General features: G+C 37.0%; 1 protein-coding gene and 1 long non-coding RNA gene across 4 annotated transcripts in view; both read right to left on the bottom strand.

Annotated features, from left to right (window-relative positions):
* The window catches only part of pparab (peroxisome proliferator-activated receptor alpha b), a 39,037-nt gene extending 24,233 nt beyond the window's left edge, over positions 1 to 14,804 (bottom strand). For both annotated transcript variants that reach the window (XM_087798200.1, XM_087798201.1), the window contains exon 1: positions 14,682 to 14,804. The gene's annotated coding sequence lies outside the window, so the exon portion shown is untranslated. The remainder of the gene's footprint in view (positions 1 to 14,681) is intronic.
* A 4,702-nt stretch (positions 14,805 to 19,506) lies between these two features.
* On the bottom strand, positions 19,507 to 48,810 carry LOC148073474 (uncharacterized). Of its 2 annotated transcripts, XR_015712102.1 has the most exons (5): positions 47,760 to 48,810; positions 41,827 to 41,887; positions 40,702 to 40,876; positions 30,214 to 30,274; positions 19,507 to 21,021 (listed from the first exon to the last, which is right to left on the bottom strand). It is a non-coding gene; the product is annotated as an uncharacterized LOC148073474 (long non-coding RNA). The 2 variants fall into 2 exon arrangements; XR_015712101.1 differs by lacking the exon at positions 41,827 to 41,887.
* Between the last annotated feature and the right edge of the window lie 23,279 nt (positions 48,811 to 72,089).

Raw genomic sequence — 72,089 nt, 5'->3', positions numbered from 1 at the left:
ACAGGATGTCCTCGCCAAGGCGACCTGGCGCCGGAGGCTGAATACTAAACGCTTGAGTCAAAGTAACAGAGGTTTCATTCAGAAACACACCGGAGGCAGGGTTTACTCAGCAAACATTTACATTTTTGTTGATTTTAAACAGCGAGATCAGGTTTAGGACGACTCGATGGTGATGATGTGGCGGGAAGCGCCGGTGAGTCGTCAATGACGAGTTTGTAGAACTTCAAGCACTCTACACACAAGAGTGATGAAAGTGTGTAACATATTTGTGTAACTCAAACTGTTTGCGGTGATCTCATCTGACATGCTTACAAATACCATGGCTGGTTTGGGAAAAGGCAAAAAGGAAAAAAGGATGCTGTTTGTACGTTAATATAAAACACTTTTCAAAGGACAGATCAACATGATTAATGAGTTAAGTTGACGCACAAAAGTTGCTGCATTGCCTGGTCGAGCTACAAGTCATTTCATCGTAAACTTGTTTAAATGCACGACCAATGCTAGCCGGTGGTTTCTAGTAGTTGATGATGTAGAAAAATGACTAACAAACTAATGTATTGATGTCATATACAGATCAACAGATTGTTACAGGCCGATCCCAAAGTATTCACAACAGTGTGTTGCAGTTGTGTTTCGAGACCATAGAATAGTTAACTGTTTAAGTACGTTGAGAAGCTCCTGAGTATCAATCTGATCATGTCAGATGTATCATCATCAATCCAGGTCTTTAAATCATGTGCAGACAACAGTTTTGATCCTAAATTGTTAAGAAGTTTCTCTACTATTACTCTAGTACAACACTGCAAAAAACTGACCAGAAACTATTTTCTTTCAACTCAGAAAAATCTCTAAATTAAGGAAAATTATGTGACAACACGATCTGGAGCTTATAATCCATGCGTAAGTGTTTTCTCGTTTAGACTATTGTAACAGTTTATTTTGGTGTCTTAACAAGAAGGATCTGTCTCGCCTGCAGTTCATACAAAACTCTGCAGCCAGAATTGTGACCTGCTCTAGTAGAAGAACACACATTTCTCCGATCCTTAAAACTCTTCACTGGCTGCCAGTTTCTTTCAGGATCCATTTTAAAATTCTGGTTCTTACTCTCATAGCTATTCATGGTCAGACCTTCCATCAGTGATCTGATCCAGACTTACACCCCAGCTCGGGCTCTGAGGTCTGTGGATCAGAATCTACTGATGGTTCCTGAACACGCTTCAGGACCAGAGGAGAGAAATCCTTCCAGACTGTTGCTCCTAAGCTTTGGAACGATCTCTGTGTTTGATGATCTACTGACTCCTTCAAGAAACATCTTAAGACATTTTTATTTGTGCTTTTTCTTAACTTTCTTGTTGCTGCTGTGTTTGTCTCTATGTTGTCTTTTAAAGAACACATTTTAACTGTGTATTGTTTTTGATTGTTAAAGCGCTTTGTGATCCTTCTCTAGAAAGATCTTTACAAATAACTATTACTTACTTACTTACTACATCTTAGTTTTAGGAACAATTTTTTCAAACTATTGTTCTCACGATACTAAAATTTTCAACTTGATACAAATATTCAGGAAAATCTTTGATACCCGATACCATTGTCTATTCCACAAGTAAGTAAGTAAGTAAGTAATTTGTATTTATATAGCGCTTTTTCAGACCAGGGTCACAAAGCGCTTAAACAATCAAAACAAAACTCAATAAAATATACACTTTAAAGGTCAAGAGAACACCGAGAACAACACAGGAGTCCCAGAAAATCAAGGAAAAGCTCAAATAAAAGTGTCTTAAGATGTTTCTTGAAGGAGTCAGTAGATCATCAAACACAGAGGAAGATCGTTCCAAAGCTTAGGAGCAACAGTCTGGAAGGATTTCTCTCCTCTGGTCCTGAAGCGTGTTCAGGAACCATCAGTAGATTCTGATCCACAGACCTCAGAGCCCGAGCTGGGGTGTAAGGCTGGATCAGATCACTGATGGAAGGAGGAGCTTGACCATGAAAAGATCTGAAAGTAAGAACCCGAATTTTAAAGTAATAAAAAAAGGATAAAAAAGGTTAAATTCAAAGGGTTTTTAACATAAAACATGGCAAATTTAATCTCTTTAGCAACAGGTAACAAATTAAAGGACCTCACGTAAAATATTCCTAACACATTTCGTAAGCTTTGCATTTATTTTTACGTACTCTGAAGGTTCGCTTGTTCGCCTGCTCTCCACACAGACTGGTCCGGAAAACAAAAGCTTTTATAAGTCGAGGTTTTACGCAGTTTATCCAACCGAGTATATTCTTATTTCAAAGATATGGCTCCTCTTCAGGTGCAATTTTCAAATCTAAAAAAAAAAACAGAAATAAATGTCAAATTAAATTTAGCAACAACAAATCCCATTATATACCTGTGCATTGAGGATGGAGTGAACACTGATATGCTGAGTCATCCATAACTAAATGGGTCCAACAATTGTGTCCGTGTTCACAATAACAGCAACTCAACTTTCCGATTGAGTGCAGAACTCCTGATTCAACTTCCCTTCAAATGCAGATTAGAATATATTTTTTATAAAACAATGACTAGTAACTTTTTCAAGCTCTGATAATATTGTCACGTAATTCATTTCTTATTAAGGCTTGAAAAAAAGCTTGGATTATTCATTTGAAAATCAACAGCAAAGATGTAGAAACTCATCCAGATCCTACCTTCCTGCCCGGAAACCTGTGCTCCTCAGTGTGTCCTCTGACAACACAACACATCCAAACACTTTTTAACAGCCTGTTTTATCATCGTGTGCGTCTGTTAACGACAAGTTAATGTTTAATCCTTCATGTGGTGTGAGCGGCTCCGTGAGCCAGAAGAAGTCGATGCCAGTGGTCCTAAACCAGAGCCACGGTATGGTCCGAGTGGGCTGTTCCGCCGGCGGTCATAGGACTTCCGCGATCTGGGCCGAATCCAGGGCCCGCAGAGCAAACACTTGAGCGAACCCTTATCTCTTGGAGCTGATACAGTGGCCGGCGCCCATCTTATCGTCAAGGTGATTGACCAAAGTACAGTCTTTGGCAGTGATTGACACTGAACTCCACCAGTTATTGACGGCTCACTCCTTTTGTTCGGTTCGACACGAAGTACCGATGTAGAAATAAAGAGTAAAATAAAGTAAAATAAAGGTGAGACGTCACACTGAGGTGAACAGTTCATGAAGAGTGATTCATTAACGAGTGACGACGACGCAAAAGAGTGATGTTTACAAGTCAGAGCAGACATAAGGAGTGATAGTGGAGAGAAGAGTGATGTTTGGATGGAAAGAGATTTTTTGTGATGATAAAGAGTGACAGACCGTGATGGTAGAGATGAAGATTAATGTTTGAAGACTTGATAGAGAGATAGAAGAGATGAAGATTAATGTTTGAAGACTTGATAGAGTGATAGAAGAGATGAAGATTAATTTTTGAAGACTTGATAGAGTGATAGAAGAGATGAAGTTTAATGTTTAAAGACTTGATAGAGTGATAGAAGAGATGAAGATTAATGTTTGAAGACTTGATAGAGTGATAGAAGAGATGAAGATTAATGTTTGAAGACTTGATAGAGTGATAGAAGAGATGAAGATTAATGTTTGAAGACTTGATAGAGTGATAGAAGAGATGAAGATTAATGTTTGAAGACTTGAAAGAGTGATAGAAGAGATGAAGATTAATGTTTGAAGACTTGATAGAGTGATAGATGAGATGAAGATTAATGTTTAAAGACTTGATAGAGTGATAGATGAGATGAAGATTAATGTTTAAAGACTTGATAGAGTGATAGAAGAGATGAAGATTAATGTTTGAAGACTTGATAGAGTGATAGAAGAGATGAAGATTAATGTTTGAAGACTTGATAGAGTGATAGATGAGATGAAGATTAATGTTTAAAGACTTGATAGAGTGATAGAAGAGATGAAGATTAATGTGTAAAGACTTGATAGAGTGATAGCTGAGATGAAGATTAATGTTTAAAGACTTGATAGAGTGATAGCTGAGATGAAGATTAATGTTTAAAGACTTGATAGAGTGATAGAAGAGATGAAGATTAATGTTTGAAGACTTGATAGAGTGATAGATGAGATGAAGATTAATGTTTAAAGACTTGATAGAGTGATAGAAGAGATGAAGATTAATGTTTAAAGACTTGATAGAGTGATAGATGAGATGAAGATTAATGTTTAAAGACTTGATAGAGTGATAGAAGAGATGAAGATTAATGTTTAAAGACTTGATAGAGTGATAGAAGAGATGAAGATTAATGTTTAAAGACTTGATAGAGTGATAGAAGAGATGAAGATTAATGTTTGAATACTTGATAGAGTGATAGATGAGATGAAGATTAATGTTTAAAGACTTGATAGAGTGATAGAAGAGATGAAGATTAATGTTTGAAGACTTGATAGAGTGATAGCTGAGATGAAGATTAATGTTTAAAGACTTGATAGAGTGATAGAAGAGATGAAGATTAATGTTTAAAGACTTGATAGAGTGATAGAAGAGATGAAGATTAATGTTTAAAGACTTGATAGAGTGATAGAAGAGATGAAGATTAATGTTTGAAGACTTGATAGAGTGATAGATGAGATGAAGATTAATGTTTAAAGACTTGATAGAGTGATAGAAGAGATGAAGATTAATGTTTAAAGACTTGATAGAGTGATAGATGAGATGAAGATTAATGTTTAAAGACTTGATAGAGTGATAGAAGAGATGAAGATTAATGTTTAAAGACTTGATAGAGTGATAGAAGAGATGAAGATTAATGTTTGAAGACTTGATAGAGTGATAGAAGAGATGAAGATTAATGTTTAAAGACTTGATAGAGTGAAAGAAGAGATGAAGATTAATGTTTAAAGACTTGATAGAGTGATAGAAGAGATGAAGATTAATGTTTAAAGACTTGATAGAGTGATAGAAGAGATGAAGATTAATGTTTGAATACTTGATAGAGTGATAGATGAGATGAAGATTAATGTTTAAAGACTTGATAGAGTGATAGAAGAGATGAAGATTAATGTTTGAAGACTTGATAGAGTGATAGCTGAGATGAAGATTAATGTTTAAAGACTTGATAGAGTGATAGAAGAGATGAAGATTAATGTTTAAAGACTTGATAGAGTGATAGCTGAGATGAAGATTAATGTTTAAAGACTTGATAGAGTGATAGAAGAGATGAAGATTAATGTTTAAAGACTTGATAGAGTGATAGAAGAGATGAAGACTGACGATGGTAGAAAAAAAAGTGATGTAAAGAGGAGAGTGAGAGCAAAGATGAAAAGTATCGGTACCGAAGAAAAATTAGGTGTTTTTGAAAAATGATGGCAGAGACAAAGAGTGATGCTTAGGTTAACAGTGATGCACAACTGAATAGTGAGATCAAAGATGAAGAGTAACAGAGTAATAAGATGATGGATGGAAAAAGTCAAAGAGTGATGCATCGGTGATGAGATTAAAGAGTGACACAAAAGACAAAGTGGGGGTAACTGAGATTACGAGTTCTAGATAAAGAGTAAAGAGTGACACAAACGATAAACTAGCGGCGGGTTGATTCGGATCTGGAGCAATAGTAGAGATGAGGAGTGATGTACAGATAAAGAGTGATATTAAATATGAAGAGCAATAGGAGAGATGAGGAGTGACGTATAGATAAAGAGTGATCGTAAAGATGAAGAGAAATAGGAGAGATGAGGAGTGACGTATAGATAAAGAGTGATCGTAAAGATGAAGAGCAATAGGAGAGATGAGGAGTGACGTATAGATAAAGAGTGATATTAAATATGAAGAGCAATAGGAGAGATGAGGAGTGACGTATAGATAAAGAGTGATCGTAAAGATGAAGAGAAATAGGAGAGATGAGGAGTGACGTATAGATAAAGAGTGATCGTAAAGATGAAGAGAAATAGGAGAGATGAGGAGTGACGTATAGATAAAGAGTGATCGTAAAGATGAAGAGCAATAGGAGAGATGAGGAGTGACGTATAGATAAAGAGTGATCGTAAAGATGAAGAGAAATAGGAGAGATGAGGAGTGATAGTATAAGAAAGTAAATAGTGATATAAGAGTGAAAAAGAGCGGGATTTCAGATCCAAAGTGAGATGTGGAGATTAAGAGTGACACAAAACGGAGAGTGATAGCATGGATGACAAGTGATTTAAAAATGGAGAGTGACACGATATAAAGGGTGACACACAGAGAGAAGACGAGAGGAGATGAAAGGTGAAAAAGGGATGATGGTTAAAAAAGTCATTCATTCCTGGAGTGTCACCTCACTCCGGTGCAAGCGCAGCACTCTCCTGTTTCTCTGCTTCTAGCACACTTTCATAAGGTGCTGGACTGTGAACCTCTGCATCATCGTTACATCAGCAGACGACGACCATCAGACAAACTGTGTCGAAGGTGAAGAGTGTCCGTCGTTACCTCAGAGGTCGACGCTTGTTTAGAGTCCGGGGGGGAAAGTGTCCGACGGGCCATTCCAGCGAACCGGTGCTCAGTCAAAGTCCTGCGTTATTTTTAGACGGCAGCAGACTTCAGAACATCAAACACACGCCGCCGCTGTATGGATCCATGTTTTAGCTTAAGGGAGGAAACCTGAGTGACTTTCAGGGATGTTTCCAACAAAACACCTGCAGTTTTGCGACTTAAACACACTTCATCCCAATCACTCTTTTATCGTCTCATCTTCAACTCCCTTTTAGCAAGAAGTGGGGGACACACTGGACAGAACTCCAGGGGTCAAAACCTATAAGTCAACGAACTAATGATAAACTAAAACTCTCCTGACATGTAGTAAATGTTCTTCTCTCCAAGACACAGTAAGTCCCTCATCATGACCATGTTTTCAACTTATTACTTTATAAAGTTGCTCTGAAATCTGGGCGAACGAGAGGTTACGAGAGTCCATTATGACGTAATAATGGCTTCACTCCTCCTCCAGCCAGCTGTGATCACGCCCCGCTTTGTTTATACAACGAGTCCCATGGAGGTGAACCAGAGGAGAGAAATCCTTCCAGACTGTTGCTCCTAAGCTTTGGAACGATCTCTGTGTTTGATGATCTACTGACTCCTTCAAGAAACATCTTAAGACATTTTTATTTGAGCTTTTTCTTAACTTACTAGTTGCTGCTGTTTATCTCTATGTTGTCTTGACCTTTTAAAGTATATATTTTTGCTGTGTATTGTTTTTGATTGTTAAACCGTTTGTGACCCTGGTCTAGAAAGATCTTTACAAATAATAATGACTTACTATCATCATCCCTCAGGGAAGTAAGCGTGTGTTACAAAAGTTAAAAACCACGAGAGACGAAACACTCTACAGTACGATGAGTCAGCAAAAGTTCTCGCAGTGGTAAGTCTCAGACCTCCAGCTGTGGACGGTCACACATCACAGCTGAACCAATGGAACGCCGCCTCCTCGCTGTTCACAGGTGCTAAAATTACCGATGGCTGCGACCTCGGCGCAGATTCCGACCCGTCGCTCAGAAGCGGGGGGCTGACCCGGACGGGGGTCAAGGGTACGGGACGTTCCCGAGGCCTGGACTACAAAGTCGGATTTAGTCGGAACACATGCTGGTACGACGAGTGCTGGTTATTCAGGGTTTAGTTGGTTTCGTAATATTCGGTAATTGTTTCAGAGAAAGATGTAATATTTGGAAATTCATAAATATTTAAAGGTTAAATATTCACTTGGGTTGTCCACATTGTTTCAAAAGCAAATGAGTAATATCTATCTATATCTATATCTATATCTATATCTCTCTCTATATATACTGTATATAAAGGAATATATAACACAATAAAATATTCAATATAAAATCAAAATAATCATAATTTATCAAATAAATAATATGATATAAAGTATAAATATTTAAAGAACAATTATGGTAAGAGGGTAAAAAAAGATGTATAAAAAATTACTATTTTTTTTGTTTGCAATTGAAAAAACTTTTTATTTCTTTAAATATATTTGTATAACTTCAGACAAAGATGTAATATTTTGAAACTCAGAAATATTTAAAGGCCAAATATTCACTTCAGTTGTCACAGTTTTTCAAAAGCAAATGAGTAAAACAACAATTATTATGTAAAAATGTTATATCAAATAATATACTTTATCAAATAAATAATATGACATGTATTTGATGTAGTATTTAAAGAACAATTATGGTAAGAGGACAAAAACAAACAAATATACAATTAAGAAGTTAATTATTTTGTTTGCATTAATATGAAAAAAACATTTTCAATATATCAAATAAATAATATAACATTTATTTGATATATTATTTAAAGACAAATTACAGTAAGAGGGCAAAAACCAAAATAAATATAATAAATGATTAACACAAGTTTTTTTTGTTGCAACTATTAAGAAAAACAATTCTAAAAAGATGTAAATATTTTCATCATTTTAGAACAAAAGATGCAATTATTTGACATTTAGAGATATTTAGAAACAGCAATAAAATAAAACAAACTTTAAATTAATTGAATTCAAATAAAAAAAAGTAAAATAGCAAGATGACATGATGATGTACTTAACAAGTTTCTATTGGACAGCCACTGTGGAAACTTCTCACCTCCGACACACGATATTACACAAAAACAACCTCTAACATGAATCATCACGAGCAGGAGATCGTGTGACTCGTACTGTACTTGTTGTCATCGGATGAAAACGTTCACATTCTTCCTCCTCGCGGATCTAAATATTGCGACGGTCGCGGAGAAGAGAATGTTCGAGACCCGTCTACAGCTGCTGCTCGTCCGCAGACGCTGCCAAGACCCTTCACGAGTCCACAAGGCTGGACTTGTAACCGATCCGGTCTCAACCTTGATCTGTTGTGTGTCGTCAACGTGGATTATTGTTCAATTACAAGAAAGATAGATTATGGATTGAAAAACAGAGTTTGACTAAAAAATAACGGCGTAATAAACGTGACTAAACGTCTTCTCCGACTCACTTCAAGCGTGAAGTAAATGACTCGTCGAGGGTTTTTTCGGGTCGTGGTCGGACTTGGCAGCAGCAGAGAGTGAAACCAGGTCGATGTCATGCTGGAAACATGGAATGTAAGACAGAGAGAGACACAGCTGTTACCTCAGCTGAACAAACTGTGTTTTAGAGAAGATGAAACTCGGACTCGCTTGGTCTTTAGACGCTGACTCGACTCTAATATGAGATTATCAGACTCTAATTTGACTCTAATCTGAGTTCATCTGACTCTGATTTGATTCTAAACTGAGTTCATCAGACACTAATTTGACTCTAATATGAGATTATCAGACTCTAATTTGACTCTAATCTGAGTTCATCTGACTCTGACTTGATTCTAAACTGAGTTTCTCAGAATCAAATTGGACTATAATATGAGATTATTTGACTCTAATTTGACTCAAATCTGAGTTCATCAGACTCTTATCTGAGTTTATCTGACTCTAACTTGACTCTAACCTGAGTTTATCAAACTCTAATTTGACTATAATCTGAGTTTATCTGACTCTAATTTGACTCTAAAATGAGTTCATCTGACTCTAATTTGATTCTAACCTGAGTTCTTCATACTCTAATTTGACCATAATATAATATTATCAGACTTTAATTTGACTCTAATCTGAGTTCATCAGACTCTAATTTGACTCTAACCTGAGTTCATCTGACTCTGACTTGATTCTAAACTGAGTTCATCAGACTCTAATTTGACTCTAATATGAGATTATCAGACTCTAATTTGACTCTAATCTGAGTTTATCAGACTCTAATTTGACTATAATCTGAGTTTATCAGACACTAATTTGACTCTAACCTGAGTTCATCTGACTCTGACTTGATTCTAAACTGAGTTCATCAGACACTAATTTGACTCTAATATGAGATTATCAGACTCTAATTTGACTCTAATCTGAGTTCATCTGACTCTGACTTGATTCTAAACTGAGTTCATCAGACACTAATTTGACTATAATCTGAGTTCATCTGACTCTGACTTGATTCTAAACTGAGTTCATCAGACACTAATTTGACTATAATCTGAGTTCATCTGACTCTGACTTGATTCTAAACTGAGTTCATCAGACACTAATTTGACTATAATCTGAGTTCATCTAACTCTGACTTGATTCTAAACTGAGTTCATCAGACACTAATTTGACTCTAATATGAGATTATCAGACTCTAATTTGACTCTAATCTGAGTTTATCAGACTCTAATTTGACTCTAATCTGAGTTTATCAGATTCTAATTTGACTCTAATCTGAGTTTATCAGACTCTGACTTGACTCTCATTTGTGACAAAAACGATTTTCAGTGCGTGGGAATCAGGATGTTGAAAGTTACTTCTTGTGTGTTGTGCAGTTAAACCTGTGAGATTAAAGCTTCTGTGAGTCAGAGTCAGTGAAACGTTGCTCGACCACACTTGACTCTCAGAGCCGAGATTAGTTCACGTGACAAACCACGATACATTCGTCTGACGCTCTTGACAAACACCATGAAAGACTTTAATAAAAATACATTAAAAAGTCAAAAGGATGAAGATTTTGTTCATATGTATTAAATCCTTAAGGAAACATATTGTATATGTAATACAAATATGTATTAAAACTTTTTTCTTTTTCTTTTAAGTTTAATAAAGAAAACAAAACCGTTATAATTGTCACTTTTTGTGCCTCTTTATGTATATAGAGAAAGTAGGGAAGTGTGGGACGTCGCAAACACATTGTGTTCTTTTGTGTTGAGGTTTAGAAAAAAGTCTCTTGTGCGACTTGAAAAAAATGTAGGCGAGAAAATCTATAATGGACGTCTGGGGGAGAACCTGAAAGTCCGGTCTGGAGCAGAAGAAGAACAACGTCTCAGAAGCTTCTGTTACTTCGAGTCTCGAGTGTGAAACAAAAGAATCGTCATGATGTTTGAATGATGATCATGATTATTACTCTGCGATGGTCGTGATATTACTCTGCGATTCTAATGATATTACTCTGCGATTCTAATGATATTACTCCTCGATTCTCACAATATTACTCTGCAATTCTCGTAATATAACTCCTTGATTCTCACAATATTACTCTGCAATTCTCGTAATATTACTCCTGGATTCTCGTATTAATACTCTGCGTTTCTCGTAGTACTGCTCCGCAATTCTCGCAATATTACTCTGAGATTCTCGCAATATTACTCCTTGATTTCCGAAATATTACTCTGCGATTCTCTGAATATTACCCCTCGATTCTCAGAACATCACTCTGCAATTCTCGTAATATTACTCTTTGATTCTCGTAATATTACTCTGCGATTCTCGTAGTATTGCTCTGCAATTCTCGCAATATTACTCTGCGATTCTCAGAATATTACTCCTCGATTCCCAAACTATTACTCTGCGATTTTTAGAATATTACCACGTGATTCTCAGAACATTACTCTGTATTTCTCTTAATATTACTCCTTGATTCTCGTAATATTACTCTGCGATTCTCGTAGTATTGCTCCGCAATTGTCGCAATATTACTCTTCCATTCCCGGAATATTATTCTTCGATTCCCGAAATATTACTCTGCCATTTTCTGAATATTACCATGCGATTCTCAGAACATTACTCTGCAATTCTCCTAATATTACTCCTTGATTCTTGTAGTATTGCTCCGCAATTCTCGCAATACTACTCTGCCATTCTCGGAATATTACTCCTTGATTCTCACAATACTACTCTGTGATTCTTGCAATATTACTTCTCAATTCTCGTTATATTACTTCACAACTTGTCACTGAGCGTCTGCAGAGAAGATCAATGAAAATATCCTTTAAAAACATTTTTAAAAAGAAAGAATCGTAGAAAGAGTTAAGAAGTTGGAAAAAAAATAATAGAAGGGGACACCCTGGAAAGTTTTCATCATTGTTCATTAGAAAAAATATATTTGGAGATAAAAGGGACAAAGTTTTTCTAAAAGAGAAAGAAATTAAGTTTTTTAATCATGAAAATAAATAAGCAATAATCGTTTAATTAATTTATTAAAAGAAACAAAGTTTTCCTAAAAGAGAAAAAAAAAGATTCAGGATAAAATAGAAAAATGTACAAATAAAACATATTAAATGACAATCAATTTATTATAAATAATTAAAAATATTTTTGGGAGAAAAAATAAATAAAATCAGTTTCCTAAAACAGAAATAATAATAATTTAATTAATTAATTAAAATAAAAAAAGTTTTCCTTAAGAGAAGGTTTTCATTATGAAACAAATTAATTATTTAATTAATTATTTAAAAGAAAACAAAAAACAAAATAAGGGATTCAAAAGTTTTCCTAAAAGAGAAAGAAATTAAGGTTTTTATTTTAAAAATAAATAATAAAAAATCACTTTATAAATCAATTAAAATAAAAAAGTTTTCCTAAAAGAGAAAAAAAAAGATTCTTGATAAAATAGAAAATGTAAAAATAAAACATATTCAATGATAATCAAATTATTATAAATAATTATGAATATCTTTTTTTAAATCAGTTTCCTAAAAAAGTATGACATTTATTTCTAATAAAATAAAAATAAAAATAAATGATGAGGATTTTTGATGAATATTAATTTAAAAATTTCCGACATGTTCAATAAATGTACATTTGCTGAAAATAAAGACGTTTTCAAGATCACACAGAAAAACTGATACAAAAAAGAAATACAAAAAGGGTAATTATTTGTATTTTTCTGTTTGTTGTGTTATCGTGACAGACGACCAAGACACTATGGACTCAGTTCCTTGTGAGTTAAATCATCTCATGAAGTGTTGAGTGAAACATCCAAAAGTTCGGATTTCACTCTTTCTCTCACGGCGGCACATGATCCCGACACCGGACAAAAGACCCTCCGTCGTTGCAACACATCCTCCAATAGAGACTCAACACCAGGTTCTGAGTCGAGAGTTTTGACGTCTTAATTACACGTTAACAAGCTGCCAAAGAAAACCTCAGGATTATCCTCACTTGAGTTCACAAACCAACCAAGCTGGAATTCAACTCTAATGAAGGAGGTTTGAAGAACAAGATGATCTTAGAAATCGTTGTGTTGGGAACGCTTGGGTCAAGAAGTTGTTTGACTTTGTGTGTTAAAAGTTTTATTTTATTTACTACGGCACAAAAATCTCCCGCCACATCTCAATTAATTTTTCTCACTCAGGTTTTCAATGTTTACAATTCTTTCCACATGTGTAGTTACACGCAGTTGTACTAAATAACCACAAGAGGGTTCTGTCTCCATTCAAACACTTCCTAATCCCATCAAAGCAAATCCCTTCCAGTAGTTATCAGACACAACGCTTCATTCTAGAAGAGCCACTTCAATATTTACTGAATTAGAGCCAATATAACAGATAAATCACACAACTTCATTTATTTACTTCTTATGAGTCTTACGTGTAAATTCTGGTTCTACTTACTGTAATATTACTCCGTGATTCTCGTAATATAACCCCGTGAATCTCGTAATATTAGTCCGCGATTCTCGTAATATTACTCCACGATTCTTGCAATATCACTCTGTGATTTTCGTAATATTACTCCACGATTCGGGTAATATTACTTCATGATTCTTGTTATATTACTCCGCAATTCTCGCGATATTACTCTGCAATTCTTGCAATATTACTCCATGATTCTTGTAATTTCACCCTGTAATTCTTGCAATATCACTTCGTGATTTTCGTAATATTACTCTGTGATTCCGGTAATATTACTCCACGATTCTTGTTATATTACTCCACAATTCTCAGAATATTACCCCGCGATTCTTGCAATAATACTCCATGTTTCTTGTAATATTACCCTGCAATTCTTGTTATATTACTCAGCAATTCTCACAATATCACTCTGCGATTCTCCTAATATTACTTTACGGTTCTTGCAATATTACTCCGCGATTCTCGTTTTATTTCTCTGCCATTCTCGTAATATTACTCCAAGATTCTAGCAATATTACCCTGGGATTTTTGTAATATTACTCTGCGATTTTTGCAATATTACTCCATGATTCTTGTATATACAGTATATATATTAATCCACAAATAAAGATACTATGCTAAATAAAGTATGTGCAGAAATACTCCATCAAAAAATAGTTACTCCCACAACACAACGTGGGTTTGAAATAATTTAATCTGGTTTACATTTTTTTTTAAATTAAAACATCAAACTCTACTCTTAACTAACGGTACATTATCTGCATTTGATCATTAATGATTTCTAAATGATGTTTAGGAAGTGGGAACTATTCTGATTTCCTTGTTGTTTTTGTAAACAACTAAATGTAATAATGTATATAAAAATAAACAGTGAGTGACGTAGAGAGGAATCATTTTAGCTCTAACTAGAAACTCATCTTCTCTAAAAGACACAACGAAGACACACGCATGTGACAAATATTCTTGAACTAGCTTTTGTGTTGATTTTTTTCACAGGTGCGATCGGCGAACCACGCATGCGCGTGTCTGACATCAGGTCCACACTGTCAAGCAACAACAACATCACAAATAAAAACACTTTCCTGCACAAAATATCATCAATAAACCGTGTTTTCCGCGTCAGCTTAGATTTGATGTGTTCGGTTAAGAGTTTTGAATTCCAACAGATGCACTTCTCTGCAGAAAATCATGCAAGTTTTGCTTTATTTTCTAGAAAAAAAAACGAGTAAAAACGAGGTTTACCTGAAGGAAGAGGACTCGAGTCAAGTGTCGCATGTCGTCCTGGCGAATGAAGAGGAGCAGAAGCAGAAGAAAAAAGTCCCTGAACCAGCAGAACACGTCCTTGTTTGCTGCTGTCAAACCCGCTGCAGACCGCCGAGCGAATGACGCCCCCCGGATGTGACGTCACGACAGACAGCTGGGGGGGCAGGAGGGCCATGCGCGGGGACACACCCATGATATCAGCCAATCAGAAGGGACCGAGCGAGCTGGTCATAACGTGACGTCATCAAAGCGCCTTTATAGCATTATTATGAATAAATGTTAAATTTCTCTAAAAGTTTTTTTTTTTTTTTTTAATACCTGAGGTATCGCTGTCCCCTGCCTCCTGCCCGGGGTAGCTGGGATGAACGTCAGTTCTCAAGGGCTCGTCTGCGGGGGGTGAACCAGGTTGACCCATTGAAGCAGCAGAAGTAGGTCACTGTGATAGTCGGAGCTCTGCTGACCCCTGCTGGAACTACCGAGGCATTACATGAGGAAGCAACGACGTCAAGCTTCATCATATTTTCAACTCAAGATAAGTTCTTTTATTGTCAAATATACATGTATAAAGACAAACAGCATAGATGAAATTGTGGTCCTCTCAGAGCCACGATGCAAAACATGAAGTAGACAACGAAAGGACATTAAAAATAAATAATAATAATAAAAAAAAGAATGAACAAAATTGAATAATCAACCACCAATACTTGCAAAGTAAAGTTATAGTTATAGTTGTGTTATAGTTGTCAGGGAAGATAGATTCAAACAATTCAATTAACATTGTTGCTAATATTGGAACAAGTCTGTGAGAAAATATAGTTTAAGAAAATTCTGTATTAAAAAATGATTGATTTAGGGAAAGAATACATTCACAACAATTACATGATATTAATACATTCATGCTGTCTTTATTTGACAAAATATTTACAAATCCATTTTCGCCACTATTCTCTATTTTTCATGAAAGAAAATGTTTTAAATCTCATATTTATTCATCTTGTGTTATAGATGAGTTTCTTCGTGTGACCAGCAGGGGTCAGTAAGGCTCAGGTTATTCATTCACTTGTCACTTGATTCTCTTTATAGCGAACATTGTGTTATAATCGACATGTCGATTAGGAATAAATGTGTAATATAATTCTTTCACGGACATAAATGAATGTATGAATTTTGTGATGACAATATTAACACATACACAAGGTTGATCCAATTAGAGTTCTCCTCTTATGTTTGGCTAATCTAGCTACAGAAATCTGAACGAACAGAAATATAGTGCACGTGTGTTTATTTACAACCCATAATGGCTGAAGGAGGAGAAGGAATTAACTAGGTTTCAGATTTACTATCGAAGAAAAGCTGGACATCGTTAAGAAAGTTATGGCGATTTCGAGGCGAGTCTGTCACAAACGTCAAAGGATTTAACGCCACTTTTAGTCCATGAATTATGTTTTTAAATGCTATTTCACTAAATAATGTTGGGCTTTATGAGTTTATTAGTGATGCTTTTGTGTGTGTCGTAGCTGTAGCTGCAGTGTAAAGACACGTGTAAACCAAGATGTTGTTTCCTCACTAAATACATTTATTCTGGACACACGAGTACCTGTGATGCAACTGCTCTTTATACTTCTTTCTGCATAATGGCATAGTTAAATCATCAATATGTAAATCTCGAGGGAGGGTTGACTCCACACGGTTCTCATTTCTGGGAGTCAAAGAGGCCGCTAATGCTTCAACTGCATCATTGTGTGGCGATCGTTGATATAACGGCCACTCTCGATGTTACGAAGCTACCGATTGAACGCTGGTTTTGAATTTTCCTCCGTGTTTTTTGGATGCATGAAGTCTGTATTGTTGCCATGGAAACCAAACGGACTCGTAGTCGCAGTGATATTTTCAGTGATGAGCTTATGTTGTTCTCATTTTATAATTCTCTAAACATCTTATTTTTCTATAACACTACACAGTCGAATCCACGTGGTGTATAAATAACCTTAAAGTAGTTATTGATAGGTAGATTCATTCAGACTTATTTTCAGCCTGTTTGTGAAATGCACGGCGCGCCACTGCTGTATTATATGGACAAGTACAACAATACTATTGATATTATTGATTTCAAAATAAATACAATAAACTCACTGGGTTTCAGTTAAAATATGTTTTGTATTCAGAAAATTTGGAAAAACACTTGGATTAAACTAGCAAACACTAGATGGCGCCTTTGTCCTGACTTGGAATAGCAACATAGCATTGTCCTGTTATAAACACATACATGACCTTTGACCTCACGCTTATTATTAACTCGTTCTGAGTCATACGAGCGTTGAAGCCACAGTTTTATTTTGAGTTGAGAAAATAAAAGCAACATTCACTTCCCTCTGACGTCAAAACCTTCTCCGGTCAAAGTCGTCCGTGGAACATGTCGTGGGTTTGCCCCTGGGCCTCCTCCCAGCTAAACATCAAACCAGGAGGGCATCGAGGAGTTTCATTCGACCCAAACTCATGTTAGCATTGATGCTAAGTTAAACATAGAAATACAATGAATATAATCACAAATTCTGTTGTTTTTTTTATGTTTTTTCATCGGATTCGTCTCGACGACTTCCCTCCTCATTCACCGCCACATTCCCGAGACATTAGAATGCAGAACCAGCTCGACACGTTCGACGCAGAAGCAGAGCAGACGTTAGGATCATCAGGCGATATTTCACCGCATTAATATTCACAGATACAACGACGCTCTGCGACCACGTTCGCTCCTGGAACCCGTGTCAGTATTTTATGTGAGCTCTTGGCGCGTCAATGTGTGAAACGCTGTAACCGTCATCTGTCGGCCGGTGATTCACGCCGGAGCTGGTGGAGGTGAAAACACACGACACCTCTTTCCATCTGCTGCAGGACTCCAGGCACCAGCTCTAAAAGTTAGCCCACAACAACAGGTTTAAGTAGAACCCTGGAGTTTAATACATTTAGCTAGAATATTGATCCTAAATGTAGCATCTGTTTATGTCGAAGTTATGTCCTAAACTTAGTGTAAGTTCACCAGAAATTCTGATTTTACACATTTTTTTACTCCCGTTTTCTAACGTCCACACTTTGATATTTAGTGTTTCCTGTCTGTGTAGTATGTTAGCCTTTTAGCTTCTGCTAAAAACAAGCTTATGATATTTAGTGTTTCATGTCTGTGTAGTATGTTAGCCTTTTAGCTTCTGCTAAAAACAAGCTTATGATATTTAGTGTTTCATGTCTGTGTTGCATGTTAGCATTTTAGCTTCTGCTACAAACAATCTTATGATATTACGTGTTTCATGTCTGTGTAGCATCTTGGCCTTTTAGCTTCTGCTACATACAAGCTTATGATATTTAGTGTTTCCTGTCTGTGTAGCATGTTAGCCTTTTAGCTTCTGCTACAAATAAGCGTATGATATTTAGTGTTTCCTGTCTGTGTAGCATGTTAACCTTTTAGCTTCTGCTACAAACAAGCATATGATATTTAGTGTTTCCTGTCTGTGTAGCATGTTAGCATTTTAGCTTCTGCTACAAACAAGCTTATGATAGTTAGTGTTTCATGTCTGTGTAGCATGTTAGCCTTTTAGCTTCTGCTACAAACAAGCTTAAAATATTGTCTTTTAAAACATTTTTTTTGGAAGAATTTCTCATGTCAAGGCTTCAATACAAGAGGGACATTACAGAGAAGCATGTTTTTAAGTTAAATAAGACATACTTTTCTGTCTGTAACTTAAAAAAGGGCGTAGAACATGTTTCAATAAAGTTTAAACTTTTTAATAGCAACCATGTGGATAAAAACAAAACCAGCCGCATTATTGATAGCGTACAAGTAGCATTTTAGTCAGAGCTAGGGAAGCTAGCGTTTACATCTGGGAAACAGTTTTGAGATTTGTTGAGTATTTTGGGTACTTTGAAGTAAAGAGGTACTGTAAGTATCAGTCTTAAAGATAAAGATCTGGTCGAAAGGTAGAAACAAGTTTTATTTTATAATAGTGTTTATTAGGAACATTCTAATTGCAACAGTTTGTACTTTCGTGAAAACTGAAGCCCAGCTGACATTTGTTTATGAAGGAGAAGAGCTCTTTTTGGGTCAATTTCCCCAAAATACTCTTAGTACTTCAGTCATAACTATAATGAATTTTCAACTCACAACCATGCAAATTTGTGTAGTAAAAAAACATTGTAAAAAATAAAAGCTAACCAAATGAAACCTCGGAAAATATGACGAGTGACATAATTCCTACAAGAAAACTTTAAAGACAGTTTGGGTGTAGCTGAGGAAGTTAATCTAAAATGAGTAAACTCTATATTTAATAGTTTAGAAGTCAGGACTGAAAATAAAACGTTTTATATACATTTGAACTCAACTTGCCGGACGGAAAAAAAACACTTTGTCCACCAGATGTCAGTAATTAACTTTTAAAACACACTTGTTGAAAGAACGACACCAACACGCGACCTTTTTGAATTGATATATATATTTTATTTATCTTTCAAGCAGATGATTAGATACGTTTCTTACCAGCAGCTCCTCCTGTAGGTGGCGCTGTTTGATGACCTGGAACCAGACGAAGTTTTGCTGCCCTTCGGGGAAGGCAGTAGGTTGTATAGTTATCTCCTGATTGGGCAAAATCACTACCCTTAAACCACACAACCTACTACCTCACTCCGTACGAGCACCACACACGCCCCCTGCTGGTCGAGCGCAGTCGAGTAAACTTTGGGGAAACCAACTCATCACAACATTTATACACACATGTAAAGAACTCAAGACACAACACTTTATTTTACATGTTACAGAAAGTCACAACATTTTTGGCAGCTTTTATTATTTTTTTAAAATATATTTTGATTATCAATTCTTAAAATTGTATTTAATGTTCAGTTGTTTCGAAGTATATAACTACGGAATAAAATATAGGTTTTTAAATTTAAAATGTTTTTGAATGTCCAGCCTGTTGCTCAAATTTAATGTTTGATACTTAGGGGTGTTTATTATTATAAGTATTATTGATATACAGATAGCAATACTCTTTTTCAGGATACTGTATCGATATTAAAAGCATTGTAGTGTTTTTTTTAATTTTAATTATTTTAATTTTCACCATATATTGTTTTATGGTTAACAGTTCAATAAAGTGTGATTAAAATTCACAATTAACAAGCAAATATACACAGCTAAAGGAAAAGTTAACACCTGGAGATCCTGGCAATGACTGAGGACGAGAGGATACAGTGGACTGCAGCAGCTTTTAAAGCTGATGTTTGGACAAATTTTGGTTTGAAAGCAAATTAAAGCATTTACGACTTCATCAAGAGTCATATGGTCTGTAAATTCTGCAACACCAGAGTCAAGTACTCGACAATACTACACATATATACTTGTTACTACACTTTCACTGTATATCGTATCGTTCACCCTGCATCGTGATACGTATCGTATGGCCAGATTCTTGCTAATACAAATTAAACTCGCCTTAATAAATAAAAAGTAATTAATTGAAAACATTTAAAAAAGAAAAATGGGATTACCTTGTTATAAGTATTTAATGAAATGAAATGTTCATTGCAAATAAAGCAAAAGAAAAGAAAAAGAACATTCTCCACTAGATGTCCCTGTAGACAATAATCCGTCGCTGATGTTAACAACGGTAAACACTCAAAATAACTTTGGGTAAAAAGCGATGAAATGTGATTACACAAACGTGTTACCAGCAAACACAAGGTTGTTGATGGTGGCCTCGGCTCCGGAGACTCTTGACGTGTGACGACATTACAGTCACTTCAGGAAAGACAGTAAGTTGTATAGTTATCTGACAGGAAGGGTGGGACCCTAAAACTATACAACCTACTACCTCACCCCAAAGGACAGTCAGAGAAGAGTCCGTGCAGAGAAGCGTCGCCGACACACCTCCGTGAATACAAAACACCGGTTAAGATCCACACAAAGGAGCACGCACACAAACACACCCTTGTGTGTGTGTGTGTGTGTGTGTGTGTGTGTTCAAGAGAAAGTCGGGTCGACGAGTTCAGATGATGACGCGAGTTCAGCGAGTTCGTAAACAAATGTTCCCGGAGCGTTTAGACACGCAAATATAAACCTTCACGCTCTATTTTTACGCTTAGTCAGCAGTTCTTACATCCTCGTCATCATTTGAAAACTTATTGACACGAAGATCACGAACATGAGCTGAAATATTCAATAAAATATCTTCGTTTTAAAATATTTAGTCGTGTGGCGGTTCCGCCGTCGAAGGTCTCACCTGCTCAGGTGCTGTAAAAGGGGCGGAGTTTAGGATCATCGGCCTCTGGTCATCTGAAAAAAAACGAAAAAAAAACACGTGTCACCTTTGTCGAGAATAAAAAAAACCCTGAACACACACAATCCCCACAAAAACACCTGTGACCTAAATACAGTCTTCAGGTATTCTTTGAGACTGTGAGCGGAAGTTCTCGAAGGGCAAGAAGTCATAACAACAAATACTTTGAATTATAATGTCGACATTGCTATATATAACATTTCACACAAGTGTGTGCAAAATGGTTCTGAGTGTGTACAAGACAACAAGGAGGATCGTCAGAATCGATGAATGACCTTTTTTGTTCATCAAATCATTTAGTTTAAGTCAAGGTTAACTCACTCTTCGGTACAATATACAGTAGGTCTGTTCTGATTGGCTGTTTAATCTCAACACAAATACAACAAAAACACGAGTTTTGAGTCTGTTTTTCTATCCATCCATTTTTGTTTCATTGATTTCACTGACTCTAAAATAAAGAAATCAAAGTCTTCCATTTTATGTGTGTATCCTGATGAATTATCTTTAAACTAATGATTTTTTGTCATCACAAATTAGGGTCTAATGACCCCCAAATACAAACACCCCCTTAAGAATGAATCCAAGTATCACACTTACTTTATTAAAATAAGATTATACTTGACACTTTCAGATTTGCAGACTGGAAGAGCAAGCGAGATATAAATATTATTAAATATTAACGTCCGAGACCCTATTGTTAAACAATGGATTGGGGAAATAAAAATCTCTTAATGAACCTTATCAACAGTATCACATTTAAAAAAAACTGGTGCAATAGTGATACATACATCTTCAACGATTAGTCCAAACTCTGCTTCTAGTTCCTGAGAGACTGAGATACTCCCGACACATGTTCCCTCAAAGTTAACTTGACTAGTACAGTTTAGTGGAATGAGTTTTCTGGCTCAGATTTGATCATCCCGTCGTACAAACTAGGGATGCTTGAATGCCAAAGATCCTAATGCAACTAACAAAAGGCAACTGGATCCAAAGTCCTCTGAGAATGACGACCAAGAAGAATCAGGGTCTCCTTTAACTAGCGTGAGCACAACAAGATACCAGCACCAACTGTTTGAAGAGCAAGAGCTGTGTCTTTGAAGATGGTGTTGCTATCCCGGACGCCCTATCCAAGATCCTGGAGGAAGAAGCCTCGAATCAGGAACCTCCTTAAACTAAGCACTGTGTGAACCCTGGGTCTGTTCCAAGGCCTCTTACCAGTCGAGCAGAGACATCGAACATCTAAAGACTTCAAGAACCAGATCGGCCGACTTTTAGTTAACTACACAAACATCAAATTAACAATGAGCTCAATTCCGTCACCATAAGCCAAAGGAACGATTCACAAGTTCATCTTGCAGAGCTTAACAATTTGAAGGTGTTACACAACAAAGGTCCTACCTAGCAACACTCGTTCGTCAAATCTAATTTTGAAGTAACATTCCATTAGTTTAAATTAGAACCGGGAGGAGATGTCTGGGTAATGATGCGATGTGACCGGTTTCTAGGGCAGAATAGTTGCGGTTCTGAACCTGAACCATGGGCCGTTGAAGTGATGGCGAACCTTATTGTACAGAACGACCTCAGGTGAACACAAGACAGTTGTCCAAACACAACATTGTGTTTCATTTAAAAACCATGAAGATGATCCCGAGCAGGGATATAATCGGCACCACCAGTTGTCGGCTTCAACACTTCCCTGACATTCAGTGTTTGCAACGACAACAATTTTAACGTGCGTTCCATCATCGCGCCGCACTTACTCTAAATACCTCCCCGCTAAGAGCTCGTCCACACAAGGCTTTCTCTGCAAACTCAGCAAGCGTGTGAAACTGATCTGGGCCCTTTAGCTTTGCATTTCCATTAGTCGTTTGCACGAACCCAGGTGCTAAGACCCGAAAAAGATTATCAAAAGATTTGCGAGGATGTAACAAACAGAAAACTGGCCACAGCCTGGAACAGATTCACACAGTTAATGAGGTAAAGTCACATGAAATTAATCCGTTGGATCCAAATATCACACAGCAGAAGCCTTTAAAAAGCCACTTTAGTTCCATCACACTTCAGCCTAAGTGCTTTAGAGCCAATCGATGGACTCTAAAATCCAGATTTTGGTGATAGCGGGACAGACTGACGAGCTGTAATGATGAAACCGGAGATCGAGCCACAGAGCAAAGCCACAAGTATTATTTTTCTGGTTAGAATCGCTTCTTTTTGATACATGTTGTAAACATCTCCATTGCGGCTTCTTCGTCGATGGTAAGTGAATATGTTGCTGTTGCCACAGGAAGCAGAAAATGTAACAGTGTATCGATTTATGGCTGCACAGTTTTCACAGGGTTGATTTTGTGGTGAAACGTGAGCGAGATATGAAGAAGGATATAGAAGGACTGTGAGCTTCTGGCATTAGACTTGGATAAGGAAGGACATAAATTTCATTTCTAGAAGGTTCGCTACATATTTAACTGGACTTTGCCCATCAAACTAGCGACATTTCCTACCATGACTTATTTACCATACAATCTTTTTTTCCTGTACATTCGTTTGGCTTGAGGACCCTTTAAACCACAGCACATGATGTGGCCCCTTATTGAATCTAACTGCCCATCCTAGAGCACCACAGCGTCAAAACTATGAATCCCTTCATTATGTCTTTGTCCGGACACCGTTAACCCTTTTATAAATGTCGGTTTCCATCGGCTATTATCGTCGTACGTTACTTGCGGATCCAGACTTGGCTCTTTTTTTTGTAATCAAAACTTGGACAATGGGCTCAGAGCCTTTTGTCCGGAACTCAGGATGTGCCCGTCAAGTGTTCGAGCTTCCCCTCGTGGTTCCGCCTGTGTGCTACATGAGCGATGAGGAATGTAAACTGTTTGTCAGTCAACATGTGTTTTCCCCTTCATGTACAGACTAAAGGGAGACATGCCAACCCCCCACCATCACCCCCCCACCCCCAACAGGTCCTCGAGGGCATCACAGCCAAAATGACCCTTCTATTTATACCGGCTCCGGAGAGGGATACAGTGCGGGCGAGGAGGCGCGGTATAGCCAGGTCCCGTTACACATGCCAGGGGGGATGGCTGGGGCGAACCGCAGGGGGATTCTAGTCAAAGTCAGACGGACTGACCTCGCCATCACCTCTGAGTGGGGAAGATACCGAGCTGTGTGTATGCGACGATGTGTGCACAGAGACGTTATCTGTAAGTGCTAACCGGGGGGCGTAGCAGAGCGTGTCGGCTTACTCGCGTTACGGTCGGACGGTGCAGGGGTCGGAGGGTGAACCGTCGTAGCCCTCGATTAGGAAGAACTTACAGATTTATTTGAATAAATGATAAAGAATGATGGTTGGTGGCAGCACTGTTGACTTCAAGTGATGGATTCAAACTTCACTCATGTTCTACTCTCTTGTCAACTAAGGGTTAATTTCAGAGTAATCGGTTCTTTTATAGACAAAAATGTTTGTTCATTTTAATCTAGCGACTGGAGCTCAGTTGTCTTTGTCTTCATCTTTGTCCAAAAAGACACTTAAAAACATCAGCATCATGCCTACTCCAAGTGTCATGTGGTCAACATATCTTACAGTGACTCAAGGGAAACACCAGGAAACTTAATCAAAAGCTATGTTTGAAAAAAAACAACCTATGACCATCTTGACTTCTTTGTAGTTTATTTTTAGCCCTGGTGCATTAGCTTGTTGCCACAAATGTGAATCTACTTTTTAAATACGAGCAATAGGCAAAGTCCAGGTAGAACATTAGTCATTAGTTAAGTGACGTTGTCTTCTTCCTCGATAATGCCAGAGAACCTTAACCTTAATGCAGCATTAGGAATTGTTACTTGTATAGAAACAGTCTGAAAAAACGCTGAATGACTGAATCTTTTTCAAGGTAACTTGTCGCACGTATAAATAATTCACACCCTTGCCTGTCACTCTGTGACTCAAGGCTCTTTATAAACATGTACAGGTGATTCAGAGCCGGTTCAAGCAGAGCGAGATGAACCCCGGGCGGCCCCCTCGGCCACGTCTGTAGAGTTAAAAAAAATGACCCCAATCATTGTAATGACAGGGCACACAGCAGGAGTCGCCCGGCGCTGCCAGCTGCTTCTCATCTCCCTCGCACGGTTTACAGTCACATGTAAAGGATCACACACATACATGCTTACTTACATGTGAACGCGCCACAATACGTTAAGGGATGAACAATGAGCGACTTTGTTTGTTGCAACAACCTTAAAATAATTTCCAAGAGGTTTATTTGGCACACTAATGGTGACCCTCGGGCGTGAAATGAAATGATTTTTACAATCTCTATGAATCTGAATCATCCCTTCAGTATATTTATACTTGCAGTTGTGTTGGTTAGACAAGATGTAAAACCCATATTTACACAACATTGATATCCTAGAAGGCCAAATTGGGGCGTAGATTTTTCTTTCTTGTTTCTACTAGAATCCAAAAAGAACATTTTTAAATAGGTTTTGATAGTATTTTTCAGTTTTCTTGCAATTGGTAAATGATATTCTGGTCCATCTTGAACCACCATGTGTGTCCTTCACCCAATAAGTAATCAATGCATCAAGTAGATCCTATTTCCTGGATATACCAATATATTCTCATAAGTGAGCGGCGGCTTGTCAGTGTTCTGTCACGACCCAGGCCCAGGAGCCACCCCTCGGCTCGGGCAGCGCCCCGCTGGTCTGCATCTGTCACTTGCTATATTTAGACGCAGCGATGTATACCATAATCTCTGGATATGAACTTTGGCTGACGGCTGTGGAGGGCGAGTTCAGGCAGACGGGCGTGAAGTAGGTGACGTACCCTTGCGGAACTTATCGCCTCCAGCACCGACCCGCTGGTGACTGATGTTCCTATTAGAACTAAATTTAATCTTGGTCAGCAAGAACACTGGCAGGTTACGAAATATCATCTTTAACCCTGTGTTTTTCCATGATCTTGAGATATAATACAGGTTTAAACAACTTCTCTGAGTTTCCTTTTTTCCCCATTTAAACTGTCAAATAGCAACCGTTTCGCTCTGCAATGATGGGTATTGCATCGGCTGACAGAGCCGATGTTCAATATTCCAAAAAGTGAACTTGTCAACCATGCACAGGAAAATACTGTTAATGGGACAGAACCGAAACCATGGGAAAGTCCAACTCCCAACTTAGAACATCTCAGAGACCCAACCCCCTTTAGGCTCTTGGACGAAAACGGCACAAGGTAGGACAGAAACTAATAAACACATCAGCATCAATGAGAAAAAGATAGAGGTATAAACAAAAGGGGGAAGAGTTTTGTGGTTTTAGGGAAGGGGGAAAGGTGGGAAGGACGGATGTGAGACAGTTTTATTGTGGAAAAAAGCAGCAGTACAGTGGTTCCCTAACCTTTTTCCTTTCTGCAGCCTCACTGTTCCACGAACAAAATCTTATTTTAATAGAAAATTCAATTCAACCAATTTGCTACAATCTCTCTGTGAGTTTAATTCTAAGGATTATATCTAAAAATGCTCTGGAAAAAAATCTTGCTTTTTTTGGTTTCTTCTAAATTGCCTCGATTTATCAACACTTTTCCCTTTAATTTCTACGAATCTGCAGGAAAAATAAACTGTCAAATGTGCAATATACACTTTGAAGTCATACTCTTGGAGTTTAAAGGACACCTACTAGATACCAAATCATGGTTCAAAATACTTCCTTTCAGTCAAACGTGAGGACAATTGCATATTTTGAGGGCCCTGATGGCTGGTGTTGGTGTTGTCCATAAAACTTAACAACACGATGATGCAGTGGCAATGAACAATGGTCCAGATCCACTTAAACAATTCCATCACTGATCCTATTACTGATCATCAATATCTGATGAATCAAAGATGATTCTGTAGATCTCTGGCTTCTTCGGGGTAAACGTTTGGGTTAAACCAACCTAATGTTTGCCAAGATATAAAAAACTATCTAAATATAATCCATTTATTAGATGTATTTTTATTCACAATCTTGGACCTGATGGGGGTGAAATCCACCATGTTCCCGTCGGTGACACAGGACATTAGCATTTAAAGCGATAACGCCACACATTAGGTAGAAAGCAGCAGCACCGGTCGGGGTTTGATATGCGCCCACGTTACACGACCATCTGCTCTCCATCACCATAAACAAGCACAGCCCCTATATCACTTCCACAAGGTCTGGGTTGTGCTCGGTCGCGGGTCTCTGGTGTAGATGCTGGAGAGATATACCCCAGGAACAGACTGTGGTTATGCAACGGCATTCATAATTCATTCCACAAACACAATATGGAGGCCACTCTGTCCCATATGAAAACACATGGCCAGATTAAGGCGGTGGAAGCCAAGAGGGGAGCGAGTGCATTCTGACAAAAGCCGGGGCCGACTCGGCACAGACTTTGAGTGACGGGTCTAAACTGGGCCGGACCTGCTTCTGGAGAGGCCTCTGCGATATTTCACACCTACGGTCTAAATCAGTTTCATGCCAGACGCACACTGATACAGGAAGTCTGCGCAACGTCACTTATGCAGACAAGCTGATAGAAGGTCTGGATGCAAAGCCCAGCGACTGTCGGTGATACACAAACATCGTATCGTTACGGATGGTGAAGAAGTTGTCGTTTTAAAACAGGTACTTTTGATTGAAGTACCAACAGATCGACAAAATCTATCCCAACATACGAGTCTGGATCAGTGTTCTCCGAGTACCACACCCTTCCTAAGTCAGGAACTTCTCTACATAATGTTATCTTCGTCTTCAAAAACAATCTGTCAACCCACAGAGAAAATGTCAGGTATCGGTATCAGATTGAAGGTACCAGTATTGAACAATTCCGACCCTAAGAACAGCAATTCTACAGACTGAATACATTTAACATCATCTTACTAAACTGTTCGCAATCATTCTGAGATTTTTCTCTTCAATTCAATCTTTTTTAAGATAGCAAACCTTTAGCTATTTTAATCTCAAAACATTAACAATAAATCAGCAACTTTTAGAAATGGTTAAATTCAGTATATAATCATATTTTACTCTCAACGATCGACAGTGCACTGTACTATCCGGTGCAATTTACTTAATTACGTCATTCATTCTGGTTGTACGTACTGATCTCAAATCGATTTTTATGTGGTTCACGGCGCACAAATTTGTACTAAGCAGCCTCACGACCGCTGTAGTTTTATTCGGCAAACTACAGCGTATAACTCTGTGAGGTGCCGTAGTATAACTCTGAAAGGCGCCGTGGTAGTACTCAGTAGTTATTAGGAGGCGTTTTTTTAACTGCCTGAGGCGGCGTAACATGAAATAATACTATGAAGCGCATCATGAGCTAATGCATAATTTGCAGTGTTCTCACCAGCGCCATTCCCCTATGCTGTGATTTCGATCCCCCTATGGTGTGAATTAGGCCCCGACTCTCAAGCGGCGTAGTGGAGATTTTCTTTATTTTCTGCCTTTATTTCACAAAATCTGTCCCTCAAAATGCAGGAAATAGTGTTTTAGAGTGTTCCAAATTTGCCGGAGCCCCCCCTACTGTACTGGCGGCGGCGCCATGTACAGGTTCCCCCTACGCTGTGAGAATCCTGACATGGTGAGAAATACCGTACTAACAATAAAATATATTGAATAATAATAATAGATATAATACTGAGACAAGAACTAATATATATTTAAAAAAAAAGTTAATGTGAGAGTAAGTCAATATATTTTGATTCATAGTAAGTAAGTAAGTAAGTATTTTTTATTTGTATAGTGCTTTTCGAGACCAGGGTCACAAAGCGCATAAACAATCAAAACAATACTCAATAAAGTATATACTTTAAAGGTCAAGATACAACTGATAACACAACAGGAGTTCCAGAAAATCAAAGAAAAGCCTGAACAAATAAAAACGTCTTACGATGTTTCTTAAAGGAGTCAGTAGACTCCATCAAGCGCAAAGAGAGAGGAAGATCGTTCCAAAGCTTAGGAGCAACAGTCTGGAAGGATTTCTCTCCTCTGGTACTGAACCGTGTTCAGGAACCATCAGTAGATTCTGATCCTCAGACCTCAGAGCCCGAGCTGGGGTGTAAGTCTGGATCAGATCAGTGATGTAAGGAGGAGCTTGACCATGAATAGATCTGAAAGTAAGAACCATCATTTTAAAGTTGATCCTGAAAGAAACTGGAAGCCAGTGAAGAGTTTTAAGGATCGGAGAAATGTGAGTTCTTCTACTTGAGCGGCTCAGAAGTCATAGGGGGCGCTTCATCGCTTCAACAGCCCCTCATCAGCAGAGTCTGAGAAAGTCCAAACTGCAGCCCAGTGGAAGCTGGATATACGTCTGTGGTCGGTGCATAGGAGGACTTTAATAACATCTGCACATGTAATCAGATGCCTGGCGCACACAGAATTCCAGAGCCGCGGGCAGCTGGCGACGGGTGAAGGCGGGGGGGAGACGTGGAAGGAGGGGAAGGGCGGCTGGGATTTGAGGTTACTAAGTGCACATGATACTGACAAGGCCGGGTCGAGAAGGTCGCTCGTAGTGTGCTGCGGTTTGGGTGGAGACAGGTACACAAGCCGGGCTTTAGAGCCGCGACACGTGAATGTGCTCTGGTGTCAGAGAAGTGAAAATAAACTGTGAAATGAAACGTTCGGACTTAAAAAAAGACTCAAATATATAAAAAGAAAGGGATTAAGAAGTAAGTTGCCTGCTGTTGAAGTTACTTATTGTTAAATACTCTGCTTCTGCCCTTGTGCTTGTCTATGTTTGTTGTTTATTGTTATTGTTTTAATGGTTTTAAATGATCTTACGCCATTAGAGTATAATTGAAAACAATTTTCTTATTGTACAAATGTGTTGATTTTAAAATGAGTTTCTTCTCGGTCAAATTACCGTGAAGTAGGAAATTAATATAATTATATCTGAAAGCAAGATGGAACAAGCAGATGAAAATGCCAAACTCTTCCACTCACACATTGGCAAGATTCAGAATCAATTCAAACACAGGTTCTTGTAGCGTCCAAACATGTGCTTTCCACAACATAAAGCCATATATTAACTTGTTGTTCTCTGCATCGATTGTAATGGCCCGGTCATAATTTTATGGCGGACTTATTCAAACAACGCATCCCAATGTGGAAACATTTGGAAGAAAATGTTTAAGCTTCGGTTCAGAAACGTCAAAACTAATCAAACTTACGTTCGGTTGGCGAACATCTGAGCGCTGCGATGATGTCACTTGTTTATGGCCCAAGTTCCTCCTGTGAGAGAGAAACTCTTGTTATTGACAAATGAGAGCAGAGCGTGTTGCTTGTATGACTTGAATATTCCACAAACTGTCACATTGAAACAAGTCGATGGATTTCTCTCGCTCAGTGGGAAGTTAGAAACGGTTCCAATGGGTTTACAATCGTTTATACTCGGGGGTTGTATAGCTCAGGTGCTGGAGAGGTCGGCGAACTATTCCAGAGGATTTTATTTCGTCGAGGAACACCCAAAAGAATATCTCAGGAAAAACAAAATTTATAGAGTCCTTTATTCTACTGGCTAAAAAAATAATCCTATGGTGTGTTTGGGGTTACACTAGAAATCGATACATCAATGTATATCGACATTTTACTGTATCGATATTCAACATCACTCTGTATTGATTGTTTTACTTTGAACCAAGTTTTCTAAAACATGCTTTTTTTTAAAAATAGATATTTTACAGTTTACAGTATAGTTTAAAAAAGTGTGTGTGAAATAAAATAATTCGATTTTCTTAAATTTACATTTCAAATGCAAATATTTACGGCAGCAAGATGGCTATAGTCATTCCCAGCAATGAATGAGGATGAGAGGATACCTAAGACTCTAAAGTAATTAAGTATCAAATTGTATCGCTTATTGAATCTTGAGATGAATATATCGCAACAAATCGTATCGTGAGCTAAATTTTTAATGTAGCAATTTGTATCGTGAGATAAATTCTATTGCATCGAATCGTATCTTCAGCTGAATATATCGTATCAAGTTGTATATATTGTAACATGTGCTAAATACATACTTTCAAGTCGTTTCACGTTTAAAAAAATAAAAACTCAAAACTTTGTGGGTTAAAAGCATTTTAGTGATAAATGTAAAATTGTGGCCGCTTGAAAAAAATAGTAGTTTAACTTGACAAACAAAATTTTGTGAGTGGGCGAAGACATGAAAGTATCATCGCTTCTTCTTCACCGTATTAACTGAGCTCAACAGCTCAACCCACAGTCTTGCCTGGTTAAGTAAACGTATTAGAAGAACACGTAACCCTTCGCCGCCCTCGCCACTGGCTCCTATAGCGCCTCCATGATACCCCCCCACACCCCCGATATAATTTCCACTGTAGTTTTGGCCGTGTACATGATTACCCACTCGCTGCACACAGTTTTGGCAACGTTACTAAAAGCCTCCTGGTGTGGTGTGCGTGGGTGAAGTGTGTTCATGTACTTGTGAACGTAAGCGATCATCCGCACATACGGCGCAGTATGTTCCCGTTCACACGTAAGAGGGCATGTTGAAGGGTATAATCAGGGAGAGCATTTGACATCGCCCCTGAGTGGGCGTCCAATACCAGAACCAATGTGGTGTTGGCGATCCTAATGAAACACAACAGCAACGGTGATCGAGCGGGATGCAAAGCTCATCGTCGAACCCGGTGCGGGGCGTCGAACAAGAAAATATCCTGATTTAAAGACAATGAATCTTCCACAAACCTAACACGTAACACTGAGAAGATTGTGGATGAGATGTGACAGTTGAAGGTTCTGCATCTTCTAAGAGTTTTGGTTCCCAGAACCAAAGCACCAGATCATGATGAAGAAATGGTTGCCACGGTAAAGGTGAGGTGATCTGGGAGGTAACTCTGGCAAATATCAAGGGATTAATGTATTCCTAATGAAAGTAATCATAAGAATACAACCGTCAAAGAACAATATTGTTGTTGCAAGGGGCCAATGATAGTTTTCTCCATGGACTTTACCCTTAATGAGATTAAGATTTGGTTTCTCCGGCACCATCTTAGGATGCCTCCTGGACATATTTCTCTGAAGGTCTGGGACCTTGAAAACATTGGAAAGACTATGTTCCCCAAATTGGCCTTGAAATGCATCGGTATTCTGGAGATAAGCTGTAGGCCATCTATTGTGAAGGCAAAGTCTTGCCCTCTTTGATTTGATGGCTGCCCCTAAAATATACCAGTGGATAACAAATGTTTTGAGTGGGCGGGTTCTTTACACATTCCAGTCAAGATATTTGTAGTATATATTGATAGTTGTCCTGAAATTAAGTCTGTTACAACCGGGAGCTCAATATATTGCATCGAATCATATCGTGAGCTAAATTTTTTTTGCATCGAATCGTATCGTGAGCTAAATTTTATTGCATTGTATCGTGAGCTAAATTTTATTGCATCGAATCGTATCGTGAGCTAAGTTTTATCGAATCAAATCGTATCTGGAGCTATATTTTATTGCATCGAATTGTATCGTGAGCTACATTTTATTGCATTGAATCGTATCGTGAGATAAATTCTTTTGCCACGAATCCTATCGTGAGCTAAATTTTATTGCATTGCATCGTATCGTGAGATAATTTTATAATGCATTAAATCGTATCGTGAGCTAAATTCTATCGCATCGAATCATATCGTGAGCTAAATTTTATTTAATCGAATCTTAAATACACGTTTCTCACATGTAGTTTTTATTACCATCAATTTATATTACTGCAAAATTCTCTTCTTAATCCAACTCGATGCATTAGCAAAGTAGCAAACACTTCACAGGTCGTAGTATTTCCTTAAATAGAAACCATTCCTTTAAATATGGTCGTCTCCAAACCTGTTGACCTTTTTTATGGGTTACTGTGGAAGCAGGTGTTGTTACGCCAGTGTGGGATCGGGGGGCTCAGTGGGGAAGGGGGGTTGGGGGGGCTAATCTACTAAAGAAGTCGCTGCCAATCAAAGAGCCCCATTCAGCAGCGGCTGCAGCTGACGGGTGATAATTCAGTACAAGGACGCTAATTGTAGCACGCGACGTGGCCTTGCCGGGCGGGGGGACTTTATATATTGTTTAGGACATTTATAATCACAGTGCAGTGCCTTGGACCGCTGCCAGCACATGTGTACTGAGTAACCCAACCCCTCCGGCCCTCCGAGAGATTCATGTCTGAGCTGTGCACTCGCTGCACTCTGTGTGCAAGTGTGTGTCTAAGAGTGTGTGTGTGTGTAAGCCAGTACAGTATGTAGATGACTCATGAAGCCAGAGCAAGTATGTGGCGCTGAAAGAACATACATCTCAACTGAAATAGTGTTTTTGCAAAATGTACACAAGACGAAATAGTGTTGAGACTTCTTTTTTTTTTTACTCTGAAAACCTATCATCTACTTTTATGTTATGTTATGTTAATGTTCCCAAGCCATGTTTTCAATGTTGGGTTTTTACCTAAGCCGGTTGGACAGCCTCTTAAAAAAGGTTGCCCACGTGACAAACGTACAAAACATTTCGATCGAGTATAAATATCCGGCGTGAGACAAAGCTAACAGGACCTGACAGGATTTCTTGGTCCATATATTTTCATTCACTTTCTGGCTTTGACTCCATCGGTTAGGTAAACACCCATAGATACTCTTGAAATGAAGGCCAACAAGCTTGTTATAGACCACAAGATACCACAATAAAGATATATATATCAATCAATTAATCAATGTACGGTTTGCTATATGGTTTCCTAATGTCTATCGTACCAGTGTAAAGCTCTCCCAACACTCATATGACCCGATAATTTACAATAGATCACGTGGCCACTGGGCCAAGAAATACATTAATGTTGTCATGTACACAATGTGGCCGCACAAACTTGGTGCCACTACTGTAGCTACATCAGTATAATATTGGTTAAAATGCACAGGAAGTTCCACAACTCACGTTGCAATACTTACTTCATTGAATTAACAACGTCTATAAACCATTAAAGAGTCCCTAAAGAGCATCTGAATAGTTTGGCTGGTGTTTTCCCTCAGAGATGCAGTGGAGAGTTGAAACAAACTAGAGTTTACTCTTTTATACAGGAAAAAACCAATTGAGGTCAACACGACCTTTGTAAGGACGTCAAGCAGAGAACATGGCGCGGACCCAACAGGAGGTAGAAAGGTGCAAAATGTTGAGGGTCCCAAGGACGGAGCCAGTGGTGTATAAACTGGATTTGACTGGATACAAAAAATTAAGGTTGCCCTGGAGACGACTATTCCAGCATTTAGGATTCTCCACACTGAATAGAATTATAGGTTGAATATGAAGTTATGAAGTTGACCTATAGGTTACTTTTCCAGGCTTCCTGATGAGAAAGGTGTCCGAAAAGTCCAAAAAAGTCCTGACTTTTAAGTCCTAGTTAGTCCGGTTTTGTGGGAGAAAAAACGTAAAATCGGACTTTGTGTTTGAACTTCTCTGAGGCTAAACCATGTATTTGTAAAAACGTTATCAACCCCATTAATTTCTAATAAACATAAACAAAATGGGAGGAGCCGATATTTCCAAAGGGTATTTTTTGATAGTCGCACAGTTGCAACACGTCCAACTGGGAGTGGAACGATTTTTGCTGATCCAGCAATTTTTCTCTCCGACTAAATTGCCTTGGCAACAGCACGAGCCAGGGAAATATATGAGCGTTGGAAAAGGAAAGTGGAGTGGGCGCAGCTTTTTATCTGGAATAACGCTTTGCTTCACAGGTTCAGGGACCGGAGAATCCGTCCCGGACAAAAGGAACCGACAGAGATTGTTCTGCTCAACTCGATATTTTCCCATTTCCTCCCACGGTTTCCAGAACATGGAAGATGGAGGTTGATCGATGACTGGCAACTGATACATCTTCAGTCGGACAACAAGAAATCCATCATTACACAAAAAAATAGTACCTTTTAATGTGTTAAAGGATTTTGACAAGGTCCCTAAATCTTAAATAACCATTTGTACATCAATGACTATATTTTTAAGGACAATTCTACTGTAAATGTGTGTTAAACATTTCAAAGGTAAAATCTTAACCCTATTTTTCTCCTTAAATATATAAATTAATTATCTGAATTGAATTAAATGATGTATCACTTAATTTGATTTGTCTAATAGTAAAGATCGACTAAGGATATTGATTAACCAGAACAGTCGCTGATCCACTAATACTGGAATAAAAACATCAAGTTCACAATCAAAGTAGACAGAAGAGACACAAGTAACGGTCATCTGTCCATCTTAAACAGCAGTTTCTGGACGTAGTTCTGATCACAGACCCAGAAAAAAGACACCATCCGGGTCAGCTCTATCTGCCTTAAGCAGGGAACACCAATTAAAAATGTTTTGTTGTAATAGCACTTGGTAATACCAACCTTTTCAGATTTTTGTTTTTGATTGAATAAAGGTAAAATTGTGTTTAATTTTATTTTTGTTCTTGTATATTTTGCTTGAATTTGAATTAGCAACATGAATTTGACTCTAAATGTCTGACACGACATGTTTTCTTTGCTTTGGCGCTGAAGTCAAAGACTTATATATAGAGAAGAAAAATCAAAAAGACGGATTGTTCCTGGGAAAGAAAAAAAAAATGGTTTGGTTCGTCATGGAGTCAAGAAAAACACCTTGACCTCAGCTCAGGAAGAAGAAATTCTGCAGTTGCCGTTCCTGGATGTCTGCAGGAAAATCGACATCATCCTTCACTAACACACACACACACACCTACACACACACCGATATTATGTCATTAGGGCTGCGCTGGGCGTCTCTGGGGAGAGGCTGTGGTTCACTGGGTAAATTACTTGTGACACTCCCAGCTGACGTCCTGATTAACACACTGAGAATAAAAATGGCCGCCTCAGTATTCAGGAGGGGTTCATGTTTCCAGAGAGAAGTTTGACTTTGTTGGGAAAAATATTTCTTTTCCCTTTTATTTGCATCGTTTGCATTGTTGGAAATATCCAATGTAGAAGGGTTTTGTGTAGTTTTGTAATTTTTTTGAAGTACGACTTTTTTAGCTCAATAGTTAAGTCAAAAATGTGGATTATTAGTATCGTTTTTAACTCACTACTTAGCAATTGGTGGATTTTTAACCGGTATCCCCAGCGCAGGTTGGTTCGGCTTTTGTTACATTTTTTTACTACAACATCGTAAAAAATTAAAAAACAACAAGTTATCCCCGTTAATAGTTCGAGAAGCTGACTTTGCTTCAATGTTTCCTATTGAATTCAAGATGGCGCCACAGATGGCTGCCCTGGTGGTTGGTTCCAATTATTTTTTCTATTACATGTATTTTTTTATTCTTTTATTCTGTTTTATTTATTATTTTGTCACCGCAAAAAAACAAAGTGTCCATTTTTTATGCTTGTAATGTTTCCGCGTAAATAATTTGACTTGAATTGAAATGATATCCCTTTAATGAAAGTAGTAAATAGATCACACACTCTACTCCACAGAGTACACAAACATGCTTCGTCTGTCGGTCCATAGTTAGTCCAAACTATATAATGAGTGGATTTCTATAAAGAAAAACTGTGAGGGTCAGATTGATTTGTCACTTGTTAGTTAGTGTTCTTTTGCACTGGAAATTATTTATTTGTGTGTTTTTTTTCTGTCAGGAAACAGCTTAGAGAGAGAGAAAATTGACCAAAGCTGAAAATTCAATATTAGTACTATGTGTAATGTTACTTTCTCTCTGTACAAATTCATCTGATAAAGGTAATCGATACTCAGCCATATAAACTCCTCCTACTAGCAAAAACATACTTTTACTTTCTCAAGTCAAATTTACTATGTTGAAAAGAACGTATAACGTTGATCATAGTGTATTTTTGAGCAACACTATATTCTGGAGATGGTTCCACCATCACATGTTCATGATGTTTCACAATGAGTAGAAATTCTTTTCCAGGTTAGGAATGAATTTGTCTAATAAGAGATTAACGTGTCTCGGATTCAAGTTTACATTATATGACAAGATAATACATGGTTTTCTTCTTTAACTTCCAACTACGAAGAACTAAAATGACACAAAACACAGTAGCATAGAAAACATTGTTAAGAGTCTTTGGGTTGGTTGGAGATCCATGATCATCTTCTTCTTCATTTATCTTTCAACAACATATTTTCTTGATCCAAACCTTCATCTGACTATCTGTCCTTTAAAGAAATATTCTGGAACTATTTTTCTAGATATATATTCTATAGAATAATGAATCACCTGATCCAAACAATAAAAAAAAAAAAAAAAACATCATCGTGGGAAGAATAAGTATTAAACTTTTTTTTTTAAATCTCACATTAAAATGATAAAGTTTAAAGATGCTTTAATTCATGGTATTTTAATCATATTTAACATATATAATGTGTTTTTTCTGGAAAATTATTTAGGTTGCTATCTTTGTTTATTCATTTAATTATTGTCTTTTTCCTCCTGTCTAATTTGAGGGTTATATCCCAGCTACACAGGGTCAGAGCCGGAACACCCTAAACCTAGCACGCCATGGAACTAGAACTTTGCAATCGATTATATCTTCAGCAAACATAATAAAAGCATTTCTTTCAAAACCATCTTCAAATTTTCTTTAAGAACAAAGATATTAGTGTGGATTAAAGACGGTAATTTTCAACGGATTTTCAGTTGTAGGTGTTTTTTTTCAAATGCTGTAAATAAAACCAACTATTTGGTGCAAACAGAAGATGATCTTGAAGCCGATAAGTCGATTAAAAAGAATAAGAAATAGTCGGTAGTGAACAAAGAAGTGCCAAAGTTTCATATTAATCCACTTTTATGTTGTAATATATCAATTATGAGACAAAATAAGTAGATTTTAACAAGAACGTTTAATACATTTTGTTCGACTGCTATTCAAAATTAACAAATTTACTGATTTTATTCAACGTGGAATAATAAAGATCGACACAATGACACCTTTATTTAATTGCATTTTCAATTAAATATTTTTGGACTTAAATAACGAAAACAAATTGAATTTTCCGTTGATTGGAAAATGAATGATGACTGTATTGCAAACGTTAAATGATAATAACGATGATTATAAATCAATAAATAACTGGACTTAGGAGTCAAATATACAACTGCTAAAGAATAAAAGGTTTAAATACATTTCACATTTCAATACCATCACACGAGGCATCAAATAATCTGCAAAAAACACGCAAAAAGGTGCAAATTTCAAGAAATCTGAATTCTGAGTTTAGCTTTTTTGGGTAAATTCCGATGAACTGAAATTGTTCATTTTACATAAAAACAAATATATTTTACCCTAAATGAATACGGTAAATATATTCTTTAAAGAAAAGACTTAATTTTTAATTTTCAAAAGTTCAAGTTCACAGTTCAAGGTCAAGGTTATCGTCAAGTTCAAGTTTTAAAAAACGTGGCCTACAAGATTGTTTCGACCGACTTTGCTAAAAAATACGTAAACTGACTTTATTCGGCTGAAAATAAGACATCGACAAATCTGACTTTAATTGATATATATACTTCTTTATACTAGTACTTAGATAGATTAGATTGAATGAAATATAATTTGTTATATATTTGAGGAACAAAATACGAAAAAGAAAATGCACCGAACACACACTTTCACACACGAACATTGAATTAATGACGTTAAATCCACGTTTCAGATTAAAAACAACTCATTTAAGTAGTTATTTCACACACACATCGGACTGAGAAGGTTTTTTAGATTCTTCTTTCTCTGTGTGTGTGTGTGTGGCAGAGTGTGTGTCCATGTGAAGAGTGTGTGTGTGAAGTGTGTGTGTGTGTGTCCTCGTGCTGTTTCACTGCATCGTGGCTGAGAACACAGAAATGTGTGATGGAGGGTTTTATCCAGTACAAATAGTCAGGATTTATATTCCCAGAACCACAACCCCGGGATGTCCCGCAATTGTCCAACCGTCGTCCAACTATCAGCCCACCATCGGCCCACCAAAATGGAAGTTTCCTGGGACCCCTGCCACCCTCCACCGACAAGGCCCGAGGGGCAGAGTGAGGAAGCAGACCCGGCCAGCCGACCACAGAGTCCACAACAGCAAAGATTTATACACAAGTATTACCCTCGTGTACATTATTTACCCTTAAATACACACACTGGCACATGTTTATGCACACACAATAACACATCTCCTGTCGAACAATCGACAATTGTTTTCAACACAGAAAAACTACTTGAATTCCCCCAAAAATACTCAGAAGGGGTTTAAAATTGACCCGTTTTAAAATCTATTTTAAAAAAGTGTTTTTGGTTTTATAATTAAAAAAAAAAGAAAAGTTTTTATTGAGAGCAAGTTGTTGCTCATCTTCATCGTCAATTTTTCTTTCTAAAATATGCTGCTTAAATATTTCTAAACTATTGTGATTCCTGCTGTGAACACAAAGAAATGTTTTTTTTAAAGTTAAAAAAATGTTTTTGGCATTATTTAAAATACTTAGTAATTCATATGATGCCTGTAAAAATAAACGCAGCACATAAGGTTTGTACAATAAAAAAGAAATAAAATAAAAATACAAATTTAAAAAATATATATTTAATCACTTAAATTTAGAAGGAAAAAAAAAAGAAAAATCTAAAATTTTCTGAAGGCTTTTTTTTTTTACTTTTGACAAATCGTTATGTTTTTACCGTCACTTTTTTACGAGCCAATTAACTTTTTCATTGAATGTGAAGAGTTTAATGTTCGCTTTTCCACAAAAAAGTTAAGAACTAAATACAAATGTCACATTTAGAAATATTGAAACTATTTTTAAATACTAATCAAATGCATTGAAAATGCAAAAATGTCGTTTTATGGATTCATTTATTACATTTATTGACCTTAAAAATAAAAGCTGTCTGTCTTTCTGTATTAAGGTAAAACACAAACGCCTTTTTTTCCAAAGTGCGTAATTCAAGTTTAATTTAGACAAATACAATCAATAAATAGAACCACGTAATTTTAATCATTTTTCTTGTTTTATTTCCTTTCATACGCAAGCGGAAAAAAACCTGCAAAATAATAATAATATATAAAACGAAGACAAGAGTATTGTAAATTCATGTTGCGATCTCTTTTAAAACGATATTCAGAACTTGTTGCACCAAAAATAACGTACGAAAAAGGAGAAAATGAAAAAAAAATGTTCTTAAAATCAAGAATTCATGAAACATTATGAAGGAAAATACATAAATATCAATATCGTACGAAACGATAAACTATAAGTTAATATATCATTCTTGCAAAACTTCAAAAATGATGCAAAGAATCCATTTTAAAAAATAAAGAAAAGTAACCCTTTTCCAAACTGGAATATTTTATATTTACACACATCGGCTCACGTCCACCACGAAGCTCCTGAACCGTCGTGGCCTTTTTGGATCCGAACCACAAACCTCCAACAACCTCCTCAGTTTTAGCAAAAAACATGTGAATAAGTTCCCCCCCAAAAAAGTTGTTCCCTCCGATTAAATAAAGTATACTTTTGAACATTATTGTCTTTTCCGGCCGTGAAGTCGCACACGGACACGCAAACAAACAGACAAAGTCATATTTTATTTTAAATAAATCAAAACATTGAGAGAAAGAAACGTACTCTTCGAGTCTTAGTCAGTATCAAGAAGTATATTGTTTAAAATAAAAAATGAAAAAGAACGTACCGATATTTGCAGGGCGACGGACGGTAGAACTCCGGATTCCGGATGCGAAACTCTTGCATCTTTTTTCCCCCTAGTTTCGGAGGCGAGAGGTTCCAGACTCGGAGGCTCCTTCTCTGCTCCCGACTCAAGAGTCCAAGTTCAAGTTTGGACGACAGGTTCCAGGAGCCGGCGAGGCCTGAAACAATAGGAGGCCATGAGGTCTGTCTGTCTGTCTGTCTGTCTGTCTGTCTGTCTGTCTGTCTGTCTGTCTGTCTGTCTGTCTGTCTGTCTGTCTGATGAACAACGCTCCAGTCTGGGTCGTGGAGACCCGATAATTCACTTCTCTATCTGCTCCCACATCCCCGACTAACAATCAGATGCCTTCACTCGAAACGAGTCTTGGTTCGGATCCCGATCGGTGGAACCATATTTCGACTCCTTCCTTTTCTTTTTTTCCTTTTTTTTAACATCTTTTGCTCCACGTTTTGGCACCTGTCCTGGTGAAGGAGTCGCTGAATGTCGCTCAAGTCACAAACCATAAAAAAAAAAAAGAAAAGAAAAAAAAAAAAGGTTCTATTCCCGATCCAGAGAGTGCGAGAAGGAAAACAAATACGAAAAGGAAACTTGTTGAAAAGTGGAAATCCGAGCCGAGAACTTGTTGCCAGGTTTTGTCAGAGCTGGACTTGTTGGAGGCAGAGGGTTAAAATCCACTGAGTGTGTGTGCGAGTGTGTGTGTGAGAAAAAGAAAAGAAAAAAAAAAAAAAAAAGCAGTAGAAGGGCGGGCTCGTCGGGGAGGCCCGGACAGTCGAAATAGCAGCAGCAGACTTTTTTTTTTTTCTTTTCTTTTTCCTCCCTCTTTCCTCCCCTCACGGAGCCGGAGTCTCCCCTGGTGTGCAGCAGCAGAGGTGAAACGTGGAGAGAGAGAGAAAGAGTGAGTGAGAGAAAGAGTGAGAGAAGAGAAGAGTTGATGAAATGCAAGAACAGCCGAAAACCGGCCACTTTTTCATCCGAGGGGACTGTATTTGTAGTGGGAGAAACGAGGGAGGGAGATGGAGACACAGAAGGAGAGAGAGAGAGAGAGAGAGAGCGAGAGAGAGTGGGAGGGTGGAGAAAAGTGGGCGGAGAAAGAGTGACACAGAAACCCACCTCTCGCGGCGGCTGCGCGGTGGACGCGCCGACACAAGGCATGCTGGGACACACGGATCAACTGGTGAAAGAAAGAAAAGGATCTTTGAAATATGCAGAAGTTGTGACGGCGTTTTCTTTTAAAATTATTAACGTCATCCTTACGTGTGTGATAAAACACACACTGACTCACACAGACTCACACACACACCTCCCACCTCCTCTATTTTGGCACAAACTCAAAAAACGTCTGATAAGCATTTTGTTTTTTTTGTTTTTTTTTTTCCTTGAGGAAAAACAGCTGCCGCCGAGCGACACGTCCATTCGGCGAAGCTTAAAAAACAGGAAGTGCGACGGTTCGAATCCCCGAAGACCCTCGTCTGTCCTCCATCTTGGCTCTTATCGATCCCCCTCTCTTTTTCTCTTCTCCCCCCCATTCGTGGCAGATTACTGTAAAGCTTTTGCAGCAAGACTTCCTGCCTCCATCGGCTCTGGCTTTACAAAAAAACAAGAAAAAACTGCTTCAAACTTTTACACCCCCCCTCCACCCTCCTCCTTTACTTCCTTGCTCGCTCACTCACTCCCTCTCCTTCCCTCCTTCCCACACTCGGCCTTGAACTTGAGGAACTCTGAGAGGAAAGAAAAGGAGGAAGGAGAGTTGTGAAGTAAGGAAGGGTTGATAAAGCGCTGGGAATCAAAGAGGAGAGAGAGAGAGAGAGGGAGCGACAACTTGAGGCAGAAGAATGGAAGAAAAAGAAAGGATCGACTTTTACTTCCCTCCGTGTGTTATGTGCCATTTTTTTGTCTTTTATTATTCTCACGCGTTTTCGCTTCGACTCGCACGAATTTTGTGTCCAAGATGGCGGCTGGCGTACGAGCTCCGGAGCCACCGCCCTCTTCCTCACCGGCACACACACACACACACACACACCAGAACACACACCAGAACACACAACTCTGCTCTCGAATTCGGCCATTTCGAAAAAAAACGCCACTAAACAACCACGCGGATAAACACAAGCGATAGAATAACACGATCGTTACGAATTGATGAATGAAAAACTGGCAGCGAAAGATGGAAAAATACAAAAAACACAAAGATATGCTTAAAAAAAAAGTGTAGTTAAGTCACGTTTAGGAACAGAACGTTCCAAACTGTAATTTAGTTCGTCCCGCATGAGAATGAATGAGATTCAATTTTCATTGATCAACGGTAACTTCGGACGGAGACGATAAAAAAGAAAAAACAAATAATAAACATTTAAATCCATCTCACAAAATGTATCAGCTTCATATTACCTGTTTAATCGGTTTAATTTTAGATAAAAACAAATAACAGGTTCATGCCTTTATCTCAAAACAACTGTTATAAATAAAAAATATATATTTTTACTTAATTCTTCATTTTTATCAAATTTTGGTTCTCGGCAATGAGACATTTTGACATATTTTAATTTGTTTCTTCATGTTACAGTCAATTTTTTCCTGACACTAGTTTCTCACACATTTCCTTTGTTTCAAGACACTGAAACACTGAAAATATAAATCCATAAAGATATTAACCCTTTGAGTTGTGAACAGAGGGTAAAAAAAAAGAAAAACGACAGGGCTTTTGTTCAACAATTCAAAATGGCCGACAGGACACGTCGACACTAAGATGGCGCCTCAATGGAGTCGATCCAGTAAGAGTTATAAGCGATAGATCATATCAGAAACGTGTGTGTGTGTGTGTGCGAGTGTGTGTGAGGCTTTCATGTTCTTCTTTCTGTTGGATTTATTTGATTATTTTTCAAATTTAGAAAATAATTGTCAAATATAGTAAATGATCTCGATGTTAAACACATTTTTAATGATTGGCAAGACACTGAAATAGTGATAAACCGTAAGGATATTAACCCTTGTGTTGTTAACACAAGGATGAAAAAAAAGGTTTCCTCCACCTTTTTTTAAGGCCCAAAAAATTTTTAAAACAACACAATCCCTGTAGAAACTTTAGAAATACTCAGCCTTAAAAGAATCAATTGTAAAAAGATCAATTTAAACAAGCAAATGAAGTCACATGACTTCCAATTTATCAACTTTTGACTCTTTTTTTTGTACATTTTTTTACTTCTTTCATTTTATCTATCGAATTCTTAACCCAGTTGAACACATCGTTGATCTCATAATACACATCAGTGAGTACAAATATTCAAAACTTAAACGTAAGATTTCTATTTACGGATTAAATACTGATCACATTCTCATAGATTCTCATAGAACTCAGCCAGGGCTGCTATAAAACTTGAAGCTAACGTTTGACAAACCAAGGATCAGAGACTCACACCCTTAAAACTACCTGAATTAAGACGTTGATTTGAGGAGAACCTGACCCAGGACCTGAGGAAGATTTTCTTAATCCTGGGTCAGGGTGAAATAAAGGCCTCTCTTCTATAAATGCCTATGCAGTGAGGGAGGTAATTCAACTTTACCCAGAGACAACACAAGGGATACCACAAACACATTAGTTTTCAGGCGTTAGGGTCACCTTCACCCGGAGACAACACAAGGGATACCACAAACATATTAGTTTTCAGGCGTTAAGGTCACCTTAACCTAGAAACAACACAAGGGATACCACAAACACATTCATTTTCAGGCCTTCAGGTCACCTTGACCCAGAGACAACAGGTTAAGCAAACAAATAAAGATACTACAGACTCATCATCAGGAAACTGAGAATTGCGTCCAGATCTTGGTTCTGAGGCCCCAAAAAAGTTATTCTTCCGACGAGCGAGACCCGATGATCCAGACTAAGCCGTGCACGTGTCTAAACAACTTCTCTGTTACAAGCGAGGCCTTTGAGGGCGACCCCCTTGTCAGAGGGGGGGGGGCAAAGGCCGCGACCCCGGGGTCAAAAGCGTTAAGACGGGAGGACGAGCGGGCGCATGGAGCATTTAACGGCTATTTGCTTTAAGAAGGTAAAGATTACCAACACATTGGCTAATGCTCATGAGGGGGCAGAGGGGGGGGGACTCATGGGACCACGCAGCACATCACGTCTTATTAACACAGACTAACCTTTGACCTCGGGCGCTCGACCGTGACCCGCCACTTTCTCCTCCCGCCTTGTCAAACACGCGCCTCTCTCAGCGCCGCGTTAACGGGGGGGTGGTTTTATTGTGGCGCGGGTCAGTCAACTTTATTGACAAAACACTTGCTTACGGACGCGACACCGCAAAGGACGACACGCGGTTAAATACGTTGATTTACATGAGTAAAAACATGCTAAAATCAGAAGAATTCATACAGATTTCTTATCATTTCTACACTTGTTATCCTTAGAGATCAACCTGATTCGCAGGCGATTTCAAATCAAGCATTAGCGTGATGGATTCTAGGAACGAAAACCAAGTTGGGAAAGAAATGATGCTTGAATTTCAGGACAGAAATCTCGAGATAAACTCGTCCTTTTTTTGATCAGGCATGTAAAAGGTTGTGGGTCCTAGTTTGTGATTCTTTTATTAGGTTAAGAATTTTTCTGATTTTTCCATCTTCAGTAAAACAACAAGTAATGTATAAGTAACTGTGCGAGCCGTTGATTATTGTGGCGTAATTTTTAAAAATCTCAAAGTACAATCATTTAATTGATTTTATTGAAACACAATCCAAGCTTTACTTCAGACAAAAGTTACTCTTTCATTAGGAATCTTGACGATGACACGATTTATTTCACACATGTAGTAAAAGTGCAGTTGGCTTTTCTTCAGGTGCTACATTAGTGCCTGGTCTTTATTCTCGTTTAACTTCTACTAACTTTTATGTAAATTATATATTTTTTAAAAAGACTGTTCATGTTTAAGTTCTGTTAATACAATTAATTTATTGATTAATAAAAAGATAATTACCAAAATGTATATATATATATAAAGTTGAAACGCGTATATTAAAAGAGTCAAAAGTTGATACAAGAATTAAAAAAATAAAGAGTTTAAAATGATCATATCCATGACAATGTTCTTTTATCATTTACTCTGATACACATATATATATATATATATATATATATATATGTGTGTGTATATTTTAAAGCCTTGACCCACTGTGCTAAAAGAAGTAAGTAAGTAAGTAAGTAAGTAATATTTGTAGAGTGCTTTTCCAGACCAGGGTCACAAAGCGCTTAAACAATTAAAACAATAGTCAATAAAATATATACTTAAAAGTAACGGTAGAAAATAAATGAAAAATAAACATCTGAATACATTGATATATATGTATATAATATATAATGATGGTAAAAAAAAAGATGTTAATATTTCAATACATGGTTGATGTTTATTGTTTAAAAGCAAAATTTTGATCATAAATCTCTAGGTATTTATATTGAATATATTTTCATAAAATATATTGTGTGTCTTAACACAAACACAATAAAACAACGTCATTACAACCCTAAAATAGAATCTATGAACAATCTTTAATTTCCAGTAATTAAACAAAGTTCATTTATTATTTATCAAGTCATTATTATTATTGCTGTGTAACTAGTCCATCACGAGTTACATTATTTTTTACTGTTAACTATTATCTGTTTATTTAAACTGTATTTTAAATACACATATACACACAACACAAACACAAATATGTCTTTATGTGTGCAGACACACAAGTGTGATGCAATTTGATAGAGTCTTACTAGGTTTTAAACAAATTGTAGTAACACACTCACACACATGGACAAGCATCATCTCACACAGAAGCACACACACAAAGATAGAAAAACGTCCTACGAACAGGCTTTTAAGACACATCGATATTTGACATTCGGATCCACGTGTTTCGTCCTCAGATCATAAAATGGCGGCGGGAACCATGAGGTCACAAAATGGCGGACAGGACACGTCATGGTCGCGCCAAGTGCGCCTAAGATGGCGCCGCATCGAAATTTATCAAGAAAGAGATTTTTATCGATCGTTACAGAGAATTGAAGGAGTCCTGTCTGTGTGTGTGTGTGTGTGTGTGTGTGTGTGTGTGTGTGTGTGTGTGTGTGTGTGTGTGTGTGTGTGTGTGTGTGTCTGTGTCTGTGTCTGTGTCTGTGTGTGTGAGTGCAAGAGTGTGTGAACAGGTGAGACTCGGACCCACATGTCAGAGAACGTAATTTTGTGTTTTCTGTGTTGGATTTATTGATTATTTTCCAAATCTATCACATAAATGTCAAATACAGTCAATGATCTCGATGTTGAAGTCATGTAAAATAATTCAATAAATCATCAGATCATCTTTGTTTGCTGTTAATATGCATAATCACTCTTTATTTAAATATAAACTAACACGTTTGTATAAATAATAAGTGAATTTTTTGAGTAAAAGTTTTACTTTGAACTTTAGAGAGAATATATAATATTAATCTATTTTATTCAATATATTTTAAGCAACCTTTAACCTTAGGCACCATTTTATATAAACACACACAGTATTTCCAAATTATAAAACAACACAACAATTAAATATAAAATCTCTTAATCGGCCCAAAAAATATGATGAATTTTAGCGTGTGTGTTGTTAAAATATAAAAACTAAATGAAAATAATATTCAAGTATGAGGTAACACAACAATGTCGGGTTAAAAGTCGACACTGACCAACCGCACCCTCTTTACAAATAGTCAAAAAAGCGAAAATGATGATTCTGCGCTTCGTATAACTGAGCGTATTGAGATTATAGTCGACACGACTGTCAAATATTGGACTTTATTTTAAATTCTAATGATATATACTCAACGAGAAAACACTGCGTTTATCAATCGAACTGTACATTTCTTGTTGTTTTTCACCTCCACTGTCTGTTCCTGTGTTTCCCCATCAGAAGATTACATAACATGCTGCAAGTCTTTTGGAAAAAAAAAACACAGAATATTCTGACGATGGTCATGAAAACAAAACAAAAAAGCACTAAAACTCGACAAAAGAACTGACCTGATTTTCCCAAAGAACCCCCCGATGACGAAGACATAGTTTGAGCGACTGCCGGGATCTGACTGCACAAACTCCAAGTACTCTGACTGCAGAAACTTTTTCCTTTTTTTTTTGTGTTTTTTTTTTTTTTTTCAAAGTGGGACGCACCCCGGCTGCACCAGCAACTGCTGCCTGGCAGAACCAGAGCAGCCAGACTGAGTAACCAGAACCTGGGGTGGCGTCAGTGGCGGGAGGAGAGAACAGCAGCTGTGCAACACCAGTGTTTGAAGCAGCCGGGGGGGAAATAAAGTCACCAAACTAGGCCTTTGCAGGTAGGTTTTAACCAAGTGAGTCGACACGTACCGACAGGTTTCCTTTAAAAGTGTCTTCCAGTCGATCCGTTGCAAACACTTTCATACGCAGTGCCCCTCCCTGATCCCACCAACTGGCATAACCAGCCCTGAAGTACGCCCTTCACCAGGGCTAGTACCTTAAAACCATATTCACCCATTAATAATGAACAAGAAGCTCATAAAAATGTAGTTTCACTCTTCACTACTAGAGCAGAGTCAAATAAAATGATTCTATTTTTATTTACAATTAACAGTTTTATTTAACTTTTAAGTATATATTTTAATGAGTTTTTTTTTTTTTGATTGTTTAAGCACTTTGTGACCTTGGTCTAGAAAAGCGCTATATTAATATAAATTACTTACTTACTTACTTATATGTATGTGTGGGAGTCAGGGAGGTCGTTCGACTTTAACCAGAGACGACACAAGGGATACCACAAACACATTTGTTCTTGGGCCTTTTGGTCACCTTGACCCAGAGATTGCACAAGAGCAAAGCTGATGTTTGGACAAACATTTTTTTTTAATTTTTTTTTTTATAGATGTAGCTTAAGTAACAATGAAATCCTGTGAGATCCGACCAGCTTCTGAGGACGAGAGGATACAGTGAGACCAGCAGCTTTTAAAAGAAATGTTTGCTTTTATTTGTTTTAAGGCAAAATATGACCAGTTACGACTTCGTCAAGAGTCATGTGGTCTGTATATTCTGCAACACCAGAGTCAAGTACTCGACAATACTACACATATATACTTGTTATTACAGTATCACGATATATCGTATTGCTGACCCTGTATCGTGATAGCTCTGATCTAAACCATCACCAGGACCACTATGATATCAACAACTGCCAGAAAACGTAACATACTTCATAATTACTTCAACAAACTAATGCCATAACTTACTAAGTAGGTGCTAGTGAGGTCAGCTGACTGTTGCTATGGCAACAAATATAGTAATTTATTCATTATGTTCCAAACACATTTCCTTACTGGGGTCACAAGGGTAAAGTATATAACGTTTAAGGCATCAACATTACAATTCAGAGAAGAGAGTGCAGGAAGGGTGGAAAGAATCACTTACAAGACAATTAAAAGCGTTTTCAAGACGTGAGGTTTAGAGTTAAAGATTTAATAGCACCTTAAGTGAAGATACGGAGCTCGCCATTGGTTGGATCATGTATGTCTTCATTGTTCTTTTACTGAACATTATTTTAAAAAAAAATTGGGTAACAGTACTTTTCGGTCTATGAAGTTCATCGGATTATAAAGCAGTATATCAATACGTCTTTTTTTTTAAAGTGCACCATATAATAAGGTGCATTTAACTTGTCTAGCTTTGTAGTATTACTATTATTTCCCTGTCTAACCAAAGTCATAATAAAATATTTTGAAACATTTAAAAAGTGTGGCTTCTTAGTATTACTCTGCGAGACTCTATGGTATTACTGTGAGGTTCCACAGTAATACTATGGTGACACGGGCTGCAACTATGTAGTTTAGCAACATTTTTGAGAGCCGTGTATCATGTAATCAGTTTTGAGGTCAGTAAGTAAAAACAGAACTAATACATAAGGCTTATAGGTCCATTTTTTAAAAGTTTGACTCTTTTGTTATCTCAGGGTCAAGGTGACCCGGAGAGCCGATAAACATTTTCCCTGTCTTACCAAAGTCATATTTCAATGACAGATTCTTCGGTTTGAGGCAAGTTAAGTAAAAACAGAATTATTAAATAAGGAACACAGGACTATAAACGTCGGATAACTACAGGAAGGACTTTGCTTTAATGGGATTAAGAAGTATTAGAATGGAAACCGCTAGTTCAGCTTCATAAAAACAAGGCTAAAAATAAAATGATGAGGTTTTTTTTTACTTTACCAACGCTGCTCAGTCATTGGCCGACCTCAGAGATTCAGAAAGGAACGTTGCTTAAATAAAAGACCTGAGTCTATTTACACTCAAATGAGGTTGATGCAACTCAAATACAAATTTAAGTTTCTTGGCAAAAATGTTTACACAATTAAATCCAGTAATATATTACATCTGATCAACAATCTGTGAATCCAGGACTTCCCGTACCATTTTCCTGTTAGCATAACATAGCTAGATTGACCATTGGATTTTCAAACGCTAGTCTGGAAATATGAATATCCAACACGCAGTTTATCTAAATCTGATATATATGCAGGGAAACCGATCTCGGAGCCATGAGGCTCTGAAAGACAGTTTTATTGCCAGCACGTTTTAAGCGACTACCTTTCTTTTATTTATCCACGTTAGTCTCATTGAGATTTAAATATCTTTTACAAGAGAGACCTGGCCAGGATGGACAGCAAAACACAGGTAAACATAAAAACAATTACAAGTTCAATATCATGTGTAATAGTACAACATAAGAAAACAAGATTACTGACTAAAAACATTCACAATTTACGATGGAGTCCGAAGTCAAATTCCAGACAACAGCCTTAAATTCGTTAAAAACCTGGCTTTGTTATCTTGGGAACTCCAACCCCGAGGTAAAAGAATCAATCGATAGAAGCATGACATCATTCACAGTTCATATTGATTTGACAGGCAGATTAAATCTTGGCCAGAGGCCATTTTTACAAGATGTTTTGTTCCCAGAAGCAAATCAACGAGTATGATTTTATATTGAAAGAACTGTTTTTGAGTATATAAAAAAAGGCAAAGCCCTTTCTGTAGTTATCCGACAATTTTGTTTTATTATTTTAGACACACTCATTTATGTACTAGATTATAGTTGTTTTCTTTGGACTATTAGGTGCACTTAAAATCCTATAACCCTTGTGTTACCTTAGGGTCAAGGTGAACCAAAGGCCTGTAAACAAATGTGTTTGTGGTATCCCTTTTTTCGTGTTTGGGTCAAGGTCAACGTCCTCCCTGGCTTCCATAAACACATATGCAGTGGTAGAGGTTCTCGCTGGAGAGTAAGTAATTATTATTAAAGCGCCTTTCTGGACCAGGGTCACAAAGCGCTTTAACAATCAAAAACCAGAGGGATTAATAAGTCGATCTCATATTTATATATCTTGAGTCAGCTCTGTTATCTCATGGTGCTATGACCACCATGGACTGATCCGTGTCTGGATTAAGACGATTTAATCTTTTTGGTATTATTTATCCACAAACGCCAAAATGTCCGTGCGCCAACTAATCTCTTTCAATAGTGTGAATTTACCCTTTTTTTTTTGCATGATTTGAAGGTAGGTTTTAATCCAAATTAGAGCTCTTTTACTAGAATAAAAATCAAGTTACAGTTACTTTTTTAAAAGTACTCCAAGGTTTGGGTCTCCAAACTTTTGCCTGTGAGGGCCAAATAACTTTGTAACAGAAAACGATCGCAAAGGTGACTAAAAATGTGATGTTTTCCAATAACCCACAGAGAAGTGTATACTGTATTTATGTCATGAGGTCAAAGATCATCTTTAATTTGTATTTATTTCTATTAAACATTATAGTAATCTAAATGTGATTTAAAGTTGTTTTTTTTTGTTTTAGGACCTTGTCATATTTGTGAGTATTTATTGCGCTTAAAACATGTTAAAGTAAATATTTTGGGGAAAAGAAAAAAAATGCTTTGTTTGTTATCAAAAGTTATATAAAAATAATAGTTTGAACATTAAGCTTGATTCTATTACTTGATTTTGTACTTTTTGCTACTTTTATTTTTGCTTGATGGCCCTGACAACAACAGCCACTGTATAAAATGTGTTCCCTCAGAAAATTGAGTGAAAATAACGACCAAAAACATACAGTCTCGATTTATATTTAACTACTCTGAGAAATAATTTACTACCTAAAAATCTGTGGTTCTATATTTTTGTCATGCACTGTATATGAAATCAAAATCTAGATGTGTCACACCTTGCTCATAGAGACTATATTCTACCCTTAATAGTATGATAATAACCAGTTAACAAAACCTTAATTACTGATTATTAACAGGAAATATAGAAATAATTAAAGATTACATTTTGTGAAAACAGGCTTCTATCTATTTAAGTACCACCAGAAAAGTAATTATTTATTAATAATGCTGTCTCTTTTAAAGGAAAAAACTAAAATATAAAAGTATTTATATTTATATCATCAACATTTTTGATGTTATAACCATTCAAAGACTTTTGAATTAAAAATGAATTTTTCAACTACAAATACTTATTTTTGAGTCATTAGGATGATATTAATACTAGTATATTCTGTTTTTTTATCCTTAAAAATAGACAGCATTCTTAATAGTGAATGACTTCTCTCATGGTACTTCAACCCAACATGGGATACATATAGAGAAGTTAGTTTTAAACAAAGTTAATCTTTAATAACTTCTTTATATCCTGTTTATAATCATTAATTAAAAAGTAGTTCCGAGTGAACGCTTTAATATCAGCTATTAAGGTAAAATATAGTCTTAGGATGTGAGTTAGTACTTTATGATGGTTAATATATGGCTACTTTGCTGTTAATACACACGGAAACAAGTAGCTTATTATTGGTTATTATGTGTTCACCATTCTAAAGTGCAACCCATTTTTCTGCTTTTTCAATTTTTTTGTATCTTGTAAAAATCCCAGTTACTCCTGAAAGTATTTTACAAAGTAACTATAGTTGTTTGACGCAGTAATCTAAGATAACAGATCCTGAATTTATTTCCTTCTTCCAGTCAAATTTGATAAACCAGTTGTAAAAGGGTTGGATGGAAGCAGTGGGATACAGCAGGTACCCATTAAACCGCCCCATGTTTGTTTTTAAAGGTGGAAGTAAATCAGGATTAGCGAGTGCAAGAACGGGGAGGGTCCCTAACAAGTCCCTGCGCTGGCCATCGTTTCTCTTCAGCAGGCTGGAGGTGTTGACAGCCTGTGGGAAACAGCTATACGTCAGCTCCTGACCCTTCACACCAGCTCTCAGAGTGCCGGGGTCACGGAGGGGACACAGCAGGGCAACCAGAAGTCAAACGTATCCTTCCCCTGCTGATGTGGTGCTGTGACAGCAAGACCGGCTCCAGGACTTTCCAAGGTCCACACGTCTGCTGCATCAGGAGTGTTTCAAAGGAACTGCTGACGTGGAAGTCAGTAGTATTACTCCGTAAATCGGCTTAGTTTTACTCAACGAGTTTCTGAAGTATTATTCCAGGAGTAACAGTAGTAATGCTCCAGGAGACATCGTTGTATAACTCCTCAAGTCACTGTAGTAGTACTCCAGGATTCACCGTAGTATTACTCTGCTAGTCACAGTAGATTTACTCCAGGAATCATCGTACTAATAATCTCTGAGTCACTGTAGTATTACTCAGCGAGTCACCTTAGTATTACTCTGGGAATCACCGTAGTATTGCTCCATGAGTGACCGTAGTATCACTATGGGAATCACCGTAGTATCACTCCGTGAGTGACCGTACTATAACTCCAGGAGTCATCGTAGTAATAATCTCAGAGTCACAGTAGTGTTACTTAACGAGTCACCGTAGTATTACTCTGGGAATCACCGTAGTATCACTCTGCAAGTGACGGTAGTATAACTCCAGGAGTCACCGTAGTAATAATCTTCTAGTCACTTTAGTATTAATCCAGGAGTTCTGCAGTATTACTCAGTGGGTCACATAGTATTACTCTGTGAGTCACCATAGTATTACTCAGTGGGTCTCCGCAGTATTTCTCAGTGAGTCACGGCAGTATTACTCAGTGAGTCACCATAGTATTACTCAGTGGGTCTCCGCAGTATTACTCAGCGATTCACCGCAGTATTACTCAGTGAGTCACCGTAGTATTACTGAGTGGGTGTCTGACACAGTACATACTCTAGTTTTAATGGCAGACCTGGAGCCTCTGCCTGACAACTCTGCTGAGCGACGAGGCCGAGGGGTTAAAAGGCACCAAAATTAGAGGGAGACAAAAGAATGGGCTCAGACTGATGTCAATTCTCTGTGTACGGACGGAAGGCGCTGGCACAGAACCAACCACTAATGCCCCTTAAATGTCAACCACTACAGCGAGGAGGGGGCGGGGGGTAGGGGGGTGCATTCATATTTCAGGAAGACAGATGCTATAAAGCCGGCGTAGTGCGGGCGAGGACACAGGAGGCCGTGAAGGAGTGGAAATTAAAGAGAAAAGATTGAGTTGTAGCGTTGATGGACCCATCATGGTTGTCTCTATTCAACAAAGTTCTGTCTCACTCACTCCCTCTGCAGATGAAAATCGGGCTGGCGGGGGTCAAGGGAGGGGTGTGATGGGGGTTGGAGAGAGTGATCTTTTTCTTTTTCTTTTTTTTCCAGCGGGGTGAAAGGCGGACGATCATGTGTGCAGAGCTCATGACAAAAGGGTCTTTTATGTGCAGCGTATGCAGATAGAGGAGGCTCCTTTGTGCACAGATGGAGATCCCATGCCTGGGTCTGCCTGCGGCGGCGAGGGGAGGGTTTGGAGGCGAGGGGAGGGGTGTCTCTGGCACTGAGTGCCATCACTGTGCAGGGTTGGGGGAGGGAGCAGCCGACCCTGGTCTTGCCAGGTTCATGCACCGGGGGGGGGGAGGAGCCTGAGAGAGGAGAGACCGGTCACTCCAGGTCCGACCCAAACACAACTTTTCTACAGCTGTGTGTGTTTAGTCGTGTTAGACTCCATGTATTGTTAGTCGGTCTTTGTTTCCAGAGGGACGTTTAATTTTGTCTAATAAAATACAATAAATTATTTATTAAAATTATTAATTATAATTATTTTGTCATTACTGGTTATTATTAGAGATTTAAGTTGGTGAAAAATATTCTTTTCCAGTGCGTTTTCCTGCCTATACCATTGAAAGAATCAGTCGAAAATTGTTTATATATGTTTGAAAACATTTATATTATACTGTAATTTATATTATACAGAATAAACTAAATTATTTAAGGACTAAAGGAAAACTATTAAAACAAACCTGTCATCTACAGCAGGAAATCAGAGATATTTTCTACCAGATTATCACAAATACACTCCAAATAATTACAATAATAAAAAATAATTAAAAAAAGTACATTTGAAATGTCCGGGAATCAAACCGGCGAAATCTTTTGTGGTTAATTTGAAATAGCGAGCCGATCATAGAGACGGGTAGCTAAAATAAAAATAAAACTAAAATTAGAAATACTATTGAAATGTATTCAATTAGTTTTTATGAATGTCTAAAATGGCGTCCTTGGGAGGGGATACTTTACTATGACGGCTTTTCGATAAATATAGCTCCCACATAGAGGAAATAAACCCGATAATTTGAACTAAATTGTTAACCCTTTGTTATCTCAGGGTCATAGTGACCCGATAGCCCCGAAAACAAATGTGTTTATAGTATCCTTTGTTTTGCTACTGGGTCAAGGTGACCAGATAGCCCCGAAAACAAATGTGTTTATAGTATCCTTTGTTTTGGTACTGGGTCAAGGTGACCGGATAACCCCGAAAACAAATGTGTTTATAGTATCCTTTTATGTTGCCTCTGGGTCAAGGTGACCCGATAGCCCTGAATACAAATGTGTTTGAAGTATCCCTTACATTATCTAAGGGTCAAGATGACCCGATAGCCCCGAAAACAAATGTTTGTATTATCCCTTTTTTATCTAAGGGTCAAGATGACCCAATAGCCCCGAAAAAAAAAGTAATTTTGGTAAAATGTTGTTTGAAATCTACAGAAGGACCTGTCGAGACTCCAGGAAGAACGGAGGGTCAACATGGGTGTCCTGCAGCATCTGGTGGACACCTGTGACACTGCAACCTGCAACAACACTCATAATTGTTGCAGGAAATCTGGGACGGTGTGTTTCTGACCTTCCAGGCTCCGGCACTGGAGCCACGAGGGGTGTTTGATGTGGGGGAGTGGTCTAATCACTCAATCAAACGACAGCATAAATAACCACCAACAGCCACCGACCATAAAAGTGTCAACACCAATATGGCCGAGCAGACAGAACCTGGTTTTGAAGCAGCGAATCCAGTTCAGCCAGCGTTCATAACAGTTTTAGCAAAACTCTTGCAACCAAAAACAGGCCTAGTTACTATGAACTCTGAACTTTAACTTCATTTTTAGAGTTTTTGTAGATGCTTTTAAAGTTCTACTAAATAACTATAACTTAAAATTAGCAATGAAATGAAATTTAAGATGACTGAGGACGAGAGGATAAACCGACTCCAGCAGCTTTTAAAGCTGATGTTTGGACATATTTTGGTTTGAAAACAAATAAAAGCAGTTACGACTTCGTCAAGAGTCAAGTACTCGACAATACTACAAATACATCCTTGTTACTACAGTATCACTATATATCATATTGTGATACTCAAGTGTAACTATTACAGCTAGGGTTGCATTAATTCAAGTTTTCTTGGCTTCTGTGAGAAAACACTGATCATGCTTTGAATAAAAAGCAAAAATGAAAAAGAGGAGTAAAACGAAAGTACATAGTAGGTGTTTATTTAAATAAATTGTTCAAAGGTAAACTAGCTTTTTGAGAACATAAAGCAAATACAGTTAAATTGACATATAACAGGCAAAAAAAAAGATGGTTTTATACAACAATACAGTAAAAAATAAAGTTCAGATGAAATAGCCTTGAACTGGAAGCTACTCTAAGGGTTAGGCGAAGGGCTACCGTCAGTTATTGAAATAACTTAATATGAATTATTATGGATAATAAATGATATTACTGGAATAATCTGATCGCATTATTAAATAATAACAGATGGAGCAACAGGAGAAAAACACACAATAAGAAGGTTATTGTGTGACTTCTTTGGGGGCACAACTTTTTTGAACCCTGATAGAAATAAATGTGACCACTTCCTGTTATTTTTGATGGTTTAATACAGGTTTAATACTGAAAGCTGAACAGCCGACAAAGCTAACTTCTTGTTGTCCGTCTTTCAACCAGCTCATCTTCTCTTAATGCTTCTTTAGGTGCTTCCTGAAGTTCACGGTGTTGAATCTCTCCTCGTCTAAACAATTTGACATCAGGACAAACATAGACATTTCCTTGATCAGCTACAGCGATCAAACCTTTTCACCGAAGCATCTTTTCGGACCGATACCCTATGATAACAACTTTTGCTTTTTCCAGGAGATTCTGTGATGTTTCGGGCCAAGGTGGACTTGTGGAACTCCATTGAATATCCTTACACTTTTTTTTGCCATTTTAGTTTTAAATGGATCAGGAAAAGCAGCTCCAAGAACAAGGACATGATTCTCAGCCGTTAGGAAAAACGATTTAGTCTCAGCCCACGGTCGGGGTTAGCGACGGGACAAGCAGGAGTGGAGTTGTGCTTTCTTTTCCGAAGGACCTGAGAAGGGGTTACGTTCTCGTTACCGCTCTAACCGAGGGAATTAAAGCGCCGAGGAATCACCCAGAGGACAAGATTCGAAAGGACTTCGGTGGCAATTAGTTTTTCAGCTGGGAGGAGACCACAGGGCAGACCCTGCAACGGGAGACTCTTCATGCCAGGAAAGCTTTAGGCACAGCTGAGGCAAAGGCAAGTCTGGACCGACTTGAAAGGCGAGTTCTACCGACTCATTTGACAAATGTTAAATGGTCGAACAAACCAGAATTATCGAGAACATTCTGCCCAGACGATGGAATGCTGACGACGCTTCTCAACAAAGACGAGTCAGTCTTTCAAGAAACTACAACTGCTGTTGGCGATCAAACTACAGCATCGTGGCTTCACGATTTAATCTAACGGGCCTCAAATCTACATCCATTGTTTTTAAAGTAACTATGTTTGGATTCTACAGGATAATTAAAAAAACAAAAAACATTTGAAAGAACGATTAGAGGTGAGTATTGGCAAGAATCTGGTGATACGTATCACGATACAGTGACAATGATACGATATATTGCGATGTAGTGATGCAAAGAATACTGAAAGAAACTGGCAGCCAGTGAAAAGTTTTAAGGATTGGAGAAATGTGAGTTCTTCTACTAGAGAGGCTCAGAATTCTTGCAGCAGAGTTTTGTATTAACTGCAGGCGAGACAGATCCTTCTTGTTTAGACAACAAAATAAACTGTTACAATAGTCTAAACGATTTTTTATATTGTTGTTACATGCTAAAATAAGTTTACTGAATTCAAACCAAGGGATCATTATTTTTATTTCCCTAAAGATAAAATACAAGAAAAATAAAGTAAATATTTGCTTTTTTTTCATAAAAAAAGAATCGATACAGTGCGGTTGAGTATCGATATTTTATCTTGAAAAAATATATATATATATTTGAGTGTATGGATTTTTCCTTACAACTTTACAGCAAGACATAAGTAGAACTCAAATTAAAAAACATGTTTCAGAGCTCCCGAAAAATCCCTTTCAAACAAAAACTAAATAATGAAAAAACTTAACTAACTTCACTCCGTTTCTACTCACCCTAATGTCGACTAATGTCAGAATTATTTAGTCTGTTCTCTTTAGAGTTATAGACAGAAATGTTTGTTCATTTTAATGTAGCGACTGGAGCTCAGTTGTCTTCATCTTTTCGTCCAAAAATACACTGAAAAACATCCAAATACCTCCAAAAACTGCTCGTCTGTAACGTCCCTCTTGGATTGAAGCCTCGACATGAGAGATTGTTCAGAAAAAACTTAAACAACTTTGTATTTTATGGTCGTTTGTGAAAGACGTTGAAAGACTATCAGCGCTAGTAATAAATAAATAAATAAATATAGACTCGTTTATTTGTTCCGGAACGATTCCTCATGTGGAGGCTTCAACATAAGAGGGACGTTACAGACGAGCAGTATGTGTCGTCCGTTGTAAACAAAGATATATTTAGCTAATATTAAGTATTATAGAAAGGACCATGTACTTATCTGAAAGGCTACAGGTACACACCATGTTTTTTTCATGTCCCACAAATGTTAAAACCAAGATAACCACAACAACAAAAATATTATTGCTAAAAGGCTCAACTTCAACGAGAGCTCAGGAAAGCAGACAAAACTCGGAACCGACATCAAATAAACCCATTAATGATGAATCCAAAAACAATTATTGTGGCAACAACAGACTTCTGGAGAAGCCAAAATATGTTCACTCATTCATTCATTGATTTTCTGTGCTGCTCAATCCCTTATCCGGATAGGAGGAAACCTCAGTGCCCTGAGTAAACTCTCCCAACACGGGGAGAACATACAAACTCCACACAGAAAGGTCACAAGTCGCCTTTCTCCGGAAGCGAACCGGCAACCTTCTTGCTGTGAGTGACCACTATGCCACCGTGCAACCCAAGCCTGGATACATGTTAAATATAAATTATAAAAATGATTTACCTTCAGTACTGATCCTCCATTATGTCTTCAGTAATCTATGAAAAAAAAGAAGCAGAAATATATATATATTTTTAATTGTATTATTTCAAGATTTCAAGAACAATAAACCACATATTTGATGTCAACATAAAAAAAAACTTCATTTAAAACAAGGTTGAAAAACTTAGAGAACTTTTTGTTTCACTGTAAATGGAAAGACTGGAACTACAGGCGATAAAATATTGTCATGAAACAGTTTTAGTTTTTTTTATTTTCTAATATTTTTTCATCCATTTAAAATATTAGAAAATAAAACATAATTTAATTCACAGCAGTTTTTCAGGAGAGTTAATAGCCGTGAAGTACATTAGATACTGATGTACACAATTTCACACAGAGTTGTTATTTTAGAAAAGCTAAACCACTTTTTCATATACGTATATATATATTGGTATAAATTATTATCTTGACCATAAATGTGGTCTTATGTTTCGGTGAAACCTCATCCAGCCAGCGGGGCCTTACATGCTGGAACCTCATCCCTACAACCGGGTCACACTGGGACAGTCACCGACACCGAGGCAATTACGAGCGAGAAGGTCTAATCCCTTACACTGCACTTAGGGGCGTTTTTTAAAGGCCACATGGGCGCACTGAGAAGTTCCCGTTACTGGTCCAGTTGGGTCCATTTTATAGCCATTGGAGCGCGGGCCAGATTGCCAAGACCCGGCAAAGTAATCCCTGGAGTCCGGCCACTAAAACCTGCCCCGACCTTGTAACCATGGCAGCAGACAGGTGGTGTCTGGGTCACGGTGCAAACATGGCCGAGGATCCACACTGGTCATCGGTTCATGAAAAAACTGCTCGGGACAGATGTCAACAACTCTAGGGAACCCAAACATATGTTTTTTGTAACAAGTACTTTTGGATCGTCAAGGCAAACGGCTTTTTAATCGTTTATGAACATTTATTTAATAATAATAATTGTTGTTCCCTCCTCTGTGGAGAAAAAAACACTTAACAATTTTAGTTTTTTATAAGATTCACCTAAATCAGGCTGGGATGTCACAACAAAAAAATCACTTTCTGATGACGATAAAGTGTGTTTGCAATTTCAATTTGCACGACAATGAAGATCCATTATATAGATTAACGATGTGTCCATGAGTGTTTTGTGGGAGCGGCTCCAAGAACGTAATATCGAGAGTCATTGGGGACCTAAAAGAACGTCTGTACATGGACACACAACAACAAGCGAAAAACACTTAAACATGGTAAACTAAGTATTAAAAAATAGCATAAACTAAAACCTAATAGTTATCATAGTCTGTGTTGAACTTGGGAAAATATTGTATCAATGTCCATAAGGGGATGTATCGCAATACTTCTTTTCACGATACTGTATCGATATTCAACAGCACTGTATTGATTATTTATTTTAGTAGTATTTGGAGGATTTCAAAAAATTTCCCAAAGCTGTTTTATTGGTAAGAGTTTAATAAATTGTGTGTAAAATATATATATATATTTTTTTTACATGCAGCTAAAGGAACAATTAAATCTTGTGAGATCCCACCGACTACTGAGGACGAGAGGATGCAGTGACTGTTTGGAAACAAATGAAAGCAGTCACAACCTCATCATGTGGTCTGTAAATTCTGCAAGTACTCAACAATACTACACATACTGTATATCCTTGTTACTACAGTATCACAACATATTATTACAATACATATTGTATTTCTTCCACTGTATCTTGATAATTGTATCGCCATATTTTTAACAAATCAAACTAACAGGTATTATTTCTAAAATTACCATCAATATATTAGCAAATAATTGTAAATATTTAGGTCTATCTCCAATAGAGTTGTTAAAGTTGCTTTGTGACCTGTTTATTAAAATTGTTTTGTTCATTGTAAATGGTCATTTCTTGTTTTATATTTAATTTATTACATTTATTAATGTACCACAGCAATAGATTTTCTTTTATTACAGTACTTTTTATTTTAGTTTACTTGGACAAAAACCTATGTTTAGGTTTTTGTCCTATGTTTAGGTTTTTGTCTCAATAAATTACATTAAAATTGGACAAAAACATATATAAAATGGTCATTTCTATCACAACTATGGGAGTTTTACATGCACACAGGACTTGTTAAGGCTGTTAAAGCACTCCCGCTCTCTATTTTTATAGAGTTAAATAAAGCTACACAACGCCTTTTAATATTTAAGACAATACTTAATGGTGCTGGATACAGAGTCGATCATTCCATTCTGCCAAAAACAGCCAAGCGATGGTTGCCCGTCTCGCCCTGTCTGAGAGGAACACATGATCTCCCCTTGGCCTTTTCTCCATTCACCGTCTCTCGTCAGTTGCTATGAGACACTCCAGCTGAAGCCAAGGCTTCCACAATTCATTACCGGAGGAACAAAAGCCAAAGCGCCGGACAAAGCTGGGCAGACCAACACAAACCAGCTCCCACTTAACACACATATCACACCTCAGAGTGCTGACATACAAATGGCCAATTAAAACTTCCCCGCCACACACACACACACACACAAAATCAAGTTTACCGTAAAGATCATGATACATTTGTGATGAAACATCTTGCAAATATGACTAATATTGCAGTTTAAATGTCAAATTCAAAGATAATGCGACTAAAGAAAAACCCATCAACTCTTTAGACAGAATGTAATCTTTTTTTTTAATATTACAAATCTACATGGACAATGATAAAAAAATATAAAATTAAGTTTCATATTTAATATCCATTTTTGCGATGAAATACTGAATGTTTAAATCAACTTCTATATGAGATGATAAAATGGATAATTAAACATCAGACATGTTGGTCACACTTGAAACACACTATCATTTTTTGGCAGGATTTTTTTTAATTATTATATATTTTTTATTTTTAACTGAAAAATAATTAACTTATACTGCATGCTAAAAGATATTTTTTCTGTGTATATATTGTTGCCTATCATACGCTAATATACATAAAAAGAAAATTAACTGGTACAATTGTGAATCTCTGACTTAATATGGTTTAACTACATAAACATGTATATTTTATGAAGTAACCATAGTTAGTAAGTAGGTAAGTAAGTAATTTCCCCATTTTAGCACATAAAAGTTTGTTTGATTCATTACAAATTTTCCTTTTTTTAAATGAAAAAAATGTAAAAATGTTCCTATAAAAAACGATATGGTAAAATGTGTTTCTCAGAAACCTCCTCCAGCTCTTCGTTGGAAATACAAGTGTTCCCTCTTTCTTTCTGAATTTTCGGACTATGAGATGAATGAGAGAATTTTCTCAGAAATCAAAAGTTCGCCTTTTAAATTCTGGTTGTACTTAATGAGCGATTTGATTTGGTTCCTCTGCAAAGCTTTGTAGTATTACTCGGTGAAGTACCCTGGTATTTCTCTGCAAGGCTCTGTAGTACAACTCCACGATTCTGCATAGTATTACTTTGTGTGGCACTGTAGTATTACTTGATGAGGCTACGAGTATTACTCCTCAAAGCTCCGTAGAATTATTCCATAAGGCACTATGGTATTACTACGCAAGGCTCTGTTGTATTACTCCGTGAGGCACTGTAGAATTATTCCATAAGGCACTGTAGTATTACTGTATGATGCTCTGTAATATTACTTGGCCAAGCTCTGTAGTATTATTCCGTGAGGTACTATAGCTTTACTTGGTGAGGCTATGAGTATTACTCCGCAAAGCTCCGTAGAATTATTCCATAAGGCACTGCAGTATTACTAAGTGATGCTCCATAAGTATTAATTGGAAAGCTCAGGAGTATTATTCCGTGAGGTACTGTAGTATTACTCGACAAAGCTCTATAGTATTACTCCATGAGGATCGGTAGTATTGCTCTGCAAAGCTCTGTAGTATTACTCTTACTCCATGAGTCACCATTGTATTTCCCCACAAGGCTTCGTAGTATAAATCAGGGGTAAGAACTATGAAAATAGACTAGTTAATTTATATTGAGCATTTTATTCCTGCGAAGAAAAAAAAGTACAGGAATAGAAATGCAGGAGATCGAGTACGAGAACATATTCTTCAGATCAAGGAGACCAAAGAATCCAAAGTCTCTCAATTAACAAGAAACACAACGTACTCTCATGCTGTGAATACTTTCACATCTTTACACCTTGACAACCAGTGTTGAAAACCCTCCTCGTGCGGGCAACGACCTGGTGCACATGGTTTCGTCTGGTTCGTTGCCAACCCTCAGAACATCCGTGAGATTCTTGTTTATGTAAAAGTCAACAGGTTGATACTGGAAAAGTACTTTGGTTGGAGACCAGTTTCTCCCCGACAACATACGAAGACAACACTGTTACCATGTGACTCAAACGCACCAGCGTGGCAGAGAGCGCGTTGCCAAATGGCAGGGATAGGCTGCCGGTCTCACTTGGATGTAACATCACCTGTATCCAACTTCCCACCAGCTCTTCCTCGCCAATCCACTCCAAACGTCTGATTCCTCCGCGGCCAATCACAGAACAGCGCCCAGCTGTTTTCATGCGAAAGGAAAAGAGTGGAGGGCCAATGAGAAATGGCCCTCCTCCTTCCACCAAACGCCAACAGACAATCAGTCATTAAAATGATTCTGGCTTCTGGGAGCAGTCATTATTTAGACTGGAGGACAGAGTCCCGGCCCACTGCTGGCTCCTCCGAGCACCGGCCGATCCCTCAGCGCCTCAGTGGGGCCGAAGGACCGGCTGGTTTTGTCAAAAGGCTGGCTCCGGAATCTAAACTTTTGTCCAAGATTCCCTTTGTCTTCGACAACAAAGCCTTTTTAAACGTGTTTTGTTATTCTCCAGATAAAAAAACACCAAAAAAGATTCATAAATTCAAGTTTTAAAGAAATATTCTGGTTAGTTAAATTAAAAAAATGATGGAAAAAGGGACGAAATAACAACAACTGTTTTCTATGCTCCTTAACGAGAAATCTAAAAACAGTAGAGGTGTGTATTGTCAATAATGTTAATGTTGTGATACGTATAATGATACAGGGTCAACTATGCGTACTATGTTTTACCGTAGTTCTTTTTACCAAATTTTCAATATTCACAGCGTTTGTTCATTCTTGTGTTGCTATTAAATCCACTGCCGCTAGATGACAGCAGTCATGAAATCCTGCGAGATCTTGAGGATGACTAGAGACGAGAGGATACAGTGACTCCAGCAGCTTTAAAAGTTGCTGTTTGGACATATTTTGGTTTTAAAACAAATGAAAGCAGTTACAACTTCGTCAAGAGTCATGTGGTCTGTAAATTCTGCAACACCAGAGTTGATTTATCGCAATACTTCTTTTCACAATACGGTTTCGATATTCCACAGCACTATATAGATTATTTATTATTAAAAATCTAAAAACAGTATATGGTGTGTATTGTCAAGAATGTGTTGATACATATCACGATACAGGGAGTACAGAATTTACAGACCACATGACTCTTTACGAAGTCGTACCTACTTTCATTTGTTTTCAAACCAAAATATGTCCAATATCAGCATTAAAAATCTGCTGGACTCACTGTATCCTCTCGTCCTCATTCAAAGCAGTTTATAATTTAATCAAATACAGTTGAAATTTAGGTGTACTATTCTTTAAAAAACTCTGGTTGTGTTTGATGTACCTCAACAACAATAACTTTGTGTTAACATGCTAATAATAAAAGATTGTTGTTACACAATGAATAGATGGACCCGATAATACTACACATTGTGATTTTCTTTCTTTTCACTCTCTTTGTCACTTGTGAAAGAATGCAAATAAAAAAGATATAGTTAAAAAAAAAACAATAATATAATATAATAAAAAGAACAAATAGTTTAATAAACAACCAAATGCAATTGAAACAAATGAATCAATGTTTTAGTTTCACTAAAAACTAATTTCTTGAATTCATTCCTGATTATTTCATTTATTTTATATAAACCACTTCACTCATGAATGAACAGAAAACGGATTTAATCGCTGAGAACTTTATTTTAAAAGCCTGACAGTATTTATCAAGAAGAATGTGAACAAACATGAGTCTATTAATTCCCTTAAGGACAGAAAACAAGGCGACGATTAACAGAACTTTGTTTTGCCTGCTCCGGGTTTATTTGGGTTCATGAAGCAAATATCAAATACTGTGGTTTGTTGTGACGGAGAAGCTTTTAACTTAATTAAAACAATTAAATACTTATTTGTTTCGATATCCATAATTATGACAATGTAACAAACAACAACAGAGTAATTATAATAATGAGAACATTAAACATCGACAAACTACTGTCCATCATGGATGATGACAGTCATCCTCTGAACACTGTCATCAGTGAACAAAGAAGCAGATGGAGCGTGAATGCTTCTCCCATGATGCAACACTAATAGACTCAGGGACACATTCATTCCTCGTCCTATTAGATTATTTAATTCTGAGTTTGGGGGCGGAAGTGGAGCAAAAAGAGGATTATATTCCATGTTAATCTTATCTGTATCCTTTGTCTTTGATCCATGTTGTTTATCTTTAGATTTAGACTTTATTTTTATTGCGCTTTGTTCTTGTTTTTGTTTTATGAATCTAAAGTTTGTGTCACTGTGTGCTGGAAAAACAATTTCCTTTCCATCCATCTATCCATCCATCCATCCATTGAATTTTTGTTATTTTATTCCATTTATTTTTTGTCTGATCTTGCTTTTCTTTTTCTTTTTTTTCCACCCAATGCTGCTGTTAACAAACATTTCCCCTTTTGGGACTTATAAAGGAAAAATCTAAAGAAAATTGAACAGCAAAAGACATTATTGTAAAACAGGTGTTTAAACTAGGTTACTATAGTAAGTTATAGAACATTAAAGTTTAAGCTTCGGCCGAACAAACTGTATCTTCACTAATACGAGTCTGATTCTGAGTTTTCATACTTCAACGATCAAATTATTTGTTGTCTCCGTGTTTGGCCATCTTAACAAAAAATAATTCCTTAACTTTTGTTTTAACTCGTATTGTTCACGTCCATCATCGAAGCTATGTTAATCATTGTATCCTTTCCTTTGTGTTATTTCCTTTTATCTATGTTCTTTATATTTGCACTTTGTCAACCCTTGCACTTTCTTCTGTTTATTTACACTTTGTTCTTGCACTTTTCTTTAGTTTTTTAATGAAAATATCGTCTGTTAAGTCTAGATCTCCAGAGGGGTTATTAAAGTCTATTAAAGTCCCTTATCTTATCTTAAACTCTTGAGCATGAACGTTAATCTATTTTGAATTTGAAACAATATAGAAAATAGAAAAGAAAATTTTAGAGATATACGGATAAATAGATTAACTTTATTGAAATTGTTTCGCGATAGTTCGCAATTTTTTTTTTTAAATACTGTATGGATATTTGCCAGCACTGTATCAGCGTTTTTTTGGCTTTCAAAACACATTTTACTTTTTGAACCATAGTTCCTTTTACCAAATATTCACGGTGTTTGTTCATTCATGTGTCGCAATTAAACCCCAGGCTGCTAGATGGCAGCGGTCATTACATCCTCCGTAGCTAAAGGAACAATGAAATCCCGCGAGATCTCGAGGATGACTAGGGACGAGAGGATACAGTGGACACCAGAAGCTTTTAAAGCTGATGTTTGGACATATTTTGGTTTGAAAACAAATGAAAGCAGTTACGACTTTGTTAAGAGTCATGTGGTCTGTAAATACTGCAACACCAGAGTAAAGTACTCGACAATACTACAAATATATCCTTGTTAATACAGTATCATGATATATCATGTCGGTGACCCTGTATCGTGATACTTATCGTATCAGCAGATTCTTGACAATAAACCCTTTCGTTGATGAAACTTTGTTTCATTTAACGTACTAATGGTTCAATGAAATAAAAAGTTGTTATTGATTTATTGATTCACATTTTTTTTTTTAAACCACGAAACTAAAACCTAAAAGTCTTTTCATTATCACATGATTGATTTTCATCTGGATAGGGAGGGACCGGCTGATACAAAGTCCCCACAATCCTTCAGTGTTGGAAGAAATAAACGTCTAATAAAAAGCTAATGGATCTTTCACTTGTACGCCGAGTGAAAATACCAATAACTTCTTTTTTTTTCTCCACTTAAGCAGGAAATCAGCTGCAAAAACTTGACTCGCTCGCAGGCCACGCTGGAGTCGGAAAGCCGCGGTGCCTGTTGCAGAAGACCTGAAGTTTTCTTGGCCGCGTCACCAAGAAGCGCAAGTTCAGCCAAAATAGACAATAAGGCAGTTTGACGGAACGCGCCAAATTGGAGCGGCGAGTCGGTCCAGAGGCTCATTTTTCCGACATGATTCACACTGGAAAGGAGACGACTTCCTCGTCCTCGGATGAACTCGCTGTGTGTTTTACAGGGCAGCGACAAAGGGGGAGGTGAACTCACACACCGAGCATATGAAGTATCGCTGGAGAAGGAAGAATAAAACATGTCACCAACTTTAGAAGATTTCTAATAAGTTCGAGCCTCAACAGGTTCTGAAAAAGAGGGTTCAAATAAAAGTCCACTAGAATATTGGGAGAAGATCAATAGACACTGAACTACTTTGGTGAAATGACAGGTAATTATTCTTTATTAAATACAGTTTAAAAGTGTTTCGTTTTTGAGAAGCTCAAGATGAAATTTTGACAGTACATTTTAATCCTTTTTTATTACTCTCAATATTTCCTCTTTCACATCAAAAAATATATTTTTTCATTTAAAAATACATGCAGAATGATTTATGAGTAAAAAAATACATTTTTTGAACCGGTTCCACTGTGTTTTTTTGCTTCTTTTATTTCTAACCCTTAACCTCTAAGATTCATTTTTCATAGTATTTTTCTTTTTGTTTGATCGGTTTTCTTTGGGTTTCTTTTTACAGGTTAATTTTGTTTTAACTCGTCGTTTCCCGCTGCATTTATTAATCATTAAAACAAACACTTTTAAAATTTTCAATCTTTTTTCTTTTATCAATTTTAAGTTTTATTGTCTCAACGTTTCCTCTTTCACATCAAAAAATACATTTTTACATTTAAAAATACATACAGCATGATGTGTGAATAAAACAATACATTTCTACTTTGAACCGGAAAGTTTTTAATGAGTTATTTTCTATCCCTTTTCTGTACAGTTGTTGCGTGAAAAAAACAATTAGTAATAGTAGTTATCGTACTGTTATAAATGTTTATGGTTGTTAATTTTAATGTTTTAATTATTATTTTTAATATGTTGTTTTCTTTCTGTTTTATTTATTATCCTAATTATTCTTTTTGTACCTAGTATTATATACTATTGTTTTTCAGAATCAGAAAACTTGTGTTGTAAACACAACAAACACAACGCTAGAATTACTTTTGTAGCCCCAAAATAAATATATATATAAAAAATGGAAAAACAAATAAAAACGAAATACATTGAATTTAATAAAATAACATTCATGAGCTGAACAAGCAGTTGTTGTTTTAATTGTTTTTGAATAAACATACAAAATAAATACTAGTAATAGTAATGTATGTACTGCTGAAACAAAAAAAGGTTTGAGCTTTGTTCTCTTTGGAATTTGTTCTTTCTTTTGTGGAACTTGCTGTACCTTCTATCGTCTGCTGTAGAACTGGAAACATAATTTACCGAAGAAGATCTCCAGAGGGATTAATAAAGAATCCATCCATCCATCCATCCATCCATCCATCCATCCATCCATCCATCCATCCATCCATGATTTTTCTACAAAATACTATCTAAAGAGATCCACAAAGTCTAGAAAAACATAATTTTAACGGTGAGGGACGAGGATGATTATTTGTTCCAAAACAACACAAAAATGTCTAAAGAATCGTGACACACACTTATTGTCGGCGCCACACAAACGTATGAACCGAGATTCCTTCTTCTACCAAAGCACAGGAAACAAAACAAAGCATTATCCTATTTTTTAAACGCAGAGAAAAACCACCGACAATATTACATTTCTCTCACATGAGACTCTGGGAAAACAAAGTTGTCTGTCAAGACAAATATTTAACGACGGCAAAGAGAAGTTTTCACTGTTGTTACCTCGTGAACTCGAGAGATGAGAGTTTTTTAAAAACTCAGCTCGTCATCATCACAGCACTTTTGATTCATTATTCGTGGATAACACTTGAAAATCACTGTATTGCTCGTATTTAATCACAGCCTCGATAACATGTAATGAATCCACACATACTACACTTTAAAGACACTACAACATCTACAAGTTTCTCAGTATCAAGAATAGTATTTTTTAAAGTATGTAATCATAATTATTTTATTGTTAATAAAATAATTAATTTAATGTGTGTGTAGGTGTGTGTGTGTCTCTGTGTGTTTGTGTATCTGTGTGAGTGTGTGTGTGTGTGTGTCTGTGCATTCATGTCTGAGTGTGTGTCTCTGTGGGTGTGTGTGTGTGTCTGTGCGTGTGTGTTTCTGAGTGTGTGTCTGTGCGTGTGTGTCTGTGCGTGTGTGTCTGAGTGTGTATCTATGTGGGTTTGTGTGTCTCTATGTGTTTTTGTGTAAGTGTGTTTGCGGGTGTGTGTGTGTGTGTGTGTGTGTGTGTGAGTGAGTGTGTGCGTGCATGTGCGTCTGTGTGTATGTCTGTTTGTTTGTGTCTATCTGAGTGTGTCTGTGTGTCCATGAGTGTTTGTGTGTGTGTTGGTGTGTTTTGTGTCCGTGTGTGTGTGTTTGTATGTGTATGTGCGTGCATAGGTGGGTGTGTACATGTGTGTATGTGCGTGTGTGAGTGTGTGTCTATGTTAGTTTGTGTGTGTCTATGTTATTTGGGTGTGTCTTTTTTTGTTTGTGCGTGTCTATGTGGATTTGTGTGCGTCTATGTGTGTTTGTGTGCGTGTTGGTGTATTTCATGTGTGTGTTAGTGTCTGTTAGTAAGTAGGTCAATGTTATTTGTAAAGCCTGTGTGTGTATATGTGTGTGTGTGTGTGTGTGTGTGTGTGTGTGTGTGTGTGTGTGAGTTTGTGTGTGTGTGTGTGTGTGTGTGTGTGTGTCTGTACGTTTGTGTGTGTGTGAGAAAGAACCATATGATTTACCTCACATTTATTATAGTGAATATTTCAACAATAACATTTAAAATGTTATTCATTTTTGTGTTTTGTTTGTAAAAGATTCATTTCCTAAACATGTTTAAACTCTACAATTAAAATATGGATTAAAAAACAAAGTATTTTCTCACAAATCGGAAATTAACGAATAATCAATAATGCAACTCATATCTCAAGACTCGGAAAAATTACAACAAACGTCTCAATGATAAAACATTTTAGTCTTAAAGTTCAAATATGAATAAATATATAATAATATTCTTAGTTTGACCTGAAAATAAATAAATGAAAGAGGACTTTGGTTAAGAACTAAAATGGTTCTCTGCTTCTTTGACTTAAATGTTTGTGAAATAAATAAAATGATATAATTCTCTTGAATATATGGAAAAGTTGACACGTTCAAGTTCTATGTTTTGATGGAAACAGTTTAATTTACAATTTCATTTATTCTTTATGTCTTAATACATGCATATTTGACAATAAAAGAACTTGACTTGACTTGAACAGGATTTTTGTTCGTGTCGGGACCTAAAATAATAAATACATTTAGATATATTGATTTGTTTTTCAATTATTAATTGAGTTTTACATTGACTTTAAACATCCTTTGTTCAAGGAAATTAACTACTAACATGAAATTCCGATTTAGACACTAATAGAACGTAATCTCAGTGATACTCTGAACTCTAAAGTATATTTAATTTACTTTAATAACGACGCGATTACAACAGTTGTCATGGTAGTTCTTCTGGACAAACTCAACAACAGTCAACATGTATGCGTCACACGTTACATAAGCTGCTGATATAACACTCAACGTACTTGACATGTGAATTTAAAGAGGCATGATTGAAGGGAATTATCAAATAAATATGATATATTTGTAGGTTAATATTGTAGCTTAGTACCAGAGGATACTATTGTAATCAAGTTTGATGCATTTATCTCATTTTATAATAATAATTTATGTTGTTTAAGTTACACAAGCTACTGATATAACACTCAATGTACTTGACATGTGAATTTTCAGAGCCATGAATGAAGGGAATTATCAAATAAATATGATATATTTATAGGTTAATATTGTAGCTTAGTACCAGAGGATACAATTGTGATCAAGTTTGATGCATTTATCTCGTTTTATAATAATAATTTATGTTGTTTAAGTCACATGAGCTGCTGATATAACACTTAACATACTTCACATGTACATTTTCAGAGCCATGATTGAATATCAAATAAATTTGATCCATTTTTAAGTCAATATTGTAGCTTAGTACCAGAGGATACTATTGTGATCATGTGTGATGCATTTATGTCGTTTTATAATAATAATTTATATTGTTTGAGTGTGTGTTAGTGTGTTTTTATGTGTGTGTGCGTGAGAAAGAACGATGTAATGTGCCTCACATTTATTACAGTGAATTTATTTCAACAATAACATTTAAAATTGTATTCATATTTGTGTTTTGTCTGGTAAAGGATTCGTTGGATATTAACAAATAATAAATTATGCAACAAGTATCTCAAGATTAACAAATTAAATTAATATTGTCATCATATTTGATAAATGTATCTCATTTAAAAATGATAATTTATATTCTTTTATTGACCTTT

The sequence above is a fragment of the Callionymus lyra genome, chromosome 8 (genome assembly GCF_982586985.1).
Source record: "Callionymus lyra chromosome 8, fCalLyr1.hap1.1, whole genome shotgun sequence".
In the NCBI taxonomy this organism is placed as follows: domain Eukaryota; kingdom Metazoa; phylum Chordata; class Actinopteri; order Syngnathiformes; family Callionymidae; genus Callionymus; species Callionymus lyra.
This window is presented reverse-complemented; position numbering and strand designations above follow the sequence as displayed.